Here is a 65,582-nt window from a genome sequence, read left to right as displayed (position 1 = left end):
GAGAGCCAAGCGGATGTTCCTTACTTCCTTCGCCAGCTTCTTTTTTTCGATTCTGTTGGCTGCACTTATGCACGTGTCGTGTGAGGCGCCGTTGTACTAAAAAAAATGTTAATTGGAGCATTGCACATGTGTTCTCTTGGACATTTCTTGGATGTTCTACCATGCACAAGATTTTGGTCATAACCATTCATTTACATTGACTGGTGCTTCAAATTCGCACACGCATCAAGCTTCATTTTTTTTATCCATCCATAGCTTGAATTTTGACGTATCAGTGAGTCATGGATCAGAGGCTGCTCTTAAAAGATCTGGTCCATGGCATGATCTCACCCAAAATACTTGCTCTCCGCACAATGAAGACAAATAAAAGTCCATACATTACGTATTCTATTTTGATTGAGTGCCCCTTGAAAACAACGGGAATGCGGTTCACGTTAATCTAAGAGATCCATGCGGCAGCTTATGCAATTTCATCTCTTACTAGCTTTCTTGTTTTCATGATTACAAGATCCCTTCAGCAAGATATATACCAAGCATCTCCTATTCTTCCCTACTCTCCATCCATCACCTTCTTTCCTTCCCTGCTCTTCTCCCTCTCTTCTCTCCCAAGCCATGAACTCTCTCTCTCCCTCTCTCTCAAACTACTCTTCTTAATTAACTCTGTCCCTCTTAATTACTCTTCTCCATCTCTCTTCTCTCAACTTATGGCACAAGAGAGCAACTTCGTCCTTGCATTGCTTTCAAGAGAGACCTGACATGTATCCTCTTTCATGGACGCCATGGTATGAAGCGTGGTCCTGGCTTTATAGTTAGCTACTTAAACATGAATCCAAAATGAGATAAGATTCGTTATATTGACTATTTTAGGCCGAGAAGCGAGACATTGAATGGCTCTTCATTAAAATTTACTTGGGGAAGATTTGAAGACGTTTTGTATTACTTTTGTGGAAGATTCTTCGATGATGGTTAGGTGGCCATCGAATTCAACAAATACTGACATCAGCTCATCCATTGATTCGTAATTGCTGGAGAATGGAATCATCATCTTCACGTTTGTATAGAATGACATATATTTATAGAAAATCAAATAGCGCTGTGGATGGAATGGTAATATTTGTGGCTAATTATAAAGAAACTATATTGTGGGCTTTACTGTGAGATATTCCAACTGATTTTTTGCATATTTTATTTTTCAATTTCCACTGATGTATTTATTCTAGATTGGTATAATAAAATCTGATTTACAAACTAAAAAGCTCTTCACTAAAAAAAACAAGATTACCGCCAGAAAGAAAATAGTGAGATGGTAGTATAGGACCATCTTAAACGCAAGCTACTAAATTAGGAGTTAGACTACATATCTTATACTAACCCTTGTAAAATAAGTCAACGATTTTCAAATCATTCTATTAAAATCATCTATTTTGACAGTAACTTGATGATTGGTTTAAAAATTATTAATATACGTAAATTTTACTTTCCAGATATTTTGTATAATATAAATTACATTCAACATTTTGAATCATAAGATGGGGTAGTCAAACATTAATTTTGAATCGTTAATTTTGTTTTTAAAAAGTTAATGTAAAGTATGTAGTCCAACTCTTAAATTATATGTTAATTTTTTAATTAAATTCACAATGTTTTAACTTTTAAAGTAGAGAAATTTTTAATGAAAAGATATTAAAACTCAATAGGCTAAATAAATATACAGTAAAAATCATTTTTTCTTTGAAAACCACCCGAGGTTATTTGGACAATGCCTAATATTTAAAGGATCTACGCTCTCAATTCCTTGATATTTTTTCTTAAAAATAAAAAACCCTCCAACATTATTGGGAAAAGAAAATTATTCTGACCATGAACTATTGTTTAAGTAATTCATGCCATTGACTTGATAGCAACGGATTTCTAATCTGATGCCAAAGAATATTTCCTACAGCTTTACAAAAGAAATTTCGAAAATTATGTGCCATGCGTTTGAGGTCTTTGCATCCTTAAGCTTCTGCACTGTTCCCATTCTGTCTCGGCAGCTTCTCGTATGGTGTTTTTCACTTGAGAGCCCCCACCTCCAAACTTCCTCAAGATCAATTTTGATTGGTCGGTACTGGATGGAGGCACAAAAGGTGGAGCGAGTTTCGTCATTAGGAACCCGAACTCTAGGATTGTGGCAGCGAGAGGCTGTTAGTTATTTGACTGCATGGTTTCTGGTGTAGAGCTGAGAGCTACTTGGGTGAGCCTTCGACACGCTTAGCGTGTACGCTCAGCTAGTTCAGTCATCGTGGAGGGTGACTCGGCTACGGCCATCAGCCGGATCTAGGAGGTCCGAAAGTCGCTGCTGCTGGCTATTTCTTGATTCGCGATATCTGGATAATGATGAGGGACGAAGGGGTTGTCCAGGCGAATCATGTGGTTAGAGAAGCTAACGAAGCTGCGGATTAGGTGGCTACCTATGTGGCTAACCATACCAGTAGCATTCTGTGGGCGGGGGATAGGGAGCTGCCTCGGAAGCTCCTTAATATTTTGTTTTCCGATTTTATTGGGTGCATCCGTACACGTGTTGTATGAATCAACCGGTCTTAAAAGAAGAAGAAGAGGAGGAGGAGGAGGAGGAGGAGGAGGAGGAAGAAGAAGAAGAAGAAGAAGAAGAAGAAGAAGAAGAGACTCATATTTTTTTAATCCAAGGACAAGATAATTTCATCTAAATCGGATGGTAGCGGTCAAGCATCATCAGGAGTTCTATTTTCACAGAGAAATAAGAAGCATGTCCACCAGAAGTTCCCAAAAAAAATTCACATGCGTCTGCGGACGACAAAAAACTCAGCTGCTCCTCCGGCATAAAAAGTTGTTGTCTGATGGAGCTTGCGGTACCCGCTCTGCTAAGGCCCTCATGGTCGTCAAACAGTCCGTTTTTTTTAAAATACAGGATCTCGTTTTCTCCCAGATTTCTTCTGTTTACAACGACCATTTTTCTCAATAAAGATATATAATAATATTTTTTTTAAAAATCCATTATAATAAATATATAAATATCATCTATATGACTTCAAATGCTAAATTATATTTTTTAATTCATATTTATTATATTTATATCTAAAAATTTATAAAATTTATATTTATATTCGGTTAAATTAGACATTAGTTAAGCTATTTATCTCATATAAAAAATTGAAATTACTTTTAGATAAAAAAATATATATACACATATAGATGGCCTTATATCACTTAAGATTATTTTTTAAATTTTTTTGATATGATATTGGATCTCATTTAAAGTAAATAGTTTGACTAATATTTTAGATTAAAATATTTAATAAAAATCAATCAAAAAAATAAGTATAGATTTTTTAAAAAATATTATTTTTTATGGAGAGTGGGAGAGATCTAGAGGATGAGTTTATCTTTTAGAGCACCGCTCTAAATGCTGATTTTTGATTAATTTAGAATATTTTTATAATTTATTTTAATTTTGTTTTAAAAAAATTAATATACCTTTTTTTTTCATTTCTATGCATGAACTGTTTTGACGTTACATTCACAATTATGTTACACATAACTCTAAAGCAAAAGTTTGACATACATCAAAATCTTTTAAAATCTTCCAAGGTGAAATTTTTTTACAATGACACTTATCACCATCTCAGCGACCTCATTCAACGTCCAACGTCCTGTAGCACATAACGCATCCTGTCGATACCGGCAATGGCCCACCACCTGAACGAGGGCATTTCCGTCAATCCACGCATTTCCTAATTCGGATTCCTCTCTCCAGAAAAAAAAAATCTCCTGTTTCCTTATCATTTTCCTTCAAAAAATCTGGAAACAGATGACAATGGACGGCTATGATAAGCCTATCATGTTAGTTAAAATAGATCCGTGTCGGATTGGGTAACTCCCTCTTTCTTTATCGGTTGGGGCTGCTTGCGTCTCATAGATCTCCTCCACGTAAGACCAGAAAACTTCTATTTTCTATTAAAAATAAATAAAAATAAAACTTTATAAATAAACCCTCGACCTCGGCGCAACGCCCCCGGCATTTATCTTCTTCCCTTCTTCGCTTCTTCTCTGAGAAGCCATGAAGTTTTTTCCTTTCAAAAGAATCCTTTCAGTTCCTCTCTTTCTTCTCCTGCTTCTAATCGCTCTTCTTCTCGTTTTCTCTTATTCTTCTCCGAATTGGGGGCATGGGTGTTGGAAAGCTCCTTTCCGGCCGACGGATTTCCTTCCGCTGCTTCCGAGGATCGTCTCGTGGCCGATCCTTCGGTCGCTTCGCAGCGCCGTAGACCTCCTCCCGACATTCGTCGGCGCCGCCTCCTCCACCAACCACGACCTCGAGTGGAAGGGCGCCTGCTTCTATGAGAACCAAGCCTGGCTGGAGTTCCACAACAAGAGCGGCACCCCGTTCGGCGGCGGTACTCTCCACATCAAGGTCGGCAAAAATAGAAATAAAAAAAAAAAACGAAAAAACTCATCCCTATTGCGCGCGTTTTGGGATTTTAAGCCTGGGCGAAGAGAAAATTTCGATTTTGTTTTTAAAATTTTTGTCTTTCGAGGGTTTTGTGGGAATTGAGCTATTGGATTCTTTGATATAGCGAGCTTGTGGTTTTTCTTAGTGTTAATTTCACTTGTGCTGGGAGCAAGTTCCTATCTTCTTTAGTATTTTGAGGGATTTCGGGAGAAATTGGGTTACTGGGTTCGTAGGATTAGGTCGGATTTGCCATGATTAGCTAGTCTGGGGGGTCCTACTTTTCTCTTTTCTATTTTTGTTTAGTTTTGCTGTTTTCCTGTTATTTTCACTGATATTGGACAAAGGCAACTTTTCCCCACACCCCCTCCCCCTTTTTCCGGTCTTTTGGGGAAATTTGGCTATTTAATTCTTCTATGTTTATGTCTAAGTTTTTGACAGAAAAGATCAGACATCGCTCGACAAGCATTATTATTAAGCCAAAATTTGAAGTTTTTATAATAATGAGAATTGTCTGCAACCTTCGTCAATTGGCCCAGGAAAAGTACTGAACCAAATAGGTAGCATATTATGGCTTAATAAAAAAAATCAAATCACTCTCGATGCTAGTCGCCAGAAATCCAAAAATCAAAAGCAAAGCAATTGTAGAAGAAAAAGAAACTCGTGAAACACTTCTTTCCAGTACTCTCAGCAATTAATCACCAAGTCTAGCTGATTTGTAAGTTGAACACTTGAATTGCAGCAAAAGTTCTTGGTGCGCTTCCCTATCAGTAGCATTATAGTTCATGCTAAAATATGGAAATAGGAGCTTTCTCTACCAATGTTGTAAGTGTTATTTGCTGACATGCTTTTTGGGTAAAAAACCCTATGAAGCTAACAATTTCTTCATTTTCTGTCCAGACCAGCAATGCACATAGTTGGACATGTATGGATCTTTACATCTTTGCAACTCCATTCCAAGTAACCTGGGATTACTATTTTTTGTCTCGAGAGCATACTCTGGATTTTGATGAGTGGGAGGGAGAAGCTGAATATGAATATGTAAGTTCATACTGTAAATAATTAAAATCTAGGTATAACAAGGAAAGCATGATTTCCTGATTTTTGTTGGCAAAGAATTTTTTTTCTTAAAACTTTAGATGACATCAGGTGAAAGAAAATGGAGTATCGATCTTCCTTATGCAATCAGGGATGATTGGAACCCTTCGAGCTCTGTGGGATGTTTTTCCTCTGTTTACAAATACTGGATGGGGTGAAAACTCGAACCTTGCTTTTCTAAAGAATCATATGGGGGCAACATTTGAGGAGCGTCCACAACCGTGGGTCTCAACTATTAACCCCGATGATGTTCACTCTGGAGATCTTTTAGTTTTATCAAAAATTCGGGGGCGCTGGGGTGGTTTTGAGACTTTAGAGAAATGGGTGACTGGAGCTTATGCTGGTCATAGTGCAGTTTTCTTAAAGGATTCTGAAGGAAAGCTTTTTGTTGGAGAGTCTGGCCATGAAAATGAGAAGGTTAGACTTGATCAGCTTCTGCTAGCTAACAACTCCATTTATGCCTTGTTTTACCTATACAGAATTTGGCTTTATATATTTTATGATAATTATCTTTGATGCTGCTTCTAATCCTTGCTATTTCTGAAAAAAATGAAAATGTACATGAAAGTTTCTGGTGACAAAGAATCAAGCAGTGTTAACTACCGGACATCATACTTTAGGACCATTTTCATTTATTCACATTCCTATTACCTTTGGCCTAAAATTTATGCATATAAATGTGCAAACTTGAGCATAAGTTTATTTTCTATTAATGTGTATGTGCACACACATGCATCCATGCTTCTGGTTGTATAGAAGAGAATGCATATGAATGCTTATAAGTTCATGTATTTTATTACATCTACATTAATTTGATTGATATACGGGCATGCATAGATAACATTTTGCATACACTTATGTTCATTCTGAAGTTTACTTGTTAACCTTCGTGCGTGTGTGCATGTGTGCATGTGCATGCATTGGTACGTTGTTACAAGATCTGTCAAAATACATCTTCACAATTCTCTCAGAGCATTTTGAATTTGATGTTGTAGTTTCTTGGTGCTTTTTCACAATATTGCTTTCTTACAGTATCATTATTTTATGGCATTTTTATAATTTATGCTATCAAGGTAAATGCTTTAAGGTTTGAAAAAGATAAAGATAACAAGCATTGGTGGTATATTTGCTGTCATGTTTCCTGTTGTACTTCATTTTTAAGCTGTTTGCTTAGATTGAAGGCTGTCTTTTCTTTTGCAAGGTTCTTTTTTTCCCCCCTTTGGAGTTTGGTTGTTCAGATAACTTCTATACAAGACTTCTAATTGATGTTTATACTACTCCCTGATCATGGTATATGTGGTACAGTTTATATTCACTATCTTATTAGCGATGGAGCTCATCCTTTCTTTTTTTGTAGGGAGAAGATGTTATTGTTGTTATGCCATGGGAGGAGTGGTGGGACTATGAGCAAACCAAAGATGATGCAAATCCCCATATTGCATATCTTCCCCTGCATCCAGATGTTCGAGCCAAATTTAATTCTACTGCAGCTTGGGAGTATGCAGAAAGCATGATAGGAAAGCCTTACGGTTATCACAATATGATTTTCAGCTGGATAGATACTATAAGTGGGAATTACCCATCACCCTTGGATTCACATCTGGTATCTTATTTCTTATACTTCTTTAATGTAATTCTTTTTTTGGTGGAAATCAAGTTGAAAATTTTCTAGTTTCTTATGCACATATCATGCATTATGTATGATATTTTGGGATATTCAAATTTATCGATATATCTTGTGGGCAAATGCCAAGCACTGTCTATGCGACGTACTTAAGAATGCCCTTGCTGAAAGTCATCTATTTACCCAAATTTTGGAGATCCATGCATACAAAAGAATGTGTTGCTGGGAGCCAGTCACTTGTTTGTCCAAGCATTTGAGGCTTTTTTGAGGCATTGTTGGCTAAAACAAGCCATTATGACGTGATTGTGTGGAATTTAAAATGTATTTGATATATTTGTTGAGGCGTTCTCTAGATTTATGATAGCTTGAAGTAAATGTATTAATGACTTAGTTTCAATTTGCTAATGCATTTAATTTACATGTTATTGTAAGTAAATCAGAATATTTTCAATATCATTCTAACTTGCCATTTTACTATTGCTTCCTATATGTATTAACTCATGATTTTCTCGTTTTATGAACAGTTTGTTCTTATTCGGCTATTCGCCTTTTTTCTCTTCAAATCTAATTTCTGATTTGTAATCCATATAAGCAGTTCATTGTTGATGTATTGATGTACCATCTTACTCCAAAATATCATGGTTTAATGTATGTATTTATGCGTGCATTTGTATTTTGATTTTTGTATTCTACCATTTCTCTGAAATTAATTTTTTCCCTAATGAGAAACTAAACATAACCATATGGTGCTCTTCAATAGTGTCCAATTTGAGGGTTACAATTTACTGGGGAATTTCTAATATGCTTAGCTTGAAAGTTAATTTATGTGGTTGAAGTTCCATTTTGTGCTTACCGAAGTTTCATATGGTGTACATCCCATTGAAGAGGATGCTTATTTCTGTTTCCCTTATATCACAACACAATAATGGCTTTTATATTCATAATATTAAGTATTAGCCTGCAGCAAAATGATGAGCTCGATTGGACATGCAACATATTCCTTTGGGTGATCTTAGTTTAAAGCTTCTAAATACAAATTACACATACACACTGTTAAACTATTGATTAGATCTACAGTATTAATTCCAAATTTCTCACTCTTTTTTCTGCTTTTCTTTCTTTAAAGTAAGTGCTAACTGCTAGTTATGATGTAACATAGGTTGCTTCTGCTATGACCATGTGGAATAAACTCCAGCCAGCATATGCTGCTAACTTGTGGAATGAAGCCCTGAACAAACGACTTGGCACAGAGGTTTGATTATCCATTCATTTTGTTGGCTAAATTCTTCTTTTCATATATTCATGTTAGTATTTTAATTGTCAATATTTTTCTGTCTAAAAAAAACCCCCTCCAGTTTTCTTTTCATGGATAGTCTATTTTTCCTAGTTAAGTAAGTAGCAGTGGTTCAATTTTCAGGATATTATAGGAACACTTAAGTTTCACCTTCAGAGATGTCCATTATGTGGCTGATGGAATTATTTGGATTGGGAACCAGTTGGCTCCAAACAGGCTAGTAGTAGTAGAAACATGGGAGTTAATCTTTGTTGTTTTTAATGTTGGAGGATTTCATTATAGCTATTAGCATAGGATGAGTTTCAATTCTGAACCCCTTTTTCTGACACAGTTTGGGCTGACTTTGGTCATGCAATCTGCAATTCTGCTTGGGTCGGGGTCAATCATTATAAACTCAAATATAAGCCGGTTTGGTTCATGGTAGAGTTATGAAATATATGGTCATAGCTATAAGTACAGAGCCAAGGTAGGCTTATTTCAGTTAGACCATCTGCCACCCATTGGGACATTCCAGGCCTATATATGAAAAATACTTTAGCCTAGGGCAATTTCTGAATGCAGGGACTCACACACCTCTTTGTTTTCTCCATTTGTCTCAGATCTTCATTAAGGCCTAAAGTTCAAGGCTTACTCCTTGAAGTCTGGGGTTGTGACACCAAAAGTGCAACCTCCTCCACCATACCCAAATAGGCAAGAGATTAGAATTTTTGTTTCATTATTGAGCATATATTTATGTTGGTTAGATGGGTTGGCTCAGATCAGAGACTTGTTATTAGGGCAGTCATGTTCTTGTCCAGCCTCCCCATGTTGGCATGGGCGTAACCTAACCTGAAAACACCTGACCTAATTTATTGCCACTCTTATGTTCGTTGATGAGTAGACTGCATATATGTGGCGTATATCATCTACCACAAAAGAAATCTGATTTGCACTTACTGCAATAAGATAAGTGCTTTCATGAATCCTAATCCTAATCCTCTATATATTAGTCTTTTGATTAGGTCACTGAAGTATAAAATTCTCAGTGTGCATTGTTTGGTGGCTTTTCTATGACAAGTTAATATCCAATACTAGTATGCAGTAATTTCTCTATTAGATACATCTTATTGAGTTATATAACAAGAGCATGCGTAGTTATGCTTAAGGTTTTAAATACTGAGTTATGGAGTTGTACCGGTCACTGGCCAATACGGTTCATATTGCTGTATGTCCCAGATGGCACCTTGTATTATTTGGGCTGCACGGGCTAATTCTTTAATCCATTACGATGCTACTGTGCTTTATGGATTGTAACTGATGGCTTTGTGACACTGATAACATTTTAATTGTTGGTAAGAGATGTAACATTAAACACTTCCAAGATTTTGCAGTGAACCTTGTCTCTACTTCTTGTGATGCTTACCTCCATTATTGTTCAAATGGTAGGCAAAATGGGTTTTGATGCTACTCATGATTAAAAACTATGTTCATGGTGTCCTTTTGGAAATGTCATTATTTGTATCCAAATGGTGCTGAAAAATAAGGAACATTTATTAGTTAATTTAGAAGTGATTTTAGAGAACCAATAGTTACTGGTATGAGATCTAGGTAGCACGCAAGCATTTGAGAGCAGCTTTGAAATTAACACAACATCATACGTATAAAATTCCTTTAGTAGATATTCCACTATGAACAAACCAAACCTTTGGAAGTGCAATTAAATGAATTATATTGGAAGTTATTCCACTTGGACAAAAAAAAACTACAGTTGGCTGGATTTTCTATTTAGATCCGAGCTGTTAATGAATGCAAACCGTATCCTAAGCATGTCTAATGGAAAGTACGCAATAGATGATTAGGTTTTGACATATGGATTGAGGATTTTAGTTATATTAGAAATAGAAAAAAAAAGACACTGCAGGAAACTTAAAAAAAAAATAAAGAGTAGATGAGACAGAGAGGAAGTGGGATAAGATCCGGACCCACTCCAGTGTGATCTTGTTCCAGAATTGAGCCTCATGCATGTTAGAAGAAAAGAAAATTAGAAAGAAGACACATGATAATCAGGATTCACTCATCCAACTTTGCATCACACTAAGAACTCAAATGGAAGACAGAAGACTCCTTTTTTGAGTGACATAGCATCATTTTTTTTGTTGTAAAGTACTCCTACAACCTAAAACACCTAGAGCCCATTACATCAGTTAAAACAAGAGCCACAAGGCCCGATGGGAAGTTAAGAGTCCCAAATCCAATGCTCCTCCAGGGAACCTCCAAAACCAGCAACGCAGTCTGATGGTCTATTGCCTTCATGGAAGACATGAGCAACACAGACCTCCTGAAGCTTTGGAGAATAGCCTTCGGCTGAAGTAAGCAGGGGTTGTAAACAATATTTGTCCCCTTGTAACCAACATAACTGTGGTGGATGTAGGTTTTTAACAGAACAGGTAACACCCATAAAAGTGGCCTGTGACCAAACCTTCCTTCACATGTATCAAGTTGAAGGTCAGACATTCCTCCATGCCCAAGTAATTTGTTGAACAAGTAGAAATAAAATGAATTTGATGTCTTTAGGCCCAAGTAGTGAAGTAGATTGCTTCATGGATTAGCATGAAAACAGAAAATAAAACAAATTAATTGGAACCTACATGACCTAACTAATGATTCAAATGATAAAGCTGAGACAAATAAGACTCGATGACTCAATTAATGAAGATCAATTGACTTGTCTAAAGCACTTGATTGGTACTTCTAGTTGTTGGTCCAAAGCCATCGACAAGCTCGACTTTTGTAACTGAGTCACTTGAAACTTTCTTAATCATGCATGACCAGAACCCACATGTGATGCTGGTTTCTACTGCTGATTGATTTGGCCTCAAGAACGAGAGCCAATTACTACAGCTTGTGCTGATGGTGTCTGTGTCCTCCTGCATGAGCATTATTCCAATCCTTTCGACATTAATTTGCAGTGCTAAGCACCACTGGTTGATTTTGGATTATTTTTTGGACAAAATGAGTGTGCGTCGTCAACTTCACAAGGGTTGGGATGACATTCAATGAGAATAGCAACCATGAATAACACATTTATAGTAACTGAAATCAACTGCACTCTTGCATAACATTATTTTATTTATCTTTTAAACCTAATTCGATTTAGGTATGGATTCAACAGCATCTTTTATAGTGACAGATTGATTTTGTCCCTTGGGGGTTTATTATCCTCTTTACTAGCTATTTTATGACCTCATTGGGGTGAATATTGCTTAACCGACAATCAGAGTTGAGTCCCGGTGCTCTATTTTTCATAAATTTTAATAGTTTCTTGTTGAATATAGACAAAAATAAGTCTAGGCTCGATTTAAGGTTGTGTACATTTACCTTTTTGATTCCTCATTAAAGTTAATTAAACTGGGATTTTGCAGGGTCTTGATCTGCCTGCAATTATGGTTGAAGCAGAGAAGCTTGGGATTTCTTTTGACAAATTGCTGACAGTTCCTGAACATGATAATTGGGTCTACTCTGATGGGAAGTCAGCCTCTTGTATTGTTTTTATTCTTGCAATGTACAAGGACGCTGGGCTGTTTGATCCAATTGCCAGCAACATACAAGTCACTGAGTTCACTGTAAGTTTTACTTGAACTGGCTGGAGCAAATAGGTCATAATGTGCATGTAATATTTTTTGGCAGGGTGACATAAATATCTTATTCATTTTTTTTCTAAGGAATTGTTCTTTTATACTTTGAATTAGGAGCTGACTTTTAGGGGCTGTTTGGATACCTGTGTAACTTATCCCTAGGATATACTTTCAGTAAATGATGAGAAATTATCATTAGTGGGCTGGGCTAGAATGCTCTCTGGAGAGCTGGTGGTTCCATTTGTGCAAATTCTATAGTGGAACTGCTCTTATTGAGAACCAGAGATGCACCGACGGACATACAAACATACAAACACATGCATGTGCACGCGCACACAAGTTGATTATAACCTTGTCAATGGTATAATAATTCATGCTGATACATCCATGTGGACCTTCGTACTAGACATGCATATTTGCAGACAAAGACACATATTTGCATCTACTAACTTAATTGCAATATATCAAGGGTTTAATGGTTTTGTGAAAACAAAACTTCATTATTAGACTTGTGCAAATTTTATATTGCCAAACTACCTTAAAAACATGAATCTATTTATGCCATATGATTTCAATGATGCATATTGAAATATTTGTTAGGCACATTACGCATTATAGATCATGATGAATAGTGTAGGACATCAATCCAGATTCCATATGTGTTTTGTCTGCATGGCGTATCTTAAAATCTGGTCATGTATGCTGGGGCATCAATATCACTGTAACCAACTTGAAAATCTTGAATTCTGTATAAAATCCAAGAAAATTGAATGGTTATGTATATCGCAATTGTGATCTCTGTGTTAGGACCCTTTTCTTACCTCAGGGACTATTTTCATAATATGCAGATAAAAGATGCCTACACCCTCAACTTCTTTGAGAGCAACTCAAGCCGCCTGCCAGAGTGGTGCAACAAAGATGACAACGTGAAGCTTCCTTTCTGTCAAATTATGGGCCGGTATCGAATGGAATTGCCTGAATTCAACACTATACAGCCATACCCTCACATGAATGAGAGATGCCCATCCCTACCACCAGACTATGCCAGGTCCAGTTATTGCTGAGAAACTGTTCTCGGTTTCACGAGTATTTAGTTCCTATATGCTGCTGCTTTGTATCAATTCTTTCAAGCTACTGCCTTGTGTAAATAAGTGGGTAGGAAGGGTACTAGTTCATGTAATTTGGTGCAAGGGTTGTATACTAAAAGCCTAGCCGCTGGTGGGGGCTGTGGTGTGGAACTTCTGGTAGAGGAGCGGTGGAATGACTGTTCATATGTAGTGTAGGTAATAGCAATAATGCTAATTCCTGGTTCTAAGACTGACATGAGAAGTTTTCATGGGGATCCCTTGCCAATTACATGGTGGTCCTTCATCTAGTTTAAAAAGTTTCCATGCACCGAATTTATGTACATCTGTTATCTCTGATTCCTGCATGGCTTGGATTAGGTTTTTCTCTGTCCTCCATATACAAACTCACGTTGTTATAGCTTAAATATGAGCTCCGTTCCAATGAAGAAAAGAACAACAACAAAAAAAAGCATCACCTTCGCTGCAGCTGCCGCCACCACCACCAAGTCAATCTTATAGTAATGTGGTTCGCTCAATGCCTACATCATGTTTAAATATTGTATTCAAACTCGATGGACTTGATTCAATATAAAAAGATGATGAATTAAATAAATAAATCTTAAAATCTCATCCAATCCAATTCGACGAAGGAAAACGGTTTAAGCTTGAGAAATCAAAGTTTTAATCCAATTCAAACTCGGATAGAATTTGAATGTGCTAAATATTGTTCCAACCACAGAGAGACAGAGAGAGAGAGTGCTACGTATGTCCACGAGGCCCCTCACCGTCCCCGTCGTGGGTAAAAGAAAAGAGATTCTGGACGTCCCCACTTCACCGTCTACTTCATCGAAGTAAAAACACAGTGCAGTCCTTCCAAATTCTCAGCTGATATTGTCTAAATTTCCGAAAACTCAAAACCAAGAACTTCCCCAACCATGCACTGAATCGACCAAGATCACACTGCCATTCCTCCTCGAGTACTGATTGGCCTATTTGTCCCAGACTCTTTTAAGTTCCGTTGCTCTACATTACCGTATCCTAATCGATGCAAAAAGAAAAGAAAAGAAAATTACTCTAAATTTTTGAGTACTAGTACGTAAGGAAGTACAGTGGAAGGTAACAAACAGTATGTATCATGATCAGCTCAAACTATTCCAGTTTAAAATTGGTTTAGTATTTCCAACATTTTTTAGGGGGATCAAAGCCAAAATATTAGCATATGTGTCATGATCAGCTCTTTTGTTAGAAGTTGGTGTCTTCCAACTCTGCAAAATGTATGCTAACTTCTCTTAAAATCCATTAATACAGTTTATTCTCAGGAGCTAAAAAGATTTGACTTGGAGAACATTGTTGGGCTCATATCGCCTCCATACTGTAGTGGAATCACTGTTTGCATTCTGGCAGGACGTGATGAATGAAGAACTTGGAGACTTATTATGAGAGTTGGTAACCATTAATCACTTAATCAATTTTTTTTTTAAGCAAAATGGTGGAAGAATCCGACACACATTTCATTAAGTACAAATAGATTTTAAATTAAAAGAAAAGGCAGGAAGCCCAAACATTTGATTCAAATTAAGTTTGCCTGTGCGTAGAATCCTTCTTCATTAAGAATTAAAAATTAAAAAAATTCATTTATGCAACAAAACTAAGCCAACCTACCACAAACAGATTTGCATCATAGTGGACTGGAAAAATAAAAAAAGAGGCTCTTTTACACCAATCCTGTTAGCAATTTTTAAGAAATACTTGTCCCTCCAAGGAAAAGTTTCACTTCCTCATATCCCGTCCGCTTAGGATATGATGCTTGGGGATTCGTCGAACCATACAGGAGTCCCAGCAGGCACCTACGGGTCTTTGCGTCTCTCATTAACGCCCAATTACCATATAAGATTGGGTAAGAGGTGGAACTCCCTCAGAAAACTGACCATCAATAGTTGTCCCGGGCTCTCACGGATGACGCAAACGCACCTCTTCCCCTCAACTCAAAATATTGGATTGTGGCCATGGTGACGACATCCACAACATTCTTTGAAAGACTTGCCTCACTCTTAACCACCATATGCCATATCATACCGAGTTGGTTGGCACAGAATTTACTAAATAAAATGGTACAAAGCGTACCGTACCATACCAATTCTATACTAGTATGTAGTTTGGAGAATATACTGATACTTAGTATACCGACATGATAATATGGTACTGATCTCAAGTCTCAACTCTATATACAGAGCCGGCTCGAGCCTTAGGAGAGGGCGGGCGCCTAAGGCCCCCGGCTTAAGAAAGGCCCCGCTTTGCCGTCTACACAGCTTTCACATCCGAAAGTTAGGAGTAGGAGGACGCCTGTCCCGCCTGGCTACGCCGCTACAGTGCATTCCAATCGACGAACAGCGGGACAGGCTACAGGCTATAAGTGACTGAGGTGAGCTACAAGCTTATGACAAATGACAACCAACGGACATTTCCTCCCCCCCTTCTCTTCTCTAGCTCCCAGTGCTTTTTTTTTTCTCCTAAACCTTCTCGGCTTCTTTAGTTCTTCTTAGTGACAGTCCTCTCCGGCTCTCCCCCCACCCCCAGACTCCAGTTCTTCTCCAGTTTCTCGATGACTCGACCGTCGACGGCTCTTTAGTCCTTGGGCCGCCGGCCACTCTTGATCTGGAGTCCGGAGACCGGAGTCCGGACCTCCTCTCAAGTTCTCCTCGGCTCCTCCGACCTCCGGCCTCCGCTCCAATCCTCCTTGTCTCCTCGGCAATCTCCAGTTCTTTAGTTCAACCCTTCTTTTCTCGGCTCGACCATCGACGACATCTTCATTCTTCAGTTCTTGCCTTCTTGGGCCGCCGGCCGGGGCACCCTTGCTCCGGAGTCCAGAGATTGGAGTCTGGATTTCCTCTGTAGCCTCCAGCTCTCCTCGGGCCTCTGCTCCTTGCCGTCCTCGTCTCCTCGCCGTCCTCGTTAGCTGTGAGCGATCCACCGACCGTCCTCCGGCTCTAAGAGGCAAGAAGTTTACATTCATTTGCCAAAGTCCTAATATAGTAATATTTATTGGAATTTTTTTTATTGGTCGCCTGTTCTAATTTTTTTCTGCACTTGATACTTCATAAGCATTCTTATCGGCATTGTGTGAGATAATGAGATTACACGGCCTTGACTTTTTAAATAGCTTTGGGGAGACATGTTAGCATAATGTTTTTTTTTCTTTCGAATAAATGATGTTTTTATTTTTTTTAAGTAGGTTTTCATTAACGGGTGACAAATTTATGATGTTTTATATCTTCATCTCAATCAAAAAGTGGCACATAACATAGTATTCCTGAATAAGATGTAGTTATCTTTCATTATTTTTCATCAAATGTACTTTATCAAAAAAGAAAACCATGATTAATGTACTTCATCAAATGTTAGAGTTGTTTAATCTATTCATTCTCTTGGATTTTGGAATGAAACCTACATGCACAGCTGGTCTAGTATATACTGATTAGTGATTACTAAACAAAGTGATTTTTGTTCCTAAGGATTTTTTTTTGTTCGCAAGAGATTTTTGCATTATATAGTTCCTAAAGGATTCTTTTGCTCCAGACGAATTATTTTTAAATAAAATTCTAAAGTATTTTACATTTATTAAAAAAATCTTATCTTAAAAAAAAAAAAGTCTTTCTCAGTGAGTCCGCCTTACCTCCAAATGTATTGGGCCGCCCCTGTCTGCATATACCTAGCTGCCGAAATGTGCTCGTACACATTTCCTTCCGGTTGGAGAGAATGCAGATTCTATGTGTAGTTAAAATCTTTGGGAGGCCTGCCAGCTCATGGCTGCCTGAAGCGCTTGCAACTTTGGCAGGGCCGCAGGCTGGTGGATAAAAAGGAAGCATCATTGCCATCGCTTGAGGAACTTTACACTGACAACTCCAAGCATTGCCATCGGGTATGCTTTGTTTGAGTTCAGAATCTGACATCATTTTCACTTTCCTTTTCTTTTTCAATCTACTTTGCGATGCCCGTCATGAAGGTAATGTCTCAACTAGCCTTGTTAATCCAAATTAACATGCTGAAGTGTTTCTCTTCCTTTCTTTTGATATGTCGCTCTTGATCACCTCAAAAGAAGGAGAATAAAAAGAAGAAGACATGATGTTGCCCATGATTGTAACAGACTCGGATCTGCAATTAGCTCGCTAGCATTTCTCAGCTCGAATAAGAGACATTCCAAAGAGATACGCCGAGCGACGAGTCAGTGCTGCTCGCATTCAGTTATTGGAGAAGCTCTCCAATGGAATTATGGCAACCAACAGCAACCATTAAACGCTGCACTACGGTTTCTGGTCCTTCCCTTCTCGGATTCTCACGTATTTTTCTCTACATAGTGCCCTTTCTTTTCAATAGATTATTCAACGTCCTGCACAGCTTACCAGATATGGCTGGTCAGGAACGCTCGAGTTTTTGGCGAGCTCCGTCCGTCCCCACGGTTTGTGATGGAGCGGGCTCGGACACAGACAACAGAGTTCCTTCATGCAGGGTTGGATGATAGATCTTTGACAGCTCGGGACACCTGGAGCCCCCATACTGCTTCGGCAGCTTCTCATACGGTATTTTTCACCTAGGAGCCCCCACCCCCGAGTTTCCTCAAGGTCAATTTTGATGGCTTAGTCTTGGATGGAGGTAGGAGGGGAGGGGCCGGTTTTGTCGTTAGAGGCCCGAGCTCCAGCACAGTGGCAGCAGGGTTTTTATCAGATCTTCGACACCTCGGTCTCAGGAGTAGAGCTATGAACGGCTTGGATGGGATTGCGGTATGCGCGACATGTACTTCAGGCGAGTTCCATCCTCCTAGAGGGCAATTCGTCCACGGTGATCAACTAGGTCCGGCAGGGCCCTCACAATGATGGAGGAGGAGTTCATCCTCTGTTCCGTAACATATGGTTGATGGTGGGGGAGGGGATTACTTTTCGGGCTATGCATGTATATCGATAGGCTAATGGGGCCGCGGACTGGGTGGCGGCGTATGTTGCGAGCCACTCAGAAGACACCCTATGGGTTGGTGAGGATGACTTGCCCAGTGCATTTCGTGACCTTTTGTTTGTAGATTCGTCTGGATGTATTCATACCCGTGTTGTATGAAATATCTGCTTTAGCCAAAATAAAAAAAAAAAAAAGAAGAAGATTATTCAGCGTCCCTGTAGGAACTAAAAAGTCCCTTCAGTTTCTTCCAAAGTTAAATCGACTCAAAAGGAAAAGCATCTCAAGGTCTCTCTCAACCATATGTACGAGCTAAGAACCTGGAGTCTTCTATTTTGGGTAATTCAGGTCCGCCGCATGGATCGACTGCCATTTTACTGGGACCTTGATTTGGATGACCATTTTATGTTTAATACGTGGCCTTGTTCATAAGAGGGGGAATACTCTGTTCGTAAATGTGCAAAACAGGGATAACCATGCAAATAAATGCTAGATACGTAAGAGCTAAATATACGATGACCGTCAAACAAGGAATTGAATGTCAATTCCCCAACTTGTTTTATTCTTATAATATCTTCTAAATAGAGCTTTTTTTATATAATATTTTTTTAATGTTGGAGCTAATAGTTTCTTAGCCTTTTTCCTTCGAAACTTTTCTCTCGTTTCATAGAACTTTTATTTCTATGGCTTTGTGGGCCTGTGGCTGTTCAGAGAAAGGTATAATCAACAGCTCAAAAACGAAACGGTTGAATGTAAATAAGTAGTGAAAGGTTGAAGAGTAGTTTCCTTCTTTTCTTTTTACTTTTATTTCTTCTTCCTTATTTTTTTTTTATTTTGTAAATTTGTCTGGGTTTGTTTGGAAGAACTCATAGCTGCATATTAACTGCGACATGTTTTCAGCTTTTTTGTTGTTGATTACAGCTCTCAATCGGTGGGGTGCATGAGGTTTCTTTTAGAATGTCATTTAGTTTCAAGAGGCGAGGGTAAGAAAAGAGACAAAAGGTAATGTATACTGCTAAAGGAAGATTTTGAGCAGTCAGCAATGTTTGGGCCTTCAATAAAACTTTGTTTTCTTTTCTTTCTTTTTTTTTGTGCCTTTTTTATAAAAATTGCTGCTCATGTTGCTTTCTTTTCTTACTAACTTGCGATTATCTTGTGTCACACCCTGTCTGAGATCGTGAGTTAGGGGTTATGGCAACCGCCGTATACTCACAGGGAACTCTTCCCACGAGTGCAAGGTATTTCATCATGATATCATAATCAGGTATTAAAAATAATTTAAATAATAATATTCAAATTTTAATTAAATCATAAAATTAAAAGTTTTAGAAAACCAATAATATTTCAAAATCTTGCATCAACTTTAAAACAAAATCTAGTTTAAATAAAGATGTCAAAATCTAGTCTCTAATCTCTCTCCCATGATAAATCCCCAAGTCGAGTTAATTCTTCGGATTTATAAAAACGGTAAGAAATCGTATAATGAGCTAGACAGCCGAGTAAGCAATGAATACTTTAACTAGATAAATCAAGTAATAAAATAATAATATACTAAAATTAAGTATGCAAAATACATCCATTCAAAACCAAATCAATATACTATTTAGTCATTCGAATTTCAAATCTTGTTCATAAATTAATTTCTTTCAAATCATCAAGCTCATCTCGATAGCCATAAACTATGACCACATTTATATTCAGTGGCTAGGCCAGAATATGAGGTCATCAAAGTGCCAACGTATAACTCCAATGATATGGTGTCGATATGCCAATGTATACATCTATTGACAGGGTATCGATATGCCAACGTATAGTTCCCACTGGCAGAGTATCGATAAGCCAATGTATGACCTCCACTAGCAGAGTATTGATATGCCAACTGTTGCCCAGATAGACAACCCAAGAGGGGGGGGGGGGGTGAATTGGGTTTTAAAATTGATTTAGATATTTAAAACTTATGGATGATTACTTAAAAACTATTGCAAGTTATTTAATTAATCCTAAGTGCTGTGAGTGATGTGAGAGTAAGAAGAAAAGAGCCAATCAATCACAAACACAAGGTTTTATAGTGGTTCGGAGCTAACCCTTGCTCCTACGTCCACTCCCCAAGTCTCACTTGGGAATTTCACTATAACCCCCTTGGATTACAGCCGGTTGTTTTGCAAGCTCACAACCAAACTTGTTGTTTTACGAGCTCACAACGAACTCGGTCGGTTTTCCTAGGCTCACCGACTAGAACCAACCCCGATTGTTTTCCCGGGCTCACAATCAAACCCTTACACACGTTGGTTTTAACTTGGCTCACCAACCAACCTTAATCCCCTTGATTCAATCCCCCGATTGAACCAAGTAAATACAGTGTGTAAAAGAAAACAGAAAACAGCTTCTCAAAAAGCAGATAAAAACAATATGAACAATAAATGAAGTTAAGAAGCCTCAAACGCTTTTAGATCGGAGATGAGGAATGGCTTCTTGAACTTCTGGTCTCCTCTTGAAAGAGTGGTCGACTTGAATGCAGGAGGAGGAAGCTTTTAATGTTGAGAAGATGTAGTTGGATGCAGTTATTGCAGATCTTCCCTCTTTTTCGTTGAAGAACAAGTTGCAGAGTTGAAAGCTTGAATGCTTGGAGTGGAATGGTTGTTCTCTACCTTGCTACAGTCTTCTGTGGCTATTTAAGCCAACCCCCACGGAAACTAGCCGTTACACTGCTTTTTCTGCCCGTTCTGCACACTCTGCGCAGCCTGACAATATGACCGTTGGTGGGTTGGAGTCGACTCGCGCGATCAGGAGTCGACTCGGCTGTAGCGGGAGTCGACTCAAGCTTTTCCGGAGTCGACTCGGCAACTGTTCCAAATTTGAATTAAAGTTGCCGTCACGACTGGGAGTCGACTCGTCTTGACCCGGAGTCGACTCGCCAACTTCTGGAGCTGACCTGGCAATTTTGGAGTCGGCTCATCCACTGAAGTCCGTGGATCCAATTTTGAATTTTGTCCACTCGAGTCGACTCGTCTGTCCTGGGAGTCGACTCGAATCTCAGAGCCCGAACTCCCGATCCTCTGTCTTTTGGCTCATCCAGTCTTGGAGTCGACTCGAACTTCCTCGGAGTCGACTCGGCTCTCAGTTTCTGAAAGTTGGTCTTCTGCCTTTTGATGTGAAGCTGTCTTGGAGTCGACTCGAGCTGTCTGGGAGTCGACTCGAATCTCAGAGACAGTAACTTGATCTTCTGTCTGTTGATGATCGCGGAGTCTCGGAGTCGACTCGAATCTCGGAGTCCATGAAATGCTCTCTGACTTTTTCTTTGTGTACCGCTGAGAGTCGACTCTCACCTTCTTTGGAGTCGACTTGCCATCCATCGGAGTCGACTCGCGTTCCACTGGAGTCGACTCGAATCTCAGACCCGAAAACTGCTCTCTGACTTTTTCTTGTGTTCCTCTTGGAGTCGACTCTTACTATCCTGGAGTCGACTCGTTGAACATTGGAGTCGACTCGCGCACTTCGGGAGTCGACTCGCTGACAGGTTCTGAGTTGGAGCTTTCTGTCCTTCTGTCTGTTCTCAGTCGGAGTCGACTCGTACTGAACAGGAGTCGACTCGAGCTCGTGCCAGTGAACTTGATATGCTTGGAGTCGACTCGTGATACTCTGGAGTCGACTCGAGTCTCAGACATTGGTTCATGCAGACTTCTTAACTTATCCAAAATACTATGAACCAAGTCTAGAGACACTTGGACAGGATTTTCACTGAAACACTCAATTGAATTCATTAGTAATCACAAGATATACTCAAATGCTTTGAGCTCATCAAAATCAAATGGGGTTTTAATCAATCACTCCACAATCTCCCCCTTTTTGATGATGACAAAACTTTGAGTATATGTAAAATGAATTGCTCATAAAACAATGAAGTAAAATCCATAAATGAATTCAAATGTCTGATAATTTAATTTATCCAAGTTTGAAAGGAGTGAAACATTAAATTTCGGAGTTAAAGCTCCCCCTTTCATTTGGAATTATATAAGCCTTCATATTATGCAATCAATTGTTTGGCTTATATGTCATTAATGATTTAGTTTGAATAAAATTCAGATTCTCCCCCTCAACATATGCATTCAACTATGTTTTGATTCTCTGAATTTCCTTTTAATGCTTTGAAATTTTTGAACTGAATTTTATCTTTTTAGAGGGAAAATCTGTCAATTTGTTCTTGAGTAGGATTCAGCTAATCTCCGAATATCCCTTGAATAGATTCTGGAGATTACTCCATTAGGAGCCCCAAAAGAGAGATAATGAGCCTCGAGGTACCGAATCCACTTAGAACAAATTTGTGTGTGTTTTTAAGAGTTTATCTTTTTATTGATTTCTTTTACATATTTTATCCATATTTCTCCCCTTTTACATATTTTGTACATATTTCTCCCCCTTTTTGTCATCATATCAAAAAGGAGGTAATCACACACAATCAATGGCATAACCAATCATCAAATGGCACATAATTGAAGATAAAATGTCTACTCATTGTATTGATATGAATGTGAATACATTTGAGAATACAATAAGTAAAGCAAAACAAGACAAAACACAACTCAAACACATCTATGTCCTCCTCGAGGATGAAGCTCCCCCTCTCGAGGATGCATCTCCTCCTCTGGAGGATGTGGCTCCTCCTCTCGAGGATGTGGCACCTCCTCTCGAGGATGGTGCTCCTCCTCTCAATCGGCTCTGCTCCATGAGGAGGGTTACTGCATCTGTCACATGGCCAAGCTGTGTGATGATAGACGTGGTGGCTCTGCTATGTGTAGTGGAGAGCTCTGTCACCGACGTCTGAAGCCCAGTCACCGATGTCTGAAGTGCGTCCAGCTTGTCGATGAGTACATTCGACAAGCGCTCGGCCCCCTCGGTGGTGGTGTGCATGTCACGGCCTATCTCCTCTCGCATCTGTCGAGTGGAGCTCGTGACCTCACTCATGCTGTGGAACTGGGCCTGCACCAAGGTCCTCATGTTGTAGATTTCTTGCCGCACCTCAGCCGTCATGTCTGTCACGGCTGTCAAGGATGGGACCAGGGCGGAGGATGTGGGCGCAGAAGAGGGAGCAGGCACCGAGCCTCTGAGCTCCCGAAGTAGCTCATCCCTCACATCTCGGACGATCTCCTGCCGCAGCTCCCGGAGCTGCTCTGGATCAATCCGAACCTCCATAGATGGTGGAGCTGAGGAGGAAGGTTCGGCGAAGGTGGTAGGAGCAGGAGGAGTGGATGGGAGGTCTGGATGGTCTGGAAGGTCTGGGTAGTCTGAATCGGGCTCAGGACTAGGTGAAGGTCTGGTGGTCTGAGCGGTGAGGGACGACTTCCTAACCCAGATCCCTTCTCTCTTCCGAAACCCCATCCTGTGCATGGTCCCCGTACACAAGCGATCTGTCCATCGCAATGCACGAGAGGGTTCCCTCTCAGGAATGGGAATCTCGTACTCCCTAAAGAGAAGAGTAAAAATCATGCCGTATGGGAGGGTGAGCCTAGGTCTATCTAGGGGCTCACACATATACCTATAGATGAGTTTGGGGAAGTTGACCGGGGTGTCCTGAAGAATGTAAGACATAATAGCTAGGTCCCTCTCATTTACAAAATCAAATCTTCCTGTCTTAGGGAAGACGGACCTGGACAGAATACTCAAAAGGATTCTAATTTCAATAGGAAGTGAGCTAGCAGATACCTCGTCTAGGGGGGACTGAGGTGGATTCCCTAAGACGACCGTAAGGGCCTCAACTCTATCCTCAGGGTGTGTGGGAGCCACCCCTACTAATGGAAGGTGGAGGATGTGGGCAATGAGATCCTCCGTGACACGCACAGGGACACCTACTACTGTGCCCTCGATACCTCCATCTCCCCGATGGACGGTACTATAAAACTCTTGAACAAGGCCAGGGTAAGTGGGAAGGTCCAAAGTGAGGAAGTACTCTAGGCCCTGGGCTCTAAGCCTATCACCTATGGTGAATCCTTCCCGGGAGAGATAGTCGAAGTCGACATACCTCCCGGAGGTGACGGCCTTCCCGGCCAACGGCCTTGCGGGAACCGCCCTAGGCGGGGAACGAGCCGGAGGTGGTTGCCTCGCGGGATCGTGCCGCGCCTTGGAGCGCCGCTCGGGACCGGCCTCGGGACGGGACCTCTTCCTAACCACGGTCTTACGAGGCATCTTGACCTAAACGGGAAGAAACACCTAAAGGACGGAGAAAGGTCGACGGAGGAGACTCGGGACGGACCGGAGACGACCTAGGAACGGACGAAAATCCTAAGAACCGGTGAAAAATCGACCGAACAGAGGTTGGAGACGATCGGGGACGACCTAGGAGTCGGCTCTAGGGCTTTTTGAACAGTGGCGGCTTGAAAGAAAAGTGTTTGCGAAACGACAAACCTAGGGTTAAAAAGTCGGATCCCGACTGCGAGTCGACTCCCCTGAGTCGCGAGTCGACTCGACCTCGAGTCGACTCCAGAATATGCGCGAGTCGACTCCCCCTTAGGAGCCGGCTCTCAAACTTACTCGAGTCGTCTCTAACCTTGGCACGCACCTAAAAGTCATGCTATAACCGTGCCAAATGAGGGAAAATCACCTAATTGGGATCTGATTTGATGATCATTGAATAGAAACTCTATTTTAACCGCATTCTAATCATCAAAATCAATTAATCTAGTGGAAACTCCCACTAGGATGGATCAATCACTCCTAATCCCCTCCTAAGCACGCTAAACCTCTCTTCACTTAGGGGTTTTGTAAAAATATCTGCTAATTGATTATCAGTACAAACAAATTGGAGTGACACATCACCATTCAATACATGATCTCTTATGAAGTGATGTCTTATCTCAATGTGTTTAGTTCTTGAATGTTGAATTGGATTTTTAGTTAGATTTATGGCACTTGTATTATCACAATTAATGGGGATTTTATCTTGTTTAATACCATAATCTTCTAATTGTTGTTTAATCCACAAGATTTGAGCACAACAACTCCCGGCTGCCACATATTCAGCTTCTGCAGTGGATAATGCAACCGAGTTTTGTTTCTTGCTAAACCATGAGATTAGGTTTTCTCCTAGAAACTGACACGACCCGCTGGTACTTTTTCTATCAAGCTTACATCCAGCGAAGTCTGAATCTGTGTACCCTATTAAGTTTAGGCTAGATTCTTTAGAGTACCATAGCCCTATGTTCTTAGTTCCTATTAAGTATTTAAAAATTCTCTTAACTGCAGCTAGGTGTGATTCTTTAGGATTAGCCTGATATCTAGCACACATGCAAACACTAAACATAATATCAGGTCTACTTGCAGTAAGATATAGTAAAGATCCTATCATACCTCTATAAAGTTTTTGATCTACAGATTTACCTGATTCATCTTGATCTAATTTGCATGATGAGCTCATGGGGGTGCTGATTGATTTGTTTCCTTCCATATCAAACTTCTTGAGCATCTCCTTGACATATTTTGCTTGATTGATGAAGATGCCTCCTTCAGATTGTTTGATTTGAAGCCCGAGGAAGTAGTTCAGCTCTCCCATCATGCTCATCTCAAACTCACTCTGCATCAAATCAGCAAACTCTTCGCAGAGGCGGTTGTTAGTAGCACCGAAAATGATATCATCAACATAAATCTGTACTAATAACATCTCCTTATTTTGCTTTTTCAGAAATAATGTTGTGTCTACATTTCTCCTAGAGAATTCATGTTCTAATAGGAATTTACTAAGTCTCTCATACCATGCTCTAGGTGCTTGTTTTAATCCATAAAGTGCTTTGTTCAGTTTATACACATGATTAGGGTATTGATGATTTTCAAAACCAGGAGGTTGTTCTACATACACTTCCTCATTAATATACCCATTTAAAAATGCACTTTTTACATCCATTTGAAATAGTTTGAAATCCTTAGAGCATGCATATGCTAATAATAGTCTAATAGCCTCAAGTCTAGCTACGGGAGCAAAGGTTTCATCAAAATCTATGCCTTCTTCTTGATTATAACCCTTTGCCACTAGTCTAGCCTTATTCCTTATAACAATTCCATTTTCATCTAGCTTATTTTTATATATCCATTTTGTACCTATAATTGGATATTCAGAAGGTCTCTCTACTAGATCCCACACTTTGTTTCTAGTAAATTGGTTTAGTTCTTCTTGCATTGCATTTATCCAATTTACATCATTTTCGGCTTCTTCTATATGTTTGGGCTCAAAGTGTGAAACAAAAGCTAGATGGTTATTCAAATTTCTAAGTGAAGCTCTAGTTCTAACCGGTTGAGATGGATCATCTAGAATGAGTTCCTTAGGATGCCCGTGAGCATACCTCCAAGCTTTTGTTAGCCCATGATCCACAATAGGCTCTTGGCTTGATGATGCTTCTTCAATCAATTTTTGATTATCATCTTGTAATCCCATCTCATCTATCTTTTCTTCAAGTATTTCAACATCATCATCAAAATTAACCTTCTTACTAGATGAGATGTCACTAGAGTCATCAAAAACAACATGTATAGATTCTTCTATAACTAGGGTTCTTTTATTAAAGACTCTATAGGCTTTACTAGTTGTAGAATAACCTAAGAATATTCCTTCATCAGATTTAGGATCAAATTTCCCTAGACTATCTTTCCCATTATTATGTACAAAACACCTACATCCAAAGACATGAAAGTAATTAACTTTTGGTTTTCTGTTTTTCCAAAGTTCATAAGGTGTTTTCTTTATAATGGGTCTTAATAAAACTCTATTTAATATGTGACAAGAGGTATTAATGGCTTCTCCCCAAAAGTACTTAGGGAGGTTACTTTCACATAACATAGTCCTAGCCATTTTCTCTAGTGTTCTATTCTTCCTTTCCACAACTCCATTTTGTTGTGGTGTCCTAGGTGCAGAAAAATTATGGGTTATCCCCTTTTTACTACAAAATTCGTCAAATAATTGATTTTCGAATTCGGTACCATGGTCACTTCTAATGGCTATGACTGAAGACTCTCTAGCATTTGTTACTTCCTTATGGAACTTCTTAAACATAGAAAATGCTTGATCCTTATGCGCTAGAAACATGACCCATGTGTACCTAGAGTAATCATCTACTATAACTAGACCATATTTATTTCCACCTAGGCTTGTTGTTCTAGTTGGACCAAATAGGTCCATGTGTAGTAATTCTAGAGGCCTAGAAGTAGAGACACATTTTATGGATTTAAAAGAGTTCCTAGATTGTTTGCCAAATTGACATGCTTCACATATTTTGTTCTTTTCAAATTTTAATTTTGGCAAACCTATCACGGAGTCTCTTTTAACTAGTTTAGTTATTGTGTCCATGCTTGCATGACCTAACTTACGGTGCCATAACCAACTAGCATCATTATCTTTAGTTTCATTTACAACTAGACATTGGTTATGTTTTGCAAGATCTTCTAGGTCTACAACATATACATTTCCACGTCTAATTCCTTTAAAAACTAAACTATTATCATTAGGATTTGTTATAATGCATAGTGATGGTTTAAACATAACATCATATCCTTTATCACATAATTGACTAATGCTTAACAAGTTATGCTTAAGACCATCAACATATCTAACATTATCTATAAAAGTAGAAGGGGTGATTTGAACTTTACCAATACCAATGATGTGACCTTGGTTGTTGTCTCCAAACGTCACATCACCTCCCTTCTTAGCTTCAAGGGTGAAAAATTGATCTTTATCACCCGTCATGTGCCTTGAGCAGCCACTATCCAAATACCAGCAGTTTTTGTTGACTTTGGCTGCAAGACACTCCTACACAAGCAAATCATGTCATCTTAGGTACCCAAGTTTTCTTGGGTCCTTCATGGTTAGTCAAGTTGGTTCCTTTTGGAACCCATACCTTTTTAATTTTTCTTTTAGTTTTACTTTTCCTAAAATTACGCACATTTGCTTTATGACCTACTGTACCACAACAAAAGCAAGTTATTTTCTTAATTTTAGTTTTCCCAGCTTTAACAAAGAAGTTACTAAGAAGTTTTTGTTTATTTCTTGGTTTATATCCTAAACCCGCTTTATTAAATACGGCTCGTTGATTATTAAGTATCATATTTAACTTTTCAGAACTATACGTAAACTTTTCAACTAAAGGTTTGTATTTTCCAAGTTCTTTAGTTAATGTTTGATTTTCTGCTTTTAAATCATTTAGTTCTTTTGTGAGATCCTTGTTTAAGATTTGTTTATGGTTTTTAAGTTCTGAAAGTTTCTTAGTTAGTTTTTCATTATCTTTCGTTAAGTTGTTAGTCTTCTTAATTAAGAGTTGGTTGCTTGTCTTAAGTTCTAGATTTTCTTTGGTAAGATTATCTTTATCCTTAATTAATGAATCATGCTTATGAATGTAAGTTTGGTTAGTTACTTTTAGTTCTCTGTTTTTAACATTTATATTCTTATATTCAATCATTAATTCATTAAACGCATCATAAAGTTCATCAAATGTAAAATCAAAATGCGTATCGGAAGTTACCTCGTTTTCGTTGGCCATGAAGCAGAAATTGGCCTTCTCTTCTTGTTCTTCATCCGATGATGAAGATGATGCGTCGGAGTCCGATAGGGTGGTGACAAGGGCTTTCTTCTTCTTCTTGTACTTGCTGCCCTTCTTTAGTAAGGGACACTCAGCTCTGATGTGTCCCGGCTTTTTGCACTCATAGCACCCAATCCCCTCATTTTCTCTTTCCTTACCTTTGTCCTTGCGGTAGGAATTTGAGGGGCCTCTCCTTTGATGATAGGACTTCTTGTGGTTGATGAATTTCCTGAACTTGCGCACAAGAAGTGCCTCACCACCATCTTCCTCATCTTCTTCTTCTTCACTACTGCTACTGCAAGATAAGTCTTTGTTAGATGAAGTAGATTTTAAAGCTATTACCTTTTTCTTATGGGAGGACTCTTCCTCGTTGTGTTGTTTCATGGTGAGCTCGTGCGTCATAAGGGACCCAAGAAGCTCCTCAAGTGGTAGCTTGTTCAAGTCCTTGGCTTCTTGGATTGCCGTCACTTTAGCTTCCCACGACCTTGGTAGACACCGAAGAATTTTCCTGACAAGCTCACTGTTAGTATAGTTCTTGCCAAGGCTTTTTAGGCCATTGACAATATCAGTAAACCTAGTGAACATGCATGTGATTGTTTCATTTGAATCCATTTTAAATAGTTCATATTTATGAACCAAGATGTTTATTTTGGATTCCTTGACTTGATTCGTGCCCTCATGGGTCACTTCAAGTCTGTCCCAAATTTCTTTTGCAGAATTACAAGTTGAAACCCTATTGAATTCATTACGGTCTAAGGCACAATAAAACACATTCATAGCTTTAGAGTTTAATTGTGCCTTCCTCATGTCATGTTCATCCCAATCCTTTTCTAATTTGGGTACCTTAACACCCTCTACATATGTGGATGGGATGTATGGGCCATTCACTACAATGGTCCACATCTCATAGTCTTGGGCTTGGATGAATATTCTCATCCTAGCCTTCCAGTATGAGTAGTCGGATCCATTGAAGAAAGGGGGTCTTTGGGTGGACTGACCCTCAATGTGACAAGATCCAAATGGGGTTGTCATTTTGATCTTTTAACTCTTGAGTGGAAGAGTTTTTGGCTCTGATACCACTTGTTGCCCAGATAGACAACCCAAGAGGGGGGGGGGGGGGTGAATTGGGTTTTAAAATTGATTTAGATATTTAAAACTTATGGATGATTACTTAAAAACTATTGCAAGTTATTTAATTAATCCTAAGTGCTGTGAGTGATGTGAGAGTAAGAAGAAAAGAGCCAATCAATCACAAACACAAGGTTTTATAGTGGTTCGGAGCTAACCCTTGCTCCTACGTCCACTCCCCAAGTCTCACTTGGGAATTTCACTATAACCCTCTTGGATTACAGCCGGTTGTTTTGCAAGCTCACAACCAAACTTGTTGTTTTACGAGCTCACAACGAACTCGGTCGGTTTTTCCAGGCTCACCGACTAGAACCAACCCCGATTGTTTTTCCGGGCTCACAATCAAACCCTTACACACGTTGGTTTTAACTTGGCTCACCAACCAACCTTAATCCCCTTGATTCAATCCCCCGATTGAACCAAGTAAATACAGTGTGTAAAAGAAAACAGAAAACAGCTTCTCAAAAAGCAGATAAAAACAATATGAACAATAAATGAAGTTAAGAAGCCTCAAACGCTTTTAGATCGGAGATGAGGAATGGCTTCTTGAACTTCTGGTCTCCTCTTGAAAGAGTGGTCGACTTGAATGCAGGAGGAGGAAGCTTTTAATGTTGAGAAGATGTAGTTGGATGCAGTTATTGCAGATCTTCCCTCTTTTTCGTTGAAGAACAAGTTGCAGAGTTGAAAGCTTGAATGCTTGGAGTGGAATGGTTGTTCTCTACCTTGCTACAGTCTTCTGTGGCTATTTAAGCCAACCCCCACGGAAACTAGCCGTTACACTGCTTTTTCTGCCCGTTCTGCACACTCTGCGCAGCCTGACAATATGACCGTTGGTGGGTTGGAGTCGACTCACGCGATCAGGAGTCGACTCGGCTGTAGCGGGAGTCGATTCAAGCTTTTCCAGAGTCGACTCGGCAACTGTTCCAAATTTGAATTAAAGTTGCCGTCACGACTGGGAGTCGACTCGTCTTGACCCGGAGTCGACTCGCCAACTTCTGGAGCTGACCTGGCAATTTTGGAGTCGGCTCATCCACTGAAGTCCGTGGATCCAATTTTGAATTTTGTCCACTCGAGTCGACTCGTCTGTCCTGGGAGTCGACTCGAATCTCAGAGCCCGAACTCCCGATCCTCTGTCTTTTGGCTCATCCAGTCTTGGAGTCGACTCGAACTTCCTCGGAGTCGACTCGGCTCTCAGTTTCTGAAAGTTGGTCTTCTGCCTTTTGATGTGAAGCTGTCTTGGAGTCGACTCGAGCTGTCTGGGAGTCGACTCGAATCTCAGAGGCAGTAACTTGATCTTCTGTCTGTTGATGATCGCGGAGTCTCGGAGTCGACTCGCGTACTGCGGGAGTCGACTCGAATCTCAGAGTCCATGAAATGCTCTCTGACTTTTTCTTTGTGTACCGCTGAGAGTCGACTCTCACCTTCTTTGAAGTCGACTTGCCATCCATCGGAGTCGACTCGCGTTCCACTGGAGTCGACTCGAATCTCAGACCCGAAAACTGCTCTCTGACTTTTCCTTGTGTTCCTCTTGGAGTCGACTCTTACTACCCTGGAGTCGACTCGTTGAACATTGGAGTCGACTCGCGCACTTCGGGAGTCGACTCGCTGACAGGTTCTGAGTTGGAGCTTTCTGTCCTTCTGTCTGTTCTCAGTCGGAGTCGACTCGTACTGAACAGGAGTCGACTCGAGCTCGTGCCAGTGAACTTGATACGCTTGGAGTCGACTCGTGATACTCTGGAGTCGACTCGAGTCTCAGATATTGGTTCATGCAGACTTCTTAACTTATCCAAAATACTATGAACCAAGTCTAGAGACACTTGGACAGGATTTTCACTGAAACACTCAATTGAATTCATTAGTAATCACAAGATATACTCAAATGCTTTGAGCTCATCAAAATCAAATGGGGTTTTAATCAATCACTCCACACCAACGTATAATCTAAACTGGCATGGTGTCGAAATGCTAGTGAATAACCCTATTGGTAGCGTATCGATACATAATTTGGCTGCGAGTCCAAACCGTTTTGAAGCAAAACTCATTTTCTCATATTCAGTGTTCTAAATTGTAAGATATATAAAATCATACGGTATCAAAATCAACCAAACATAATCCATATCGAAATCAAAACATGCAATTAAGATTCATACAATATTTTAGAAAGAGGCATATATAATAATAAAATACTATGCATCAACTTCATAAATCAAGGATAATTTGATTCAGAAAATATTTATAAATTTACCGATAAATATAGAAAAAGAGATATATTACTTATCTTGCGAGAAAATCTAAAGTATCAATCCAATCGGTTTCAAAACTTCTACTAAGATCTTAGTATTTAAAAATTATCAGAATTTATTATGATCATTCCAAACTAGAAACCTTAATTCCAATATCTTTATAGGGCTGACCAAGCGGGAGTGTCTGACACCTCAATTGGTCTAATCAATGCAAAACTCATTTGATTATGTTCGAATTAGGGTACTGATAGTTCAATAGAGATTGAAGGTGACTAAATCTAATAGTGTCTAGGAAGAGCCAAAATGGGGGCTAGCATGTCGCCCGTTGAATATGAATCAGGGCCATTTCACCTGAGTTGACCCAGAATCATGAAGAGAAGTATTTTACTAGGTCTATCATCTCTAGAGAGAGTAGAGAGAGAGTCCAGTAGAGAGAATCAAGAGAAAGAAAAGATGGAGAAGAGAGAGAAAAGAGAGAGGAAGAGAGAGAAGAAGATTCTCTCTCTAACCAAGGAAGGGGAAGAGAAGGAGGTGGATGCAAGTGGTGCTTGGGGTTAGGGACCCACGGCCTGCTAACAGGTGGCTTGCGGCGCTTAAACCATCAAAAACAGGGGTTTCAACCCCTTAAATCACAAAATCGAAGTGTCCCGACGGCCGAAACTCTGGCCAAGGCTACATGCTACTGTGGAGGAACGGAGGGAGGCCTCAATGACAAGAACCGATGGTGGAATCTACTAGAATCGGAAGAAGAAAGAGCTTACTTTCCGAAAACAGGAGATATGGGGGCTTTGTTCCTTCTCGGCCAAATTTCAGCGATCACCGGCCATAATCGGACTTCCAAGGGTCACAGAAGAGGGAGAAGAAGGTCGATCTAAAGTTGTCGGGTTCGTACCTGGCTTTCAAAGATGGTGGGCCATGGCGGCGACATTGAGACGATCAATGATTGCTTAAGAATCGAAGAGGAATCTAGCGACTAAACTCCACTTAGGGCTGGCTTTTTGATGGGGAAGGATGGAGAGGAGCTTATATAGAGCAGAAACTAGAGTTTCCTAGTCTCCAGTAGAGTCCGAAGAGGACTTGTCCTCCTCTACCATGCTCAATTAGGGCGCTGCCTTAGTTTTGATTGGGATGGGCATTCGGCCCGCGCTCTGCTGGGCGTGGCCAACAAGCTAGCCCAATGAGGCTGGGCCTCATGTGCCACGTATGGTGGACAAGGATCCACATCCAATGGAGTGGAAAATTAAACCGTTGCGGAAGGGCCGCCTACCGGGCGTTCACCCACCAGTCACTTTGCTTTGAGGTAAGCATTCTCTTCCATCAGCTTGGTGAAAGAATTTATTGACGATAAAAACCAGTTCTGATTTTTGAACGAGCTGTGCTAGTTGGGGAAGTTTGGAGAAAAATTATAATCCGGGAGACATCTCAGTCATGGATGAGCTTTATAGAATTGATGGAGAACGACACATGGATGAGGATTGTAATTTTTGAAGTCGTGGTTACCAGCACAAACAAAAGAATTCTGCATCAAAGATATCTTCAAGTTTTTTTTTTTTTTTTTACCTTTAAAGAAAAGGAAAATTATGTCAGGATTTGTGAAGTCATAGTCCATCAATTCTGTAAACGCACAAGCCTTACCAAAAACAAAAGAAAAGAGAAGGAAAAAAGACCCTACCATACAGGCATTAAAGGAACAAAGCACATGCAATTCATAAGAGAGATGAGATTTCAGCATTCTTGTAAACTAAAAAGCAAGGAACACAGTCAACTCGCGCCAGCGTCCACGATCAAATAATCATGCAGGCAATTTTTCGAGTCCCAAAGCACAAAATCTGATGGATGATCCCTCCCAACTCTAGACATTCTTCTGTCAAACCAGAATACATGATAGTCACTCTTCATAGTAAATGATTAAAAGACTACTATATCCCTATTCTTTGTACACAACCAAATACTCCTGGATCTTACTGATTGGTGTGGTACCTGATTGTGCTGGCAATCTGCTGGAGTTTGTGGAAAGAATGGGAGAATAGAGATCACCAAAATCACTATTATTTAATAGTTTAAATAGTCCAGTATTTTACAAATATTTCATTTGCTTATTAGATCAAGTCTTCAAGGACACAAGCTATTTGACAGAATTATCTTGACAATTGCTGAATCATTCAATATTTTTCAAGAATTAACAACTACATCTATATGCCCTTCCCGGCCCTTCCCTGCATGGAATTAGAATTTCTGACAAAAAGTTAGGCACTTTGAAATGAACACATCGTATGGTGAACTAAATTAATCTGGTTACGAATAAATCCTATCAATCCAACAAACCTTTACTCCTAGATATATCCTTGGGGAAAACCTGTAAACACAAACAGGTTTCAACCTTAAGAAGCACAATGACATTGCCAACAAATTGAGTTGTGAGGAGCACTTGTCGGTACCTCCAGCATGAAAAAACAGTCACACGAAAGTCATGGAAGAAAGCCTTGAGTACAAAATCTAGTCTTTCATCTAAGCTCGCACCAGTTCCAACCATGCCACCTTCATCAGAACTGTGAACAGTTCAATAAATCTAACATCCTTGTTGTAGATGTTCGTTAACACTAATGAATAGGGTGGTATTGCGCTGACACTCGCTTAGGAGGAAGTTTGCGGAGTATGTATAGAACAAGTGCCGAAGGGAGTATCTCAGCCAGCTGTTCAGTACAATTTTTGAAGTATTAGAACATCAGAAGTAAGCAGTTCTGTCCGCTAAGACTGCATCCAAACTTACCATGTAATAGATGAGGTCCAAAATTGGGTGATCCAAAACCTCGAGAGATGCATCAGGATCAACTGCAGATAATCCAACCTACAAAAAGGGAATATATATATGCTAAAGTAAATGATTGATGCAGTGAATGGCAACAAGAGAGATCAGCAAGTGGCTGATGGAAAATTCTACTGCAATTACCTTTTTTTTGAGTGTGTATGTTTGAGAGAGAGAGAGAGAATTCTATGCACAAGATTAATTGCACAGTGCATAATTATGACAAGGAATGTGGGACTTTTTTCCTGTGTAGACAAGATCTCCAGTAGTTGCTACAATTACCTTCTTGATATATGATGCTTACCTTAGAAGTAACATGCCCGAAGTATTAATTATATTGAATTGGTTGACTCATCATGAACTGAGTTCACTATGGGTCACAACAGTTTCAGCATTTATTACTAACTTCATGTTACTTGGTACAAGTAGTTCACTTTGTTCACACAAAATTCCACCGCCAATAGGTGGTAGCTGCCAGTTTCTCATATTACAGATCTACATTTTCGATAGAAATTAGAGAACACAATTTTGCCACACAACAGATTGATTATGAAAACATACAGACACAGACAATCTCTCCTCACTAAGGTTAATACTTGGTTTCATTTCAATTTTTATTCCCTCTGACAGAGCTTCATTTTCAACATTTTTAGTAGTTTTGACAGATTTGCTTTGATTATGGAGTTTTGCCCAAAAAGTCAGAAAAATACAAAACTAGAAAATTAACAATAATAAAAGAAACCAAGGTAGTTATTTCACATAATTTTATTATGTTTTCAGTTATGTAGACTGTAATCTGTGTAGTTAGGATAATGCTTTATACTGAAATTGAACTGTATCAGAGATTGGTGTATTAAGGAGATCACAATAATGCACCAATCTATTGAAAATTCATCACTCAATCACGGATAAACTAACAACCAAACAAGAGTATAGAATTATTCAGATATACCTACTCAGTAACATAAAAAAAAAATGATAAAACATCTAGAGCAAGAACAAACTCATATAGGCGTATTTCATTTTATTTTATTTAATTGCATGCTTAAAATATAAAAACGTATATATATGTTGTTTTAATAACCTATCTACGCATCTTCCATTTTCTTTCATTTCAATAACCTATCTAAGAGAAAACGTTTAACTAAGAAAACTTTTTCTTTCATTACTTCGTTTTTTTCATTCCGTTTCCGCAAAAAGAGAAAAATATTTAAGAAAAAAGGTTCACGTGAACAATAAAGCTTTTAAATTAGCAAAAAGTTTCAGTGATGCAATTGAAAGAAAAGGAGAATCAAAACAAAACATTAAACATGTGTGTTTTTAAAGAAAAGATAGTTTCAATTAGCTTTGGCCGAGGTGCTGAAACCAGCTAAATTGACCGAAGTCGAGTGAAACTGACCAAAACTGACTGAAACTAACTGAAACCGAAACTTTTAGTTAGCTTCAGATTGGTCTCAGCCAAAACCAATCCATTTATGCTACAACAGGTTAGGTTTCGGTTGAATTTTAAATGTTGCTTTCCATCCATTAATACAATTTACTTCCAAATTTACTCGTTATGTTGTTTAACTTACATATCATCTGCCCTGACCATAACCAAAAAGTCTCATCGTGTCCATGCAAGGGTCACTTCTATGAATTAAGGTAGAATCCATTCAAGGTTCTAGAATGCTTTATGATACATCAAAATGTGATGCCAAATCTTTTGAATTAGTGCCAAACCCTGGCTGAGGCTCCTTATACTCAAGAAGTGGGGTTACACAGTTTCATGCAGCCAATTAGAGATGTCGAGCATGTGGTATGACTAGTGCTACTTAGAAACTTACCCCCCCCACCACAAAAAAGAACAAAAAACAAAAAAAGAAGATGCACGCACACATTCACACATTGTTTACTTGCCAACATACAAACGATAGCTGCTTCTAATATTTCAATTCTCAATTTGCCGTGCCACCTTCTTCAACAGCATACCTTAAATCTTAAGGCAACTTGATCTATCCACAAATTGCTTTAAAAGAGCTAGATTGGTTTTCTTTGGAGGCCATGTAGACGACAATGTTTTAGGACCGATATTATCATTAACAAGACAACGAAACACCAATTGGGACAAATGCATAAACACCAAATTTCTACATTAATGAACTGAGAGCTGCCAAATTAATGAGCTTTCGCGAAATGATACAAAAAAAAAGCTATTATAAAAGTGCATTTGACAGCATCTAATACAGCCTGCAGCAATCACTTAAAGTTCAAACAATCAATGTTTGATTTTCATGAGCCTGTATTGGTGCTTTTGGCCAGATTATCACAAGAAACTAGATCTTGGTCTCTAATATCTCCAATAAAATTTAGAATGGCAATGGACACATAGCTCTTTCCTATCAAATGGATCACAACCAAGAACAGCGCAAAGAGCTGGCAGCTGTAACCAAAAAGTCTGGAAACCAAATCCCTCTCAGATGTTCCTCCAAAAAGCTGCAGTCTTCTTGAAACACCAGTTCTTAGGAGCTTTATATTGTCCTATGATAATATTTTACTTGATATCAGAACTTCAAAGATATACATAGTGAACTTCCAATTCTAAAATATTAAGTTGATTTAAGAAAAGGTTCACATGAAAGCCAGAGTTCTTATGATATAGTCCTAGCACAACAGAAATGCTGATGCTTTGACATCATATCAAGCAGATTGCCTTATTGGACAAGTATCTTCAAACAGTCTAAAAAGGGTTTCTGAAGCTACATAGGGTATGCATCTTAGATATTTTAAGTCAAGGCTTTTGACAACATTATGTGGTCCCAACAAAAATAATAAACAGGCAGCTCTTTTATATAAGAAAACTGATCAACTGAAAAGGAGGAAACATACTGGTTAAGTTGTCACTTTCTCTGAAAGTGTTGGGCACAAAATGGTCATTCACAGGTTTTGTAAGTAATCATTCCTGGTTCTTGATGACCCCATCACCGCAAACGGATCAATGGAACCCAAGATACCATTATCCTGGAGAAATAAATCCATGTGTTTTGTCAAGTCACCCTCCTTCTGGAATGTAGATCTTTTATGCAAAAAGAATGCGCACAGTATGTTTGGCTCTAAGTCTCATCATGCATGCCCAAACTATCTCAGAGATTTGCAGATAACTTTGTCCACCATATTTACCACTACCAAGCTTCAATTTTTTTCTTTTTCCCCTTTTCCAATTGCCACAGTTGATAGAACTATGGAATCATCTTCATCTATTTGTTTGCGTCAAGTTCAAAAACTATTTTCCTCCAAGTTTCGGCTTTCTTGATATGAAGAAACTTGGATAATGAATGCTCCATGACACACTTTAATATAGCAAATCATGAAGCCATTCCCATACCATGTCAAGCCTCAACATTATATATAAAAGCTGTTAGGTTTGACATAACTTTTAAAATAGATGATCTCAATTTTATCCAATTATGGAGCAAGTAATCTAACTAATAATTTAGTACATTCATCCACATCAACACACATCCAGATAGCATAAACATTTTCCTGTCTGATTTCTTTAAAGGCATGCTTGGTTGGGTGAAAGTGGCAGAAGTTGAAGTGTTTTGTCCACTTTGGGCGACTTCAGACCCTCCACTCCAAAGTCACAAAACTCACCTTTTAGTCATAATGGAGCACAGTGGGACTTCTGCAGGAAGTGGACTTCAAGTCCACTGTTGTAACACAAGCAACCTAAGTCCATGCTTCTACTGGAAGTGAGTGCTCTTTGGGCTGCCCACCTCACCACAACCAAACTCGCCTGAAGTTTTGCATGGCAGATTCTTTTGGATACCTAGACTGAATAATGTTCAAGATACATTCTCATCAAGAAAGAAAACCATTTTTAGCACTGCCATCTACGCTTTTCTACATCCTTGAAGCATCATGCAAGCATCCCTTTGTGTAGCACTCGTCCCATCATACATGATCAAGCTATCTCAGAGACTTGAAAATAACTTTGCCACCAGCTTTAGCTTTACCAAAATTCTATTTCAATGCCCATTTTTAACTTGATTCTTAATACAGTGGACACATCTACTTACTATCTATTCAATGCTCAAATTCATGTGAATGCTAAAGTGCCAAAAGTACAGCTGGAAAATGGGCATCATACACACAACACCAAGACTTTACAGAAATCTCATAAGCAAGCTACAATCACCAAATATACACCTATAAGTCATCCTTTTAAAACTAACATGTATTTGACCATGGATATGTACCCTGTTTAGATGCCAATAAATTGACCCTTATCCAACTAACAGTCGTTTCACAAAACAAAGGTAACATACAAGAATGCGATGGTATTAGTGCATTTATTAGTCAGTTATTCCAACTAAAGCCTCATCTTCATATTCATTATACTAAATAGCAATGCAGTTGCTCTCTTTCAATTTAATGATATTATTAACTATTCCAATCATGTTCTTTGAGTAACCCCATTAAACATGAAAATGATAATGCATGTTGTTGGTCCATCATACATGTTACAATCTAGTCAGTTTCCATTCTGTCGGAATTTTGTCATGGAAACATATCACTGCTTGATACCCATGATAATATTCTTTTTGAGAAATGTCATTATATGAAGATACTTAGATAAATGCACTTTGATAAATACATTACTACCTATATGGGATCTGAGACACCTTTGACGGGAGCATAATTTTAGGAATATCTACTATTAAAACTTAAAAAAAGCATTCACACATATTTTGAGACATTGCATACTTTATGACCACTGAATTCATTCCAACTAGAATGCTCAAACTTAACAATATAAATGCATGTTCTTTTCCTTCTTTTTCTCCTTTCAAGAGCATGTGAAAAGAAGACCATAAAAACAAGAGCTCTCCACTACGAAGAGCTTCACCGAAACACAATAATCTATTGTTTTGTATATTATTATTTTGCTACAAAAATAAAAGTTTTCCATGAGAGAATATAGTCAGCATGTAATATTGTGCTATCAATAATAGGCATGCTAGATCTGTGGAAGGTGACATTCTATACTAAACATCATACTATATCTTTGAAACAGCATTTAATACTTAAATACTTACCACAAAACATCTTATAAGGAAGCAGGTGAAGCATATTGCTGTAACAGATCCAACCTGCAGCGCCATTCCCAAATATGTAATTACCATCAAAATATTATAGATTGTATAAAACTAGTGAGTTATTACCTCAAATGCTTTCTAGAACACAGAACAAGGAAATTATTATTTATTGATGCTTACAACAACTGATTCAAAATATAGGGATTACAAAGAAAGAAAAAGGGAGAAAAAAGAGAGGGAAATATCTGCATTGTAGATCTCTACAAAGGCAACTACTAAAGCTGCTGACATCAATTGACTATCCAATTATCTGAATTCCAATAACTTTGGCTAATTATTGAATTATAGATTACAGGATGGTCAAGGGAGCACCAAAAGAATGTGAAAGCTGTACTATTTAATAATCGAGCATCATTATTGCTAATGGGAAGTCAAATCATTTTATCATTAAGGGGAATCAGTATGTCCTTGAAAAATAATGGCAAAAAGAAAAATTTAATGTGAAACGAAAAAAGAATTAATCATGGCATTGTTATGTTCTATAAGGAATAGCATCTATGCTAGGTGAGACATTTTATTACAAAGGGAAAGTAGGCGTGCCCTTGAAAATAATTACAAAAAGAAAAATATAACATGAAACAAGAAGGAAGTAATCATGGCTTCGATTCTGTTCCTTAAGGATTAGCAACTGCGCAAAGTGAAGATCAATGTCCCTTGTAACTGCCATGCAATTTATGATGTCCAAAAGTTATTTATCTTTTCCTAAAATCCATAATTTTTTTTAAAAAAAAAAAGTGTTTGGAGAGTGTTTTTAAATTAATTAATTTCAAAAACAAGGAGAAAAAACAAATTGTTTGGATGGTTATGGCAGGGCTATGAGGCTGTGGAATTGTATTTATGAAGAATTTCATGGGCATTTTGAGTTCTATGACAATCCTATTAGATTCTTAACCCTTTTTTTATGCCCACATATAATATGCTGTAAACATACATTTAATTTTAATACTAATGTGCAGAGGCGCAATACTGTATATGGAAATTGAAGATCCAGCCTTCCACAGTTGCCAGCTCACTCATCAAAGAAAAATTCTCCACATGCACACACTCTTTATTACAATCACAACCCAGACAAGATTCTATTAGGGAAAACAAGGAATTAGAAGGTATTATTTTTTTCAAAAACAAAACAATGCGCTTAAATTGCCTAAATAAAAATAAAATGTACTCTGCACCAAGCAACTTAGCAAAAATGCTTATAAAGCCCGGTGTTTCTCTTTGTACATACTAAATTTACCTGTATAATTGAGAGTTGACAATATATAGATAGTATATAAATATAGAAAAATCATTTTACCTATGCAAAAAAAGAAAAAAAGAAATTTTTTCACTCAAGTGCTTTCGTTGGCAAACTATGCTACGAGTATTTTATCTACTTGTTTCCTTTTATTTGTTTATATCATTTTTGCAACTATTTAAGAGCGTGTATGTTTGCATATAAGTTAATCATCCAAACCCTGCACAATGATCTGAAACATGAAAAATCATTTAGACAATATTTCTGAGAATTATTATGTATGATGAATAAATCATTTAATTTTCAATAATAGAATGAAATCTATGAACCTAAGTTTAACAGGTTCGGCTGCTTCTAGATCATCAATCAAATCTATATGCTTACTTTGTGTTTATTTGATGCATAGGTAGGCAGCCACTTAAACATCTGATTTTTGGTTTTCTAGACAACTTTAAATGTCTCAGTACTGGGCACTGCAGATCTTCAATTCAGATATGATTTCTGAAAAGATTTTGACTCCAGTCCCACCGGTTGGACTCCCTCACTCTTGTTTGTGGATATGTGTGCACATACAGGCGTCCATATGGAGAGATAAGAACAGAGAGAAATGTATAAATACAGATACATGAATAAACATGACCAATATCTGGTTCATCCGTTTATATCAGTATTTAGATGTCATGATATCTAGAAAGCCTTGATGAACTTCACTCATTAACTTATAAGAGAAGAGCCGACCTCATGAAGCTTCTTTCTTCTCCCTTTTGATTCAATAGGGAAACGCCTCAGCATGAAAAATAGCCTATGAACAGATTCAGATATTATCATGAAAAAAGACTGCAGAAGACAAAGATATCAAGGCAAAAATAAGAAATTGACACGAACAATTTACCTTCCTCCATACAGTAAGAATCCAAGCGCAGCAATAAATGATACCACTGAAATTACATAAGCAAACCATAAAAAAGCATATCAACATTTAGTTAATATTCAACCAAGTGAAATTGAGATTGCAATTATAAATTACCTACTATGAAGATCTTTCCAATTAACTCCACAACACTATTGTCATTTATCCAGAGGTATATCCATATACCAACCTGACCCAAACGTAATTTCCATGAGCACTAAAATAACTTGCAACAATGCAGTACATAACTTAGAGTAACAAATTACTTGTGACAATCTGCTAAAACGGTCAGCAAAAAGCACTTAATACCCAGGAAATAGCAACCATTAGGTCTTAGTGTTGCATATTTGAGCTAAAAGAACCATGCAATAATTAAAAGTTGTTCAGTTTCAACAATCGTATTTTATATTATCAAATTATAGTAGTATCATATTGACATATAACCAACAAGAAGTAGCAGATCAGTTCCCAACAAGCAAGACTTTTTAGGTGAAAGTTCATGTTTCAAATATTCGTAGGAGCCAAACTTTCAGCTTACCTACCACGATTATGTCATAGTTTACCTACTACAATTTTGTCATCCCCTAATTGTCAGCCTAGAGTAAGAAGAGCAGTTTCAAATGAAGCTTCTGTCCAAAAAGAAAAGTTAATATGTGATCTTGGTGGAACCCAAGAGACACATGGCAGTTTCAGGCCAATGGATACCTAAGTGTAAATTCTTTCTCCGTGAAAAGCCTATTAATAAGAAACTAGCCATAGTGCTGCTTCACTACGTTTCTTCTGGAAAAGAAAATGAGAAGAAAAAGAAAAAAAGCTGCTCACTCCCACCAGAGCCATCCATGCAACCTGGTTGTTCGGTGGGGTATAAAAGTAAGTCCGTGAGTAATATGTACTTGGTGTGTCGGGCGTGAAGATAAAGTCACACAGGAGCACAACTGACTGAAAATATTTCTCGCTGTTCAGAAAAGACTAGCAAGCCATACTGCCACTCTACGCAACTTACGTTGTGTCAACATAACTTCTTCAATAGCTTCACAACACCATCTGCCAATTATATACTTGTGACACATGGAAGACCACTGCACTCACCTATCTTCTTTTACTATCTACCTCTTGCCAGCTATTCCCAGTTAAGAGCATCATGGATATATTTTCCAAGATCCACTCACAAAATTAGCTCTGCATTTTTTTTATGCCGGTGCTCTAACTTCTGTTACTACCAGGATTCCTAATTATTTTTCCGCTGTAATGTTTATATATATATATATATATATATATATATATATATATATATATATATGCTTTCTCACTTCAAATATATTTGCCTTGTCATTAATACTTCAAGAATTACTGTAAAAAATCTTGCCACTTACAACCTGCATTTTGTGTTTCCTTATACAATCCACATGGGTTATAAAGCACTACAGATTGAGCAATTCTCAGAAGTCTGAAATTAAATTATTTGTAGTGGCGACAAATGAAAGCTGGATTCCAAAAGCTACTAGACTTACTCTTTCAAGTTGTCATAGAAAACTGTCTTCATTTATATTTTTTTTCTTAAAAATACAAGGATTATTTAATGGTTATAGAAAGACAAAGCGTTCAATTATTTGGTTAAACCATATTTTTAATGAATTAAGAAAATTAACAACTGATAACATTGAAGTAAACAAAACAGATAAATCTACTGAATTAAAATCGAGTTCTGATTTGATTTGATTTACAATTTAGGAAATGATTTCGTATCCAGGAGAATAATTGGGAATCAATATCTTCCTCACAACAAGGGTCAACTTTTCTACAAAACATGCTTCTTGTGTAAGACATAAAACAACTCTAAAAAGCAGCACCAGCCTGCAGTCCCGGCAATTACTTAGTCAGCCTCCCTTTTCAATTTTACCTCAACAGATGCTTCTGACTTTGCTACAACACAAAATCAGCATACCTATAAATTACTTCACTGATTTCGGTCCTATATCACATAGGATCAATACTATGATGGAATAGCTGAAAAGAAATTCATAAAGAAGAAAAAAAAGGAGGTATGTAAAATTTGATTGTCGTGAGTCACTAACTGAGGGGATTAGAGACATTTGTTTCCCAGGCGAGGATTATATATACTAAGGATTTAAGTGCCGGTGTCTGGCATGGCATGTACAATGCCATGCCATGTTGGATGCCATTCCCTGCAAAAGCAAGAAGAAGAAGAATGCCATGCCATGCTCAAAGAGGAAGAAGAAGAGGAATGCCATGCCGTGTTGGATTGAAGAAGCTCTTTTCTTCAAGTAGAAAAAAAAAATCTGCCATGCTGATCCTTGCCAGCTGCCAATATTCTCATAGCACAAGCCAGCATCTGAAAGCATGGTCCACAGTCCACGCCCTACTTAAAAAAATGCACTGGAAGTATTCCTTCTGCATCTTATTCGGAATTTAGAACTCCTAAAAGGATCTCTCATAATTCATCCACATCCTTCATATGTTCTCCAAGAAGATCGATAATTATATTCCAGGTCTTGAAATGCTTCTGGATATAAACAGATACATCGTCCGAAGTTATGTATCACCTTGTATACATCTTGTCGTACTTTAAATACAGTCTATGGTCTACCATATTTTATTAGATCAGGATATCTATAAATCCCTTAATAGAACACTAGTCAGTTAGTTGTCACTAAGAAAAATTTCATGCAAAGAGAATATATAAAACCTTATTTGACAAAAAACACACCTGAATTATATAAATCACACTATTAACAGAGATGTAAACAGTCCTTAGCTTGTCTGTTGGAAGACTCCTTGCCTGCAAGCAATTCAAAAGAGAAGCAAAAGTAATATAAAATAGCAAGTTAGACATTATAAGAGGAAACACATATTCATGCATTAAAGCAAGACATACCCAGCAAACTTGCCTGATGATATATCTCTGCCCAGAATAGAACAAGCAGCGTGTACGTAGAGAAAAATAATAACCCAGGAAGGTCTAATAGTGCTAATGCAAATACCTGGTACAAGAAAATATTGATTGTTGCATCAGTTATCCAAGCCTCAAGCCATTGTACCACAAATCAAATCCATCAAAGAATTTCAATCATGAAGAGATACCAATTAGAAAAACAAATAAGCAAAGAAATTGACCAGTAACTTCTCTGCGTTAGAATGTTCTGTTAGACATCATAAAATTTACTATATTTAGAGTAAATATTACTTGCAGATCAACAAAAAAGTAACTACATCAGTTTCTAGGCATAGCTAAGCCAGCATGATTATCAAGCAAATGTATATGATCGATTAGTCACAATCCATGCCATTAATATTTTTTCACATTTACCACTTAACATAAGAAGCCATATATCACAAAATTGTGTCTAGAAATTTCTCCAAGTCACTATTCACTGATTAACAAAACCAGAACAGCAGTGATTGCAGGACTTGACTAAGCCAATCAAACTATCATGCAAATTTTAAGATATTAGTTTCAATTCACACCATTAATGGTACCTTTTTGCATAACTTGACTTGGAAAGAAAAGTCATAGCAAATATCTTAAAATTCCGATCTTTCTCCATTGCAATTATTTGGTACCTTCAGCACTATGAGAAACAGCGACCTTCAGATTCAAAAATTGGGTAGGGATTTAGGCATCCTTTCATCTTTTCAGACCTTCTAAAGTCATTCCTCATGATGGCTGTTTTCTGACATGATGAAACCATCCTTACTTTCCTTAATTTAGACACCCCGTTCTAATCTAGTTATACATTCACCTCAAGATCATCATCTTTCTGTGCCTGTGACATGAGCATGGACTGGAGTATTTGCCTCATCTTTAAACCAAAGTCTTGGTACAACCATCACATGAATAAATTATAGGTCCAAGTAGAAAGTACAAAAAGTGGTGGGCCGGGGGGTTGGGTTCGATTGTGTGGTAGTCATATGCTTGGACAGTGGAAAACCAAGATGAAAGTTGATAGAAGAGACCAAGGTTTGCTGTACCAGTTGGTACTATACCGTACCGAGTGAACCGTGCCATACCGATACCGAACCGGTATGCACTCGTACTGTATTGATACTCAATACACCTTACCATCTTGTACTGTGATGCATACCGACACTATAATAGGATGGTACCGATACGGGGTTCGGTACCGAGACGGCAAATCTTGGAAGAGACTTTAACATTCTAAATTTTGGAGGATTTTGTAAATAGATGGGTATCAAAGATGAAGTGGGATTCATAAAGCAAATAGAGAATAAATGAAATGAGGTAGTAATGTTCAGGAGTGCGGCAACACGGATGAATCTGCCTTTAGAAATATTGAAAAACAAGTAGAGTATAGCAACGTTTTGACACTAAAATAAAGTGAGAAACATCAGGAAAATCGAAATTTTAAGGGGGCAAAAAAAGCATAAGGTTGAATGTTTAGAAGAATGCAAATCACTGTTGCTAATGTGAGAGAAATAAGATATCAATAGAGGGCCATTGTAGAAGTCATGAGACCAATAGATGAGAAGAAGAAAGTATCCATGCTCAAGTGAATAAGTTTTAATCTTTTTTTAAGTGCTCGGAGTTTGTACTTGGGCAGTGGCAACCAAAGAAACAAATTAGAGAAAAAGTTTGATGTTGGGAGGTTCATAATAGTTTGAAGCTGAATGGATGTCTGATGTCAGGTCAAGATGGAAAGCTAATTTGTTTTTAGAGGTTTTTTTGTTAGAATATATGGACATCCTTTATTAACAAAAGTGTACTAAAGAGAAGTCTATTTTGTGATTCTTGCAACCTCAACGTAGGGACCAGACAATTTTCAAATGTATTTATGTATAAAAGGTTCATTTCCATTTGCCCACATATTTGCACTTCTAAATTTTGGGAAATGACTTACTACTACCATCAAGAAGAAGATTTATCGAATTTTGGCATCATGAAGCATTTATCAGTATTTGGCAATGCAAACTTGAGAAGCTAGTGTTGCAATTTTGTAGTAATGCAACAAATCCACTATCAGGGAGAACGTTACAACTACATACATTTACATTAGGCCATAATTCTTCATAATATATTATAAGATGAAATAAATGAGTGTCAGCGTGTGTTAAAAGATTATATTCCACTTACACCAGTCCATATTAGCACCCCTCCCCCTCTCTTGAACTTGATCTGGCTGTAGATTAAAAGGTTTTCTTCTGGGAAATTAGTTAATGAGTTGATATAATTCTTTTGAATTAGCCCTAGTTGCTCAGTAGGATGGGTTGGGGAAGTGGGTTTATCAGATGAAGTAATAACTGATTCCAACATGCTAGACTCATGCATGACAGACTAGATTTTTTGCCACCTGGATAGCACTCTTTTTACCATGAAAAGGGACCTGGAAGCATGTAAATGGGACCTTAATCAGAAAATAGATGATAATACAAGAAAACCTTTTTGATAATATGAGCAACTAAATGATATTCACATTACATGCCGTGGTGTGAGAGAACATTTTTACTTCTTTAGCAAGAGATGAAGCCAACAGCAAATAGTTGGGGAAAGGCTAGATGATTATGATGACTTTAGCAAGAGACAAGATGAACATCAAAAATGATGCAAAAGCCAACAGTAGAAAATCAATCATTAAGATCGCAAAAAAATTTGGCATCGATGAAGGCTCAATGTTCTAGCTAGGAATCAAGTAGAAGCGAAGCGATTGCAAGGATCATCTCACAAAAGAACGAACAAAATTGCAAGAAAAGCATAAAACAGATGGAGAGAGAAACATGGACAAACAAGTTTACCACACAAAATGTGGAAATCCACCTAGCTGGAAGGGAAATAGGTAGACAACATCATCCTCAAACTTACTATGCCTCGTGGATCCAAATTAACTCTCCATCAAACCTTTGGATGAAACTCCCTTGATGTATTAATAATGCATATATCAAATAGAAGTACAATTTCTCAAGTTGGAACATTAATGGGATGGCAGCATAACTCCTTTGTTAGGTATTTCTTTACCACTCTTACAAAGTAATTCTTGAAAAATCTCTCTATTCTAATATTCATATTTTCCTTTATACTATAAAACTTCTTAAATGTATCAACAAAGCGAAAAGATGCAATCCTACATGCAAAATTTTGCTCACTCTGTATAACAAACACTTGCTTTCAACTTGTACTAGTAAACTTGGCTACTTCTATGGGCAAAGATATTCAGTGTCTTCAACCAAACTTCAAAAAATGATTGCACAACAATTGTAAATAGTGCATGGAGACCGCATACTTACTTTTGGTTTGAAAAGAAAAACTTGTGAGTGAAATCCAAACACAACAGCACGTGCTGAAACAGAAACCCACAATTAGTAATTGAAATGCAAAGCAAAAACAAGAGGGAGAGATAGACACACACACACCACACGCACATCCACACAAAGAGAGAAGCCAAATCACCTCCATTTACAATAAAATTCATAAGATGGAAAACCTTCTGAGTTGTCCAACCATATTCAGGTACTCGTAGCTGTATTCGAATAAGTTGTATCTGCAAATCACAAAGAGGTCATAAACTCAATATTCCACAAAAAGCAAGTTCAGCAAAAAAAGAAAAAAAAAGCTTTGTCATGTGATTAAGAGAATATGCATCTATAGTAAATAGGTAATTGAATTAAACGCTCAAATGGGCAAAATAAAATCAGATTATGACAGGCATTATTGTTTTAAATTTGTAAATGCAGAATAATTAGAAATAGCCCGCAAGAATAGAAGTGCTTCCAGTACCCTGCATTTTACAAATCTCGAGGCTTTCATTTGATTCTTAATTCATTTCATATTTGAAGAACCCTAGCCTCCAAACCTCTTCAGATTTAAGGGGAAGATCATATTTGTTATATTTTACATATCATTCATGTAATATAGAAACCGATATTGCACATAGATTTCACGTTCTTCGTGATGCCAAACTTGCCTACAGCTCTACAATGTACAAAACTACACATAAACTGACATGAGTACCAACGAGGCATGCAAACCATCAATATAATAAACCTCTTTAATACTTTTAATAGTATCATTGCTTAATAAATATAAGTAAATCTTTTAAACTTTCTTCAAGCATCCAGGGTCCATCATTCAAGATTTTGTGGACCTCAACATTTCCATGGTATGTTGGTAGGTCATAGGAAATACAAATGACAAAGGTGATGATCTTTACAATCCTAGCAGATTTTCACACAACTTATTTCTCAAGCTGCTGCTCTCTCCTAAATAGCTTCCTCTACTACCATGTAATGAAAAAAAAAATGCAGAAAAAAATATTCACCCCACTTCACCTAAACATTGTTAAATGAATCAATCAAGTAACCAGTGAAATGCAATCCACTCCTTATCACTGGAGTCCACACCACCACGATGGATTAATTACGCTCGAATAATGAAAGGGCAGCAAGAGAGACTGAGGAGAAATATGAGCCATGATGGTGGAGGAGAATATTGATCATGATTGGAGATTGATGCTGGTACTCCATGTCTTTAGTTGTGTTGGGGAAAAACCCAAAGTCATACCGCCATGGAGGCGCTCGGCCAAAGGGCGCCGACCAGGAAGGCGCTCGATTAAAGGGCGCCGACCAGAGAGAGCGCCAAGAAGAGGTGCTCGATCGGAGGGCACCGACCAGAAGGGTGCTCGGCTAGAGAGCGCCGATCAAGAAAAGGCCCAACCGAAGCACCAAGTAGGGATGCTCGGCTAGGAAGAGCCGACCAGGGGACGCCGACCAGAAAAGCGCTCGACTAGAAAGCGCCAAATAGAGGCGCTCAGCTAGAAGGCGCCCGACTAGAGAGCGCCGACCAGAAGTATTAGAAGTGACCCCGCCACAGGGCGCCCCGTTGGGCGACCAGTTCGGCTCGGCACCACTTCCGAGCCGATGCCTTAACGAAATGTTCAACCTCCGCCTAACCCTCTAAGTCTGAGGGACCTGACAACTCCACTACAACCTGCCGCTATCTCCAAGCCATCAAGGCATAAGATCTCCGCAGGTATTCGGCACGACCTGCCATTAATGCATGAGACCCCCTCAAGTCTCCGATGCACCCGGTCATTTAATGAACACGGCCCAAGACGATCTCCGGATCACTGAACCATCAAAGTATATGGCTCTTCCTGACCGCCGGTTCACTCGGTAATAAATGCACTTACCATCCACGAACCCCAGGCCCACTACGGCCGACGGTTCAACCACTCCAACAGGTCCGATCGACCGTGACAACTCCCTGGTTCCGGTCTGATTCGGCCTCATTCTTCACTACGCCATTAATGGGCCAAATCGCGCCCAATTATTACAAAAGAGGACAAATTCTCCTGTCACCTCCCAGGTAACAAAATACCCCTCTATAAAAGGGAACTTGGGGGAAAGAAAAAGGGGACTCCGACCGGAACAGAAGTAAACACCACAGACACAATTGCGCAAAATACTCACTTTATCTTCTCCACATATCTCTCCTTTGCTCTCTCCACATACTTGCCCCCTCTGACTTAAGCATCGGAGGGCCGGCGCCGGGGAGCCCGGCCACCGGCTTTTTTGCAGGACTCACATCCCCCAGGAGGACGCCACCAGCCGGCGCACCGCCGACCACCGTCCCTGCGGCGGAGCTCCTCCTCCCCTGGTTTCGCGGCGGCCCCCGGGTCCAATTTCCAGCAACAGTTGGCGCTAGAGGAAGGGACCGAGTTGCTGCCATGAAACTAAGAAGTAAAGGGGCTTCCAACGCCTCTCGACGTCCTCCACCTAGTCCAGAACATTCTGTCCGAAACTCACAACCTCCGGCCGAGTCAGCACCTCAAGTTCGGCCGGAGCAGTTTGATGCCCTGGTGCAACAGGTGCAGGCCTTGGCCACCGCTGTCCAAAGCCTGCAACCCAGGGGCATCCCAGCGGCACCGCCCCCTCCGGCTCCAGTTCAACCGGAGCCTCCCACAAGCGGACTTCCCCTTCGAGGTCAGGACTCTCAAGTCCAGGCCTCCCTCTGGAGAGAGCACCCAGTTAGAGGCCACGGAGGCTGGCCACAACCTTCAGAAGCTGAGTCGGTTCCAGGGCAACCTGCACCCGAACGAACCGCTGCAGCGATCCTCCAGAATGATGAACTCGACAAGAAGGTCGAGAAGCTGGAGCGCCAAATCCAGGCACTCCACGGAAGAAAATCAGGACGTGACGGTGACTTCGAGTTCACTACGAAGTCGCCCTTCTCCCCGGAGATTGAAGATGAACCGGTTCCGCTACGGTTCAAGATGCCCCAGTGGAGCCTTACAACGGCAAGGCTGATCCCCTTGACCACCTGAAAAGCTACCGGGTCTTAATGGCCCTACAAGGAGCCTCGGAGGCCATGATGTGCAAGGCTTTCCCGGCGACACTCCGAGGACCAGCCCGGCTGTGGTTTACCGAGCTGAAGCCGAGTACTGTCTCTTCCTTTGAGCAGCTCGACAGACAATTTGCTGGCAACTTCGCCGCCAGCCAGCCCCATCGACGGACATCCGACTCCCTCCTAGATATTAAGCAGAAGGAGGGAGAGTCCTTTAAAGAGTATCTGAACCGGTTTACCGCCGTAACATGGGAGGTCCGGGAGCTTGACCAGTCAATCGCCATGTCGGCGCTAAAGACTGGAGCTCGGTCCTACAGGTTCCTCTTCTCGATCGAGAAGAATTTTCCCGCGGACCTCACCGAAATGTTCGCTCGGGCGCGGAAGTACGCCAAGGCTGAAGAAGCCGTGGCTGTTAGGCGGGGCGGGACCGAGCAGAACCCCAAGAAGAGACGCCGCGAGGAGCGCGGCCAGCCCAGAAGCCCGTCTCCGCGACGAGCTAAGAATCCGCCCCGCCCGAAGAGTCCGCCCCGGTTGAGGGGACCGCCACAGCAGAGGTCACCACTCCGCCCAAAGTTCCCTCCGCGGGCCCATGCACCCGAAGGGAGGTACGAAAAATACACTCCCCTCAATGCTCCGCGGGCAGAAATCCTCATGGAGATTGAGGGCCGGGACTGCATCCGGCTCCCACCTCCAAAACAAGATACCAGAATCCGGCGTGATCCCCGAAAATACTGCCGTTTCCACCGGGATCACGGCCACGATACTGAGGACTGCCATCAGCTCCGAAACGAGATCGAGGCACTCATCCGCCGAGGGGTGCTCGATCGGTTCGTGCAAGGCCGGCGTGAAAAGAAGAAGCCAGCCGAAGGAGCCGACCAGCCTGAAGGTTCAAATGCCAACAGGCCCATCGCTGGCATCAACACCATCCGAGGCGGGGCCTCGGCTGGAGAAGCTTCAGGGGAAGAAACCTCCTCGAAGCGCCTGCGCGCCTCTGAAGCCATCTCCTTTTCAGATGATGATCTAGAGGGAGTCGAAACTCCCCATGATGATGCCGTGGTCATCTCCATGATCATAAATAAATTTGATGTAAAACGCATCTTAATTGATAATGGAAGCTCGGCGAATGTTTTGTATTTTGGTGCTTATTGTAAAATGGGGATGACCAAAGAGCAGCTACGGAGGATGAATGCTCCGTTAGTGGGATTCACTGGGGATTCAGTCCCAGTAGAGGGCGAGATTGACCTTCTGGTCACAGCTGGGCTCGCCCTCCGTGAAAGTACCGTGGGGATGAGCTTCCTCGTGATACGCCTGCCCTCAGTCTACAATGCCATCCTCGGAAGGCCAGGCCTCAACGCCCTCCGAGCAGTGGTCTCAACTCACCACTTGCTCGTGCGGTTCCCCACCAGCCAGGGAGTCGGCGAAGTTCGAGGAGACCAAATGGTGGCAAGGCGATGCTACCTGGCGACCCACGAGGCAGAGCGACCAGCCGAGGTGTCTGTCCCAGCGACCGACCAGCCCTCGACTAAGACCCTGGAGGCACGGGACAACCCACAGAAAAAGCGGGTAGAGCCCGGTGAGTTATTAATTCAAGTTCCCTTACGTGAGAACTTTCCCGAGCTAACCGTGCAGGTCGGCTCTGGCCTCAACGAGCATGAGAGGGGTCGCCTCGTTAATTTTCTACGAGACAACATGGATGTCTTCGCATGGTCGCCTGCGGACATGCCGGGGATAGATCCAGAGATCATGGTCCACCGGCTCCAAGTGAAGTCAACCAGCAAGCCCGTGCGACAAAAAAAGCGAGGCGCCGCCCCTGAACGACAGCGAGCAGCAGCCGAGGAGGTCAGCAAACTCCTTGAAGCTGGTTTCATCCGGGAGATAGCCTACCCGGAGTGGCTCGCCAATGTGGTCCTCGTCAAGAAAGCCAGCGGGAAGTGGCGCATGTGCGTGGACTACACCGACCTGAACAAAGCCTGCCCAAAGGACAGCTTCCCACTTCCCAGCATCGACCAGCTCGTGGACTCCACCTCGGGCCATGAGCTGCTGGCATTCATGGACGCCTTTTCCGGATACAACCAGATCCGCATGGCGCCAGAAGATGAGGAAAAGACAGCCTTCATCACCGACACGGGAACCTACTGCTACAAGGTGATGTCGTTCGGCTTAAAAAATGCCGGGGCAACTTATCAAAGGCTGGTCAGCCGGATCTTCAAAGACCAAATAGGCCGAAACATGGAGGTCTATGTGGATGACATGCTGGTGAAAAGCAAGGTGGCGTAAGACCATGTAGCCGACCTCAATGAAGCATTCTCCACACTCCGAAAGTACCAGATGAAGCTCAACCCAGCCAAATGTGCATTCGGAGTCACCTCCGGCAAATTCCTCGGCTTCATCATTACGCAACGGAGAATTGAGGCCAATCCTGAAAAGATCCGAGCCCTCCAAGAGATGACGCCTCCCAGGACGGTTAAGGAGGTACAACGGCTCACAGGCCGAGTTGCAGCTCTCGGGAGATTCATCTCCCGCTCGGCCGAGCGCTGCCTTCCATTTTTTGCAGCCCTCAAAAAGCCGAAGAACTTCTTGTGGTCGGACGAGTGCCAGCAATCTTTTGAAGAGCTCAAGCATCTCCTGGCTTCCCCTCCCCTGCTCACAAAGCCTCAACAGGGAGAGCTTCTTTATCTGTATCTAGCTGTTTCTCCTGTAGCAGTAAGCTCGGTTCTGGTCCGAGAGGAGGGTAAACTCCAGAAGCCAGTATATTACACCAGCCGGGTCTTAAGAGACGCCGAGACCCGATACTCCAAGCTGGAGAAGACTGTCTATGCCCTGGTCATCTCGGCTCGGAGGCTCCGACCCTACTTCCAAGCTCATACAGTGGCTGTGCTGACCGACCAGCCGGTCAAGCAGATCCTGCAGAGATCAGACCGTGCGGGTCGGATCACTAAATGGGCCATTGAGCTCGGAGAATTCGACCTCGAGTACCGACCCAGACCGGCGATCAAAGCACAAGCGCTCGCAGACTTCATAGTCGAGTGCACCATACCAGATGAGGTCGAGCCCGAACCTGAGCCACCAGTGGAGCAGACCCCGAGCTTGACATGGACCCTGCATGTCGATGGCTCCTCAAACTCGGGGGGTAGCGGAGCAGGGCTCATCCTCACCAACCCGGAGGGGGTGGTCGCTGAGCAAGCCTTGCGCCTCGAGTTTCCTGCTTCCAATAACATGGCGGAGTACGAAGCGCTCGTCGCCGGACTCAAGCTAGCCAAAGAGCTAGGAGTGAAGGACTTGAAGGCCTTCAGTGATTCTCAGCTCGTCGTCAACCAAATTGTGGGCGACTTTGAAGCCAGAGACCCAACCATGCAGAAGTATCTTCAGAAGGTACGGAATCTCGCCTCGACCTTGGACTCTTTTTACATTCAACATGTTGCTAGGTCGGAGAATCTTAGGGCCGACCAGTTGTCAAAGCTGGCGTCCTCCCATATGAGCGAGCTTCCCAAGGAGGCAGTACTGGAGTATCTCCAAAAGCCCAGTACAGACGAGCCCGAGCAGACCCTCTGCACTGAGTTCGAACCAAGCTGGATGGACGAGCTCGTCAGCTACCTGCAAGACGAAGTCCTCCCCAACGATGAACGAGAGGCTCGCCGAGTAAAGCGCTCCGCCACCCGGTACATATTGCATGAGGGAAAGCTTTATCGGAGATCCTTCACCTCTCCCCTCCTCAGATGCCTTCGCCCAATGGAGGCTAATTACGCCCTGCGGGAAGTCCATGAAGGAATTTGTGGAAATCATCTGGGAGGGCGAGCATTGGCCCACAAAATTTTGCGCCAAGGATATTATTGGCCGACGCTCCAGAAGGATGCTATGGACTTCGTCCAAAGATGTGACCGGTGCCAGAGGAACGCCAATGTTCAACGCCGACCTTCGGCTCCCTTGACTTCAATCAGTTCCCCTTGGCCTTTTGCCCAGTGGGGAATTGACATTCTAGGGCCATTTCCACTGGCCACCGGGCAAAGGAAGTTCCTGGTCGTCTCCATCGACTATTTCACAAAGAGGGTGGAAGCCGAGCCCCTCGCCCGGATCACCGAGCAGAAGATGCGGGATTTCGTCTGGAAGTCCATAATCTGCAGATTCGGGCTTCCCCGCATCCTTATCTCTGACAATGGTCGCCAGTTTGACAACATTCGCTTCAGAGAATTCTGCTCCGAGCTTGGCATCGACCACCGCTTCACCTCGGTCGCGCACCCTCAGACAAACGGAGAAACCGAGGTAACAAACCGTACTATTTTGCAGGGTCTCAAAGCCAGGCTCGACAAATCCAAAGGACAATGGGTCGAAGACCTATACAATGTCCTGTGGGCTTACCGGACGACGTTCCGTGTCTCCACCGGCGAGACTCCCTTCAACCTAACATATGGGACGGAGGCTGTCATCCCACTGGAGATTGGGATTCCTTCTCCGAGGGTCGAGCATCACGACGCCAGCTCCAACTCTTTGCAGCTCAGAAGCAACCTTGACCTAGTCGAGGAAACAAGGGAGGCCGCCCGAGTTCGTATGGCGAGATACCAGCAAAAGACAGCTCAGTACTACAACGCCAGGGTCAAAGTCAAATCTTTCAGACCAGGAGACCTTGTCCTCAGAAGAGCTGAAGCCTCCCGACCAACTGAGCAAGGGAAGCTGGCCCCGAATTGGGAAGGACCATACCGAATCACGCGCATCCGCCGACCCGGAACTTACAAATTGGAGTCTCTAGATGGGACTCCCATTCCGCGGAGCTGGAACTCTGAACACCTCCGCGTGTACCACCAGTAGGACCCCAAGGGGTCCCCCCATTATTATTCAACTATTGAATTTCATTCTATGAATTTCATTTCATAATAAACTTATGGTTTGCATACTCATTTCAAGCTCACCAATTCTCATGGTTATCTCATGGCTATCTCATGATACCAGGTTTATTCTCCTCCCCTGACCACGGTTGGGATGCCCCGATGCCTCGGGATGATAGAAGACTTACGAGGACTCCCTGAAGATGTTCGTGAGTTCGTGACGTGTTCTCCATCAACTTCTCCCGACGAGCTCGGCTCGTTCGGCCAACGAGCTCGGCTCGTTCTCCTACCCTGACCACGGTCAGGATGCCCCGAGACATCGGGATGCCCCAATCCGTCGGGATGGCTCGAGACGTCGAGATGCGGTCTTAAGTGACCAGACGAGCTCGGCTCGTTCTCCATCGACTTCCACCGACGAGCTCGGCTCGTTCTCCATCGGCCAACGAGCTCGGCTCGTTCTCCTACCCTGACCACGGTCAGGATGCCCCGATCCGTCGGGATGCCCCGATCCGTCGGGATGCCTTGAGACGTCAGGATGCCCCAATATATTGGGATGCCCCGACACAACGGGATGCCCCGATCCGTCGGGATGGCTCGAGACGTCGAGATGCGGTCTTAAGTGACCAGACGAGCTCGGCTCGTTCTCTATCGACTTCCACCGACAAGCTTGACCCGATCCCCATCGGCCAACGAGCTCGGCTCGTTCTCCTACCCTGACCACGGTCAGGATGCCCCGAGACGTCGGGATGCCCCGATCCGTCGGGATGCCCCGATCCGTCGGGATGCTCGAGACGTCGAGATGCGGTCCTAAGTGACCAGACGAGCTCGGCTCGTTCTCCATCGACTTCCACCGACAAGCTCGACTCGATCCCCATCGGCCAACGAGCTCGGCTCGTTCTTCTACCCTGACCACGGTCAGGATGCCCCGAGACGTCGGGATGGCTCGAGACATCGAGATGCGGTCTTAAGTGACCAGACGAGCTCGGCTCGTTCTCCATCGACTTCCACCGACGAGCTTGGCTCGTGCTCCATCGGCTAACGAGCTCGGCTCGTTCTCCTACCCCGACCTCGGTCGGGATGCCTCGAGACGTCGAGATGCCCCGATTCATCGGGATGCCCCGATACGTTGGGATGCGGTCTTCACTGACCAAGACGAGCTCGGCTCGTTCTCCATCGGCTTCAGCCAATGAGCTTGGCCCATTCTCCATCCTGGGACTTCCCTGCCGACGTCCTCAAAGAACGGAGTCCGAGCAGAGGAGCGTCTTCAATCGCCTCGGCGCAAAGATGCACAAGGTACCAGGTACCCATTTATTTAATGTTTTTACATTACGTTATTCTATTTTTGGATCTCTCTCTGCCGACGTCCTCAAAGAACGGAGTCCGAGCAGAGGAGCGTCTTCAATCGCCTCGGCGCAAAGACGCACAAAATACCAGATACCCATTTATTTAATGTTTTTACATTACCTTATCTATTCCTGGATTTCTCTCTGCCGACGTCCTCAAAGAACGGAGTCCGAGCAGAGGAGCGTCTTCAATCGCCTCGGCGCAAAGACGCACAAGGTACCAGGTACCCATTTATTTAATGTTTTTACATTACGTTATTCTATTTTTGGATCTCTCTCTGCCGACGTCCTCAAAGAACGGAGTCCGAGCAAAGGAGCGTCTTCAATCGCCTCGGCGCAAAGACGCAGAAGGTACCAGGTACCCATTTATTTAATGTTTTTACATTACTTTATCTATTCCTGGATTTCTCTCTGCCGACGTCCTCGAAGAACGTCCCCAAGCAGAGGAGCGTCTCCAGTCGCCTCGGCGTAGGAACGCTCACGGTGCCAGGTACCCATTTATTCAATATTCTTACGTTATTCTATTTTTGGATTTCTCTCTGCCGACATCCTCAAAGAACGGAGTCCGAGCAGAGGAGCATCTTTAGTCGCCTCGGCATAAAAACGCTCACGATACCAACAAACTTGGTATAAACCAAGTCTGTCGAACCCCCGTCACGAGCTGACGAGCATTCAACCCATTTGTTAGAAAAGAATCCGGTCCGCCCCGGCAACCCGAGGCTCGGATTCGAAGTTCACTACGCTAAAAAATCTAAGTCCTAGCGACCGCCCTAGGGCTTGGTCGAATTCTGGACTAGGCTCGGAAAAATTCCCCGAGCCTAAATCCCCTTTGTATAAGCATAAGCGTCGCTATACCACTGGTCGAAGGACCGAACAATGGAGCTCGGCGAGCCAAACCTAAAACCAGACCCTGTGGCGGACTAAGTTGAGGCCATAGAGCCCATATCCTTGGAACCTAAAATGGATCCGAGCAGAGAAACTTAGCAGACACGAGTTTCTAAAGACATATTCATTTCAAAAAAAAAGGCCCGTAGGCTAAGTACAAAGATTCGGGTTTGGCCCTTACAAGTGTGGGGGGCCATCCCGACTTTACAAAACAACAAAAATTACACTTTTAAGGCTCGAGCTCGACTACTTCGGCTCCAGCAGTGTCGGGAGCGGTTGGCTCAGCGGTCGGGACCTCTTCGGTGGCCTCGGCAGCAGCAGGAGCAGCCTCGGGGGCGACCTCGGTCGCTTCGGGGACGGCTACGGCCGCCTCGGCCAGACCTCCCTGGTCGGCTTCCGGAGCTTCTGCCTCCGCCTCCGGCCTCTCGACCCCTGCTCCCGGTTGGAGCAGGTTCACATCAAAGTCCGGGAGGAGCCGCCGCAGTTGGTTGCGGAAATCCCGGAAGCCCTGAATTAGCCCATTCACGCCCTCCTCTGCTAGGAGGTCGTGAAACTCCTCCGACTCACGGAAGAGCTTCACCGCATTCTGGGCTTGCTCCCGAGCCTCGAGCTCCCGAGCCTCGTGGTATGTGGCCTTCCGCTCGAGGTTTCTTATTTCCCGCTCGAACTCTAAGTGTCGGAGGCGGGCATTCCCCACCTCCTGCTCGCGGGCGGCCAGCGCCAGCTCGGCTTCGGCCAAACGAGCCTCGGCGGCGCGCACTTCAGACCTTGTAAGTGTGTGCGCGCCCTTCTCCTCATCGAGCTCGGCGGTCAGAGCTCGAATTCCTTCCTCGGATGCTCCAACCCTTTCTTGGAGCACCTGACGTTCGGCCTCGGCGGCCTGGTACCTCGCCTCGGCGGCCAGGTACCTCACCTGGGCCTCCTCGTATCCACGCTGGCACCTCCGGGCCCGCTCCCGGTAGTCTTGGACAATGTGCATCAGCGTTTCCGTCTCGTGCAAGTGCTGTAAAAGAGACGTGAAAAAAAAACATAAGGCGCTACGAGTAAAACTTTCGAAAATTACACAGACGAAGGAAAAAACTTACCCGGACGGCGTTGCAGAGAGTAGCGTCCATGAAAGCATTATAGCTCATGGACCGCATCATGGCCTGGTCGGCCGGGAGCAGCGCGACCCGAAACACTTCGCGCGCCACCCGAGGGTTGTCGAGGGCTGAATCGCCCTCGTACACCGACCAGACGGGTGTAAGGAGCACCCGTTCTCCCGAGCCTGAGGGGCCCGGAAGGTCAGCATCGGCTGACCTGGATGGAGCCGACCCCGAGGCTCTCTGACCGCTTCCCGGCTCGGAGCCAGAGGGCTGGGGTCGGACAAGCGGCCGATCAGACTGCCGCATCACTGAAGCGGGGCGCGCAAGCGCGAGACCCGCAGGACTCCTCCCCTGGTCGGCAACTGAAGCATCCTGCCGACCAGGAATTTGCGCCAAGGGCGCCGGGCACGGGAGCACCACCGAAGCTCCCCGGGAGCCCGAGCCCCTGGAATCCGCGCCCTCCCCCCGACCAACATCGGGGTGCGCGAGGCGAGAAGGGCCCGCCTCGGAGTGCGCGGGGCGAGAAGAACCCGCCTCGGCCACCGCTGTCGTCGGGGCCGCTGGGGTTGCCGAGACTTTTTGCTTCTTTCTCGGCTCGGTGGGCTCGCCCGAGAGCTCGGCTGCCCTCTTTTGGAAGCGGGCGTAGAGGACCTCGCTCTTGGTCACCATCTTTGCGATATCTGCAAGGGCAAGCAGGATTAGAACATTAGAACAGTAATAAAACAAAAAAGACATAGTAACTATCCTTACCATGGGGACGCGCCGAGCTCAGGCCCACGTTCACTAGGGCGTCCTCACATATGAGGCCGTTCAGCAAAATGCCGTCCCCGAGGCCGCGGATGGTGTCGATGATCCCCTGCTCACATGGAGAAAGCTGGGGGGACCTGTTGATAGACCTGAGCTGGGCCGGCCCCCACCTGGGGTCAAACCTCCAGGACCGTTCAGAACCTAGGAAGAAGAATTTCTTCTTCCAGTCATGAATGGACGAGGGGGCACCATGAAAGAGTGGCCGACCCGCCCGAAGGGCGATATAAAGCCACTCTCCGTCTCCCGGATTCGACTTAAAAATAAAAAGCCGCCGGAAAACGTTGACAGAGGTCGGAATCCCGTGCAGTAAGCACAGTGACAGAAAACCGATCACTGTCCTCCAGGCATTCGGAGCAAGTTGCGCCGGAACCAGCCGGCATACCATCAGCAACTCGTTCACGAAGCCGTGAAGAGGAAATCAGAGACCGGCCCAGAGTGACTCTAGGTACACTCCAATCCGGCCTACCGGAGAATCGGTTACCCGATCCCCACGCCTGGCGGGTTCCAAACGGAACCCGTGAAGAGGGAAAAACCACTCTTCGGTCATTTCGACCTCCAGGACGCTCATGGTAGACACGACTTCACTGGGAAGAGAACCCATTGCGAGAGAAAAAGAGATTAAAAAGAAAAAGGGGGACCTGAGAGACGCCGGAGAAAAGAACTTCGGACTGTGAAAAGCTGGGAGAAGAAAAGCTGGAAGAAGAAGGCAATAAGAAGGGGACAGAGGGCCAGGGGAGGGTTTATATAAACCTCCCCAACGGCCCCGATCGGCAAAAAGAAAAGCCGCATCCCGTTGAGATGACCACACGTGTCGGTCCAAAAGACAGAACGACGCATTTAATTAGGGCTAGCGCTTCGAACGCCGAAGCGTCCCGTCGGATCGTGCGGCCCCATCATGAGCCCACGACGCGAGGACGCTTCGCAAAAGGTGTCCCAATAATGAGGCTTTTCGGGAAAGAAGAGACGCCGCCTATTAAAGGCACCTCGAAGCGTCCGATAATTCAAAATGCGCAATAAACTAAAATTTTCGGAATCCGTAATGACCCAACTAAAACTACTTCCCGCGCTCCAGCTGGTAGCCAACTGAAACTCGGAAGTCGGAGGGTAGTGTTGGGGAAAAACCCAAAGTCATACCGCCACGGAGGCGCTCGGCCAAAGGGCGCCGACCAGGAAGGCGCTCGATTAAAGGGCGCCGACCAGATAGAGCGCCAAGAAGAGGTGCTCGATCGGAGGGCACCGACCAGAAGGGTGCTCGGCTAGAGAGCGCCGATCAAGAAAAGGCCCAACCGAAGCACCAAGTAGGGATGCTCGGCTAGGAAGAGCCGACTAGGGGACGCCGACCAGAAAAGCGCTCGACTAGAAAGCGCCAAATAGAGGCGCTCAGCTAGAAGGCGCTCGACTAGAGAGCGCCGACCAGAAGTATTAGAAGTGACCCCGCCACAGGGCGCCCCGTTGGGCGACCAGCTCGGCTCGGCACCACTTCCGAGCCGATGCCTTAACGAAATGTTCAACCTCCGCCTAACCCTCTAAGTCTGAGGGACCTGACAACTCCACTACAATCTGCCGCTATCTCCAAGCCATCAAGGCATAAGATCTCCGCAGGTATTCGGCACGACCTGCCATTAATGCATGAGACCCCCTCAAGTCTCCGATGCACCCGGTCATTTAATGAACACGGCCCAAGACGATCTCCGGATCACTGAACCATCAAAGTATATGGCTCTTCCTGACCGCCGGTTCACTCGGTAATAAATGCACTTACCATCCACAAACCCCAGGCCCACTACGGCCGACGGTTCAACCACTCCAACGGGTCCGATCGACCGTGACAACTCCCTGGTTCCGGTCTGATTCGGCCTCATTCTCCACTACGCCATTAATGGGCCAAATCGCGCCCAATTATTACAAAAGAGGACAAATTCTCCTGTCACCTCCCAGGTAACAAAATACCCCTCTATAAAAGGGAACCTGGGAGAAAGGAAAAGGGGACTCCGACCGGAACAGAAGTAAACACCACAGACACAATTGCGCAAAATACTCACTTTATCTTCTCCACATATCTCTCCTTTGCTCTCTCCACATACTTGCCCCCTCTGACTTAAGCATCGGAGGGCCGGCGCCGGGGAGCCCGGCCATCGGCTTTTTTGCAGGACTCACATCCCCCAGGAGGACGCCACCAGCCGGCGCACCGCCGACCACCGTCCCTGCGGCGGAGCTCCTCCTCCCCTGGTTTCGCAGCGGCCCCCGGGTCCAATTTCCAGCAACAAGTTGAAAGAACAAGAAACCTTTGAATACAAAGATTAAAAGACAGTTTTTACCCTAAATAAGAAGGAAATATTCTTCAAGGGCACAGAAGTTGCACCAACCGAAAATAGGGTGATTGGATGTTCATTTAGATGGTATGGACAAAAACAATAAAGATAAAAGACAATCCAAATAAGCCTTTGCATAGGTCGTGCACTCATAGAAGATCATTACACTTGAAAGACAGTTGTGAAAAAAAAACGGTATACACAAAACATTCAGAAACTTGAGATTTCAACAAAACATCCTTTCTTGCCCCCAAAAAACCAAAGATTTTTGACAGTAAGTATATCAACAGCATCCGAGATCACTAATTTGTCATCTCAACATTAAACTAATAGTTGTCTATAACCCCTCAGAACCAAGAAGATGGGATGTAAAGGGGAGCTCTCTCCAAGTCCTTAAATTTCTGATCAAGAAATAGCTCAAGCCACGATAACAACAAAGAATAAAATCATAACGTATAAATAGATAGAAAAACAGAAAAGGAAAGGGAGATTAGACCAGAGCGACGGCGGAGACGAGGGCATAGGCGGCGCAGAGGAAGTAGAACACCCCGTCCTGCCACTGCGGCGACTCGTTGATCTCCGTCCACCAATCGGAAAAGGCAGCGAGCGCCAATCCGGAGGCTTCTAGAGAGCTCCTCATCTCTTTCTTCTCGTCCCTAAACCCTAACAGCGAGGGTTCAAGAAGAAGAGGAAGAGAGAAGCTTCTCTAGAAAACCAACAAAGAAAAGAAGAAGTAACAAATAAATAGACGGATAGATGGGGAAAGGTGGATCGACCCCACGCCCTCTCTCTTCCCCTCGCGTTCTTTCTTTCTTTCTGTATTTATTTCTTGCGTCCGCTTGGTGTGCGAGGATGGATTCGCGAGGGAACAAAAGGAGCAGGGAAACTTTTGTGTGGATTTGTTTGGTGACCAATAATGTAGATTAGTAGATATATACAGGGAGAAGGAAAGTTAATAATCTATCAACCCCAGAATTATACGATATTGCCACTAATTTAAATAATTTGGGACAGCATTCTTTATTGCCCTTTGCTTTTTTTTTTTTTTTTTTTTTTTTTTTTTTTTTTTTTGGTAAAAAAAAAGGAGGGGAGGGGGAGGGACCAGCCCACCCGCGTAGCAGCCCCATTACTGAGCCCCCCTTCCACTAGGGAATGTTCGATACAGGTCGCAGGTTTTCGCGTGCCTTCCCCGACCCGTGGGCTCACCCCACTGGGTTCACCGCCTCACGTGTGGGTACGTCACCCCAGTGCCACCTTGGTACAAGTGGAAGGAAAGCATAACCGCCAACAAGCCAGCCGAGCGTGGGGCATCCGGTCCCCTAATTTAATCGACGCCCGTGCGTTTCGAACCCGGGCAACTTGGGCGGAATTATCGCCCCCTTACCACCAGGCTACTACCTTGGTGGCTTATTGCCCTTTGCTTCCCGGTTCTTGGTTTCTTGGAGGTTCTTCTATAGATTTTAGGCATTTTGAAAGGGTCATTTTGGTCGCCTTGGAGAGAATTCTTTTCTGACCGATGGTCCGATATAGATGACGTACTAACATTCGGTATATTAGAAAAAAATTTATACTATATCGTTCTGATACTGTGCTAGTATGATATCGATTTGGAGTTTGGCATCGAAATGGCAAATTTTGATACAAACACCATCGGCGGAGGATTCGGGAAGGACTCCAAATCTTCTGGGTGATGCTGAAATTTACCAGGACACCATAGAGGATTTATTCAAGTCATTTTGGTATCGGCTCTGCAGGAGCATCCGAGCATCAGAATCGCCCTCAGTTGTTAAGAATCCCTCAACAGAATTTCCACCTCTCTTTAGTTAGAGCGCGTTCGACTAGATTTTAGGTTTGAGGAGGCGACACTGACCATTCAAGGACTCTCCCAGTCTCACGGGAGTCGGAAGGTGACCACACCTAACCGGTCACGCTGGGCGTGCGTCTCCAGACCAACCAGAGCCGCTGACTTCCGTATGTAACAAGAGATGCACGTGAGATTTGCTCGTGGGGTCCACCGCGCCGCAGTATCCCGTGCTGCAGGTATTAAAGAGATCATTTGCCGAGAATTATCCCGATCCAACGGCTCCTGTCCGTCTTGTTTTCTTTTGAGATTCCACTTGTAAAACAGTGCTATGAAAGGCTGGGTTTACACGTCCCTCGGGCCGGAAGGCGGAAGAGAAGAGAGGGAATGGCTGGGTTCTCATAAATATCTATATATATAATATTAAAGTTTTCAAAAAATAGATAAAAAATAAATTTTATATAAAAATAAAAATTTATATTTTATTAAAAAGAAAAATTAATATGAGACATAAAAATGTCTAAATTTTATTGGCTAAAAATTGAGATATTTTTTCCAAAAATATACTTAAGATTTTAAATAGAATAAAATAATATGTTTTTTCTTCATTAAGAGCGTGACCATTCTGAAATATGCTATTTTTTATAATCAACTAAATATTATCTTTTCAAGGTATGTATCAGCTTTATAAAAAATTTGGTGAGAAAAAAATATTTCCGAATCCTTGCTTTTTTTTTTCTGTTCCGGTTTTTTAGGTTTTGGCATGGCATTTTAGGATTTTTTCCATGTTCTGTATCCAATCAAGTGCAGACAAATAGTGTACTAAAGTACTGAAAATATTACTGTGGACAAAACAGTTTCAGCTATTAATATATTTAGTAGCAAAGATCAAAACGAATTCTTTTTTTTTTATTGTCCAAGAAACAAATCAACATGTCTCTCTCGTAAACTCTCAAATTTTACTGTCACTGTGATTTTGGCTTGGCTGAAGCAAATGCCCAGGCTCCTGTCAAGCTCGGTCCGGGCATGATCCTTAGGCGTGATACAAGTCAGGCTTGTAGGCTAAAACTGAACGAGAACATAGGCCCAGTCCTGAAA

General features: G+C 41.9%; 2 protein-coding genes across 5 annotated transcripts; one reads left to right on the top strand and one right to left on the bottom strand.

Annotated features, from left to right (window-relative positions):
• The first annotated feature begins 4,021 nt into the window (after positions 1 to 4,021).
• Positions 4,022 to 13,500, top strand: LOC103723322. The gene is made up of 7 exons (XM_008814208.4): positions 4,022 to 4,426; positions 5,363 to 5,503; positions 5,612 to 5,977; positions 6,918 to 7,163; positions 8,344 to 8,436; positions 11,880 to 12,080; positions 12,941 to 13,500. Exons 1-7 carry the CDS (start codon positions 4,076 to 4,078, stop codon positions 13,154 to 13,156), a joined length of 1,614 nt encoding a protein of 537 aa, XP_008812430.1. The 5' UTR covers positions 4,022 to 4,075; the 3' UTR covers positions 13,157 to 13,500.
• A 20,561-nt stretch (positions 13,501 to 34,061) lies between these two features.
• On the bottom strand, positions 34,062 to 63,590 carry LOC103723328 (tobamovirus multiplication protein 1). 4 transcript variants are annotated; one of them, XR_606606.4, is made up of 13 exons: positions 63,180 to 63,590; positions 48,540 to 48,630; positions 48,377 to 48,429; positions 45,028 to 45,120; positions 44,847 to 44,918; positions 42,236 to 42,308; positions 42,101 to 42,146; positions 41,947 to 42,010; positions 39,915 to 39,968; positions 34,801 to 34,878; positions 34,469 to 34,723; positions 34,356 to 34,386; positions 34,062 to 34,246 (listed from the first exon to the last, which is right to left on the bottom strand). XR_606606.4 is itself a non-coding variant. In XM_008814212.4 (11 exons), exons 1-11 carry the CDS (start codon positions 63,321 to 63,323, stop codon positions 34,631 to 34,633), a joined length of 861 nt encoding a protein of 286 aa, XP_008812434.2. In that variant the 5' UTR covers positions 63,324 to 63,590; the 3' UTR covers positions 34,159 to 34,630. The 4 variants fall into 4 exon arrangements, 1 of the variants encoding a protein (XP_008812434.2); XR_003382893.2 differs by having other exon boundaries at positions 34,064 to 34,246; positions 34,356 to 34,723; XR_606605.4 differs by having other exon boundaries at positions 34,064 to 34,386.
• Positions 63,591 to 65,582: the final 1,992 nt, after the last annotated feature.

This window comes from Phoenix dactylifera, chromosome 4 (assembly GCF_009389715.1).
Source record: "Phoenix dactylifera cultivar Barhee BC4 chromosome 4, palm_55x_up_171113_PBpolish2nd_filt_p, whole genome shotgun sequence".
Taxonomy (NCBI): domain Eukaryota; kingdom Viridiplantae; phylum Streptophyta; class Magnoliopsida; order Arecales; family Arecaceae; genus Phoenix; species Phoenix dactylifera.
This window is presented reverse-complemented; position numbering and strand designations above follow the sequence as displayed.

Coding starts and splice junctions, on each gene's coding strand:
- LOC103723322 (XM_008814208.4), top strand. CDS start 4,076: ATGAAGTTTTTTCCTTTCAAAAGAATCCTTTCAGTTCCTCTCTTTCTT. Junction 5,978..6,917: donor CTGGCCATGAAAATGAGAAG/GTTAGACTTGAT, acceptor CTTTTTTTGTAG/GGAGAAGATGTTATTGTTGT. Junction 7,164..8,343: donor CACCCTTGGATTCACATCTG/GTATCTTATTTC, acceptor GATGTAACATAG/GTTGCTTCTGCTATGACCAT.
- LOC103723328 (XM_008814212.4), bottom strand. CDS start 63,323: ATGAGGAGCTCTCTAGAAGCCTCCGGATTGGCGCTCGCTGCCTTTTCC. Junction 48,430..48,539: donor GAATTTTATTGTAAATGGAG/GTGATTTGGCTT, acceptor TTTCTGTTTCAG/CACGTGCTGTTGTGTTTGGA. Junction 39,969..41,946: donor GAAGAAAGAAGCTTCATGAG/GTCGGCTCTTCT, acceptor ATGGCGCTGCAG/GTTGGATCTGTTACAGCAAT.